The sequence below is a fragment of the Arachis hypogaea genome, chromosome 3, assembly GCF_003086295.3.
Source record: "Arachis hypogaea cultivar Tifrunner chromosome 3, arahy.Tifrunner.gnm2.J5K5, whole genome shotgun sequence".
NCBI classification, from domain to species: Eukaryota; Viridiplantae; Streptophyta; class Magnoliopsida; order Fabales; family Fabaceae; genus Arachis; species Arachis hypogaea.
In genome coordinates, this window is record NC_092038.1 from 133621468 (window position 1) to 133682415 (window position 60948).

Here is a 60948-nt window from a genome sequence, read left to right on the forward strand (position 1 = left end):
ATTTAAAAGATTTTGATGAAAAAAAATATTGCAACGAAAAAAATTTCTCATCTAATTTACCAACAGTAACCAGCCACCATGAACATGAACGTCAAAAGCCAAAAATTTTAGCTTCATATGAACATGTATTCAGAGGTGGAATCACTTCTCTTTCTCCAACGTGTTTTTCAAACATACACATAAGCATTTTCCAAGCAGCCACATGAAAATACCACTGTAGGGTATCGCGGTTTATATATTCATAATCCGCTGCAGTGTTTTGCAGAATACGTTTTGGGCCCATTCATAAACCGCTATTACGTATATTCAGGTTCTGCGTTAGGGTGTTTTATTACATTTGCGTCTAGTTTTTCAGAATATGTTTGCGTAACACTTTCTCTCATTCATTTTATTTATGTAAATTGTCCTGAGTTACTACTCGATTAAAACTCTGAATACTAAACCAAATACACCTTAAAATATTATAAAGTGATTTGGACTGATTTTCGTTTTAAGAAAATAAGTATTTTCTTATTAAAAATATATTTTTATATAATTAATATGGATACAATTTTTTTGAAAAAAAATTACTTTCATTAAACAATATTCTATTTTAAGCATCTAATATATTACTTTTTAAAAAAAATAAAATTTTTAATAAATAATGAATTATATACTAAAAAATATAAAATTTATTTTTTTTAATAAAAAATTGTTCTTAAAAGAATATTAAAAAATTATATTTTTAAAAGGAAAAAATAGTTGCTTTTGGTCACTTTCTTTTTTCTTTTCTTTTTTTTTGTAGTTTTCTACCTGATCTTTTTCGGTTTGAGCTTCATTTTGGATCTGAGTTAAAGATGATTATTTCTTTCACTTTAATGTCGTAAAAGAAATCATTATTTAGCTGGGCTTCGGCCCACAGAAAATAATTGGACTTTTTCTTCTTTTTAAAAAAAAGACTGAGCTTAGCTATAGCCGAACCTTCTTGATCCCCAAGCTTTTGCTAACTAGTATAATTATTAACAGAGTATATATTTAAATAAGTCTTGAAAAATTTTGCATAGGATATTTTTGTTTTAAAAAAATTTATTATATTAATTCATAAAAATAAAACATATAAGTTATAAATTTTATAATTTTTAAATTTTTTAATGTATCCAATTTCCTTAACGCAACAAAAATTAAAAAAAAAAACACTAAAGGTAAAAAAATTCAAAATAAAAATAAAATAGAAATTGAAAACTCAAAGAAGAATAAGGAAATTAGGGATGAACATCTTATTAGAGATATCGTTCTTATATATAATTAACGGCTCAATAGACATTATCGTGCCTGTTTATCGAGGTGTATATGGATCAGATCGGATCGGATATGGTTGAAAATTTGATTTGATTCACACAATTTTTATCGAATTGAATATGATATTCGCATTTTTTATTGTCGGATCCGATCCGCTCTGCAAATGTGCGGATCGGGTATCGGATATATCCGTATAATTGAACCTTCTTTTTTTAATCATATTTCTATATAAAAAAATTCAATAAAAATATTTCTTTAACATTTTTAAACTTATTTATTTCTAAAATATTTTTAATCAAATTTTTTCTAAATAAAAAAAATAAAATAATACAATATATAAATAATAATTACTAACTAAAATATACAAACAAGTAAATATAATACCAAACATATATATTATTTATTTTTAATTATTATTGTGCAGATCTGCGAATTCGCGGATCGGATATGCGGATGTAGAGCAGATATCCGAGATCCAATCCGTAAAGGGTGCGGATTGGATCCTATCCGATCCGATCAATGTGCGGATCGGATCGTATCCGCAACTTTTGAATCGGGTGCGGATATTTACCGCGGATCTGCGGATACGATCCGATCCATGAACACCCCTACTTGTTCAACTGCTTTTTATTATTTTGAAGAGATTAATTTTTATAATTTTATTTTTAAAATTATAAATTTAATAAAATAATCTAAACATTAAGAATAAACAAATTTAAAAACAAAAATAAAAATTTTATAAGTTATTTAATTTTTAGAATGTATAAAATTTAACAATTTAAATTAAATAAGATATTAAATAAATTTATTATGTTGTTATTATGTGTAACAAAATAAAAATAACAATTTAGAAATATTATTTACAATTAACTATTTAGAAACGTTATTAAGTTTATTTATTTATTTTTAACAGTATTTTATTTAAAGTAAAGATAAAAAGTTATATTCAAAATACTCTTTATCTTCATGCATAATTCTAATTGATAAAAATATTTTTTTTATTTTATATTTAATTTTTAAATTATCTTTAATTTTATTATTTTTTTTTAAATTATTAATTTATATTTGTATTATATCGCCTCACTGTATCAAACAATATTCTTTCTCTTACTATTATATTATCTTATTCTCCTTTCTCATTTTTTTCTCCTTCCACATTCTCTTCATCCGATCGTTATTAATTATTACCAAATATCATCATCGCAACTTTTACTCTTGTCTATCATTTTGATTTATAATGGTTTAATTACTTTGTTTGTCCCTATAGTTTCGCAAAATTTTCAATTAGGTCCCTATACTTTTTTTTCTTTTAATTGGGTCCCTGCATCAAATTTTTTTTCAATTGAGTCCCTACACTTTTTTGTCCTTTTATTTGAGTCCCTGCACCATTTTTTTTTAGTTGGGTCCCTATACAATTAAGCCAATTATTACTAAGAAGGATCTAATTGAAAAAAAAATTTAGTGCAAGGACCAATTAAAAGAAAAAAAGTATATGGACCTAGTTGAAAATTTTGCAAAACTATAGGAACCAACAGAGTAATTAAACCATTTATAATCATCTATTGTGTTAACTTTTATGAATTGTTGAAGTTTTGCTAAAAGAATTAAGACATAAAGTATTTAAATTTTTTTGAAATTATTAAATTTTAATGTCAGTAATTCTAAAAAACAATATCAAAATATATTATTTTCAACCAAGATAATAAAAAAATAGTACATAATTGTAAATTTTTTAACTAAAAATTATAAATTTAAGTCGCAGTTTAATATAGTACCTTATGACAGAAGACAACCATTGCTATCCACAATTGACTGCTATTTTATAAGTTTCATATTTATTTTATTGTGCACATCAATTAAACTATATTTTATTATTTTATTTTACATATTTTGAAATAATGACATCGTATTATAAGGATGAGATTAATTTTCATAATCTAATATAAATCTTCTTATTATTTTGTTCGTCATTTGAATACTATCCATAAAAAATAGTTACTTAAAATGAAACACTATATAAAGAGAGACAGAAAACATTTAGATTTATCATTATGGTTTACTTTTTAAACCTCACTTAATATACTCAAATTTAATAGTTTTGATGGTAGTGATTCTTTGTAATTAGTTAAAAAAATTCAACTTTCTCTTTCTCTCTCTAACTCTCTCTACGATTTTGAATAAATTTAATTTTATTATTAAATAATTTTTTTAGTTTAGAATATTTTTAAATTTCTCTATAATAAGTATCTTTAAATTATCTAATGCATAAAAGGTTACATCTTTTCATGTATATCTTGAAAGTTAAAAATAAGTTAAATGATATTAGCTTTTTTATTAAGTACAAAAATAAACATAGTCTGAATGATATTAGTTTTTCTATTAAGGTAGAGAACTCCATAAGAGAGTAATATTAAGTCTCATATTCTTATATATGAGAACATACATGTATCATTTATTATATTATATATAATCTTTGTACCATATAACAAAAGGTATAATCTACAAAGTCAATACAAAGAGTTTACCATGACTTTAATTTTCAATTTCTTTAGACTATATTTACTTTGTAACAAACCATTTCATAAAACAAATTATAAGAACAAAATAGTCATAAAATTTATTTTAAAAAATTCAATAACCTCCCACTAAAATAAAATTTATTGGGAGCAGGATCTCAGCAACTTTAAACGGAAGCGACTGCGACTTCGGACTCCCACCATGATGGCCTCAAATTCTCCCAACCAGTGGTGATAGTGTCCCCGCAACTTCACGCCCGTTTCGTCTCCCGCGAAGTGAACCAAGGTCTACTCCACAGATGAGCACAAATAGTGTCCAGAACTCGCTGCCAGGCCATCTAAACTTGGACGCTAATGCAAATGAGGTACCTCTTCTTGATGAAGAAGTTGACGACCTCTTTGATGCTTCTGGAGCTCAGAGTCACAGAGGACACAAGACTACAGAGTTTTGGACGGTTAAGATCATCGGTAGCGTATTTAATTATTTTTCTTCAATCAACATGATTTAGGCTCCACCCATTGTTAATTTACATTATACTCTAATTCGTTCATCCCAAATGCTTTCCATTGCAACACAGTCAATGACATTTGACCTTCTCCATTGTTTGAATTGTGTTTTTTATTTCTTGTTTTATATTTTTTTTATTGGATAAAATGTATTATGTGGCGGTTTAATTGTTCTGTTGGTTCCTATAGTTTCGTGAAATTTTCAATTAGATCCCTATACTTTTTTTCTTTTTAATTGGGTCCCTACACTAATTTTTTTTCAATTAAGTCCCTCTTAGTAGTAATTGGCTTAATTTTATAGGGACCCAACTAAAAAAAAAGGATTGGTATAGGGACCTAAATAAAAGAAAAACAAAGTGTAGGGACCCAATTAAAAAAAAATTGGTGCAAGGACTCAATTAAAAGGAAAAAAAGTATAGGGACCTAATTGAAAATTTTGCGAAACTATAGGAATCAACAAAATAATTAAACCTACTGTGGCCTATCAAAATATTTTAAAAAATTATGAATTATTATATTAATTTAATTCTTGTCTCCGACATTTAAAATAAATTTCAAATTTGTACTTATTATTAATTTTCTACATTAAAAGTCAGTCATTTTTTTTAAATTTGTTTCAAGTGTTACAATTCTACACCAATTTATGCATGTTTTATGCTGGTCTGATCCATCATGCTTCTTTTGCAAAGTGCATAATAAGGTATTATGTTAATATTATTATGTTATATATTAATTTTCTCGCATGCTATCCACAACGGATACACATATAAGGTATTATATTTGGTTTATAGATTCTGACGACACAATCAAGCCGGCAAAACTAAGCGTGAGGGGGCTATGGAACGGCCTAACGGTAGAAAGATCGTGCTCATGTTCAACAACGCAAAGCAAGCAATTGGAGAGAAATTGGACTGTTGAGTGGCATGCTTGGTTTGCTTTATAGAAAATTTTCTATCTGTAGGGAAAGTTGACGTCAGATTACCACTAAAGATAAGGTTTATAACGAATGTGTCAAGGTAAAAGTTTATATCCCCTTTGATTTAAATCTGCTTATTTTTACAATTATCAACAACTTGTATTGTCTGTGTAGCAAAATTTTCACTTTGATGAAGATAGCGAAGGAACTATCAAGAAAAATATTTTGAAAAATATGGGGAAGTCTTGGAAGGAAACAAGGCTGAGGTTGTATGATGATTTTTATGAGCCAGCATTCACGACTGAACAAAATATTGAACATCGCCTGTCGAGAATTGATCGAGAGCATTGGAGATGGTTCCTTGACTATCGCACCAAAGCTGAGACGAAGGTAATCTAGTGTATCATTGTTACACAACAATACCATTTATGTTGCATTGAGTCTTTTTCTATCAGTTTTTAATTGCCCTTTGTCTCTGATGGACTAATAGGAGAAGTGCAGAAAAAACACGATCAATCGATCAAAACAACTATATACCCACACTGGCGGTTCGAAAAGCTTCGCACGGCGGATGGAATAAGAGGTACTTTACTTTTTTATTCACTATTTGGACTATCTCTGACTTAATTTTCCTTTATTTTGTGGAATATGGTAATGGCAAAAGCTTTGTTGTTACATTTGGAACAACAAGAGAGTCGGTAGAGGGGAGTTATGGATTACAGTGCACACAAAAAAAGATGGCTCATATATTAATGATAAAGTAAGAGTAATTGGTGTAAGTACTAGTTATAATTTATCGATAAATTATGATCTCAAATAGGATAATAGTTTACTTCTATATGAAATGATATATGATCTTTTCTTAATTTTATTGTAGCATTTATACTATGATATATGACCGAGAAACATTCAAATTTGATTCTGTATAATTTTTAAATCTTAAAAAATTTTGGCACCATGTTGATTATAATTTATATAAGCTTCATTGGTAGAGAAAAATATGCAATTCCAAAATTTCTTCCGCAGTTGACACTTTTGCTCTTTTTACGCCTTTGATAGTCTTTCTCTTTGTAAAAAGATTTGAGCTTTTTTTTTTTTTTTGGTTTTAGAATATATTTTGGTTAAATTGTTATTAGTTATTGAATCATTATTTCAAAGCTAATATAAAGGAAGATTGAAAGACAAGGTTTTGGTAGGGCTGTTGACATTTAAAAGGTGAATGCTAAGATATGGTGGGGTCTTGTGAGAAAGGAGATGTTGCTGTTGTCTAATTATCTTAGAATTCATTTAGTTGATTCAACAAATTATGCTCTTTCTCATCTTTCTCATCTGTTTTTTGGTGATTTATTTCTCTGGCTTATTTAATTATATCTGTCATAAAATTTATTGTTTGTGTTATTTCTAAATCTAGATGAATGGATAGTAGTTAACGGAGATTACAACAAATTTTGATAAAGGATGTTATTTTTAGGGTGCAGATTAAGTAATCTGGGGTCTAATTCGAGTGTCTGATGATATGTTTATAGTTAAATTTCATCTGTGATTTCATTGATTTGTGGATTACAATTCCTTAGTTATTACTGCAGATTATATATATGTTACCTAGGACAGTTGTTACTGCATGAGATTTCAATCCTTAAGTAGAGTTTCACATTTACTAGGAAAATTCTGTTTGTGATGTTCGAAATAATTCAGTTTCACTTATCCCTTAATTATTTTTATAGCGGTTGGCATCCTATGAAATAGATTTTCTATTTTGGTTGTTTTATGTAAATAACTTTTGATACCAATTTTTTTAATACTATATTTGTGTGTTTTTTGTTGTGATGTAAGTGATACAGTTAATTGTCCTGTTTGGCGTGTTCTTGACATGAGATGGACCCAACAATAAAATGATGGTATTTGCTAATTTGTGTATGTAGGAAAGAATTAAGGAGATTGAGCAACAGTATGAGTCTTCTAGAATGTTGTCTCAAAATGATTCCATTGCTCAGGTTTTTGAAAAAGAGAAACCCGGTAGAGTACGTGGTGTGGATTTCAGACCGACTCCTAATCAACTCTTTAGTCCGAATTCACATGCGCCGGACAACAGAGTCCAAGTAGAGGAGACCCATAGAAAGCTGCTTGAACTGCAGACAGAGCTGGAAGGCGAAAAGTTGAAGAGAAAGGCGATGGAGGATGAGGTAGCAGCAGAAAAGAAAAAGAGGCATGCAATGGAGAGTGCTCTGATTTATCTATTTCAACGGCAGGGTGAGGAGCTACCACTAGACATCGCTGCAGGGATGAACAATTTGGAATGATAGAGCGAAATATAGTATGTTAGGATTTGAGATATTTTGGATTGATTAAAACATTATTTTGAATTAGACTATGCAACTCTTTGCAAGATATTTGTTTTCTTCGTATTTTCATGAATATATTATTTTGTTTTGCATATAATCTTATTGTTTTTGCTACAAGTTTAGATACTAAGGTTGAAAATATTAACTCTTAAAATTGTAAAAAAACTAAAAAGAAAAAAATACTCTTATAAAATTCTAAAAATTTATACATTTTTTTTTATAAAAACTCAATTTTTTTTAAATATTTTAATTTGGCGGCGGTTTTAAACCGCCGATAAGTGATTCAAAGTTTAAAAAATCTTTTATATATTGCGGTGGTTTGCAACCGCCGATAACTGTGACCGAAACCTTAGAACAGTTTAGCGGCGGTTTTAACACCGCCGCTAAACGTGGCCAACTTGACAACATCTAAGTAAATAGCGGCGGTTTCAAAGTCGTCGGTAAACATGAAGCATATCCTGTAACTCAGATTTAGCGGCGATTTTCTAATTGTGTGCCGCGAAATATTTATTTAGCAGCAGTTATACCAGCGGTTTTCTAAAACCGTCGCTAGATATAATCCCAGCGCCTATAACCAGGGCGGTTAGGTGAATCGGCGGCCTTTGATTTTGCGGCGGTTTCATAAAAAAACCGCCGCCATTTAGCGCCCCCTTGTAGTGGACTATAATGACGTTGATGGTATATTAAATTTTGAGGTACAATAGATGGATATAAGGAATTGTTTTTCAATAGCAATGTTGATGAGATAATTGATATAATATACTAGAGAATTGTGTTATATGACGCAATAAGTATATGTAGTCTTACTTAAAGAATTTTATCTATGGACTCAAAAAAGTTTTTTATCTTTAATATTTTATATTTCATCAGATTATTATTTCATATGGTCTTTTAAGATAAATGTGGTTGATGATTGTATATCAATTTAGTAGAAGTAAGTATATTTTTACTATTCTTGTATGTTAATGGCATGCAGAATTGTAAATAAGGTTATATATTCAATTCTAAGGGACATAAGTATAGTCTCATTAGGTGTCTCAAGAAAATTATAAAGTTAAGGGTAAAGTACTAAATTGGTCCCCTAAGTTTGGGCGTAATTCTGTTTTGGTCCTTAAGGTTTAAAGTGTTCTATTTGAATCCAAAAAAATTTTATTTAGCATCAATTTAGTCCCACAGTGAGGTCAAAATTAAATAATTAATAAAATGTCCTACATAACAACAGTTCAAGAACAAAATCGATAATTTGGAGAACAAGTACAAGCTTCAGAGGCACAAAATCAACCATTGATGCATTAATACATTTATTTATCATTTTCTTTAGTTTTATAGAAAATATTTTATTTATATTATAAAAAAATAATAAATAAATGTATTGATGTATCAATGGTTGATTTTATGCCTCTGGAGCTTGTACTTGTTCTCCCGATTATCGATTTTGTTCTTGTACTGTTGTTATGTAGGACATTTTGTTAATTATTTAATTTTGACCTCACTATGGGACTAAATTGATGCTAAATAAAATTTTTTTGGATTCAAATAGAACACTTTAAACCTTAAGGACCAAAACAGAATTACACCCAAACCTAGGGGACAAATTTAGTACTTTACCCTAAAGTTAAAAAATGCATAAGGTTTATTGTGTACCTTATTGGTATCTTTGGCAGAAGTTTGAATAAGTTAAGAATGGATTACTAAATAGTATCAAAACAAGTTTTAACAAAACATTACATATCACATATATGAAGTCAAAAAATAAAATTAGAGATCATTTAGTATTCATATTCTGACTTTGTTGAATATTAAAGTAATTTTGATCCACTACAGTTATATTTGTATGCTCATTGGAAGGGTTCTTTAAAAAGGTATTAAGAGGACAATTGTTACTCTTTTTGTTAAAGCACTTGAATATAAAATACTTTTTGAAAGCATTCAATTAGATAACTATAAACACTTATCACAAATAATGTATATATATATTTGAAAGACTACTTAAATTATTTTGTGATAATGTGTTAGTAGTATGCTATTTTAAATTATTATTAAACAAGAGAGTTTTAGAGTGTTTAAGTGTCTAATGAGTAAATTAACACAAACTCTATAAATACATCCATATTTGATTTATAAGAAACAAACACTCAAAGTCTTTCATGTGGATACTATTCATATGGGTGTTATATTATTTTATGATATATTATTTCAATGAGAGTGTACATTTGGATGCTCATATGATTTAGACAAATTTACGAATATCGATATTTTTGCAGATATAAAATATTTTGTTTTATTTGCACTCAAATTCATGATTTCATAAAGTTTATTAAAATTGAACTAGTTGAAAATAAGCATATATGAGATCATTTTCGCATGTAATTTTTAAATTTTCTCATCCAAATTTGATCTATGTCATTGAGTATATTAGTATGGTGATTATTGTAGTTTTGTCGCGATACTAATGTGATAAAAACTGCGATAATTCCATAACTGATATATATGAGATGGACCAGATTGTTAAAGTAATTAGGAAATACCATTTAGATGCGCGCATAAAGTTTATAAGATGTGATTATCTCAAGAAAATATGTGTATAACTCAAGTGAGAGATTGTTAAAAAATTATTGTTTCCTAATTTATTTATAGACAATACATATATTAATTATAATCGCAAATTAAACTATTTCATATTAAATGGCTTAGATAACAGTGATATCAATTATTGTCATAAATGCTGAATCGAATAAGTCATTATTACTTTTGATTTGGAATTAAATGAGAATAAGACTAGAGATACTATTTTATTTGTCTTTAGGGTTTAATAAGTGTTACACTCAAATATAAATAATGATTTCAGAGATTTTGGTCCCAAACACATTAAAAGCTGTCTTTGCAGTTTTTTTCTAATAGAGAAGTTGTGATTCAATTCTATTAAGGATACAGAAGGCTTTGGTTGAGGAAAATCAAAGAACCAAACACTCTCTCTTTTTTTCTTAATGATTTAACATAGATGACCTTGGGGTTAAGAAAGTCTTAAAATTTTCAACAATGAACACTTTGCTGAGTTGTCATGAACACATTTCGCACACGATATTCATGATATTTTGTTTGACACGTGTATTTTTTATGTCTAATTCTATCTTAATAAAAAAAAAATTCGATAGATACACTAAAATACTATCACGTGTCAATGTATCTAATCTTATTTTTAACATATATTTTAAAATACGTTTAAAAATAATATTAATTATTAAATAATAATATTTTAAATATTTTAAATATTTTATATAATTAAATAAAAATATTAAAAATAATTAAAAAAATAATTTATATTTTAATATTAATAAAATATTAAAATATTTTTATAATTTATTTAAAAATTTTATTTTATATATATATATATCTTAAAAAAATTTAAAATTTGTATATCTACGTATCTTGTATCACGGGATATCTCCTTCGTACATCATAGTTAGTAAAATTTTAAAAATTATTCAATTTTGGAAATAGAATAAAAGAATATTTGTGGATCCTTTTATTATACAAGCTATTATGGGTATAGAAATAGATTAGATCCACACGTCATCTGTTATATTTATTTATATTTTATTGGCCAAGTTTAAGATTTGAATCTCGAGTGGTGAGTGGTGAGTGGTGACAGAGACGATCAGACGAAGGCATTAATGAGCATGCAAACACAACACGTAAGTAGTGGGTTGAAAAGATTGACACCAAACTAAACTCATCACTACCGAAAAGATTGATCACATAAGTGGTAGACATCACTATGCCATTCTCATATAATGATAGTTTCAAAAATTTATTATATATTATTAATTTTATAATTAAAGAAAATCTTTTTATTTTGTTCATTTTTTATCCATTTATTTTATCTCTCTTATATAATTATTTATGACTAATTACAAATTTGATAATTAAAATATATAATATAATATTTTTTAATTATAATTAAAATTTAAATATAACTATAATATTATATTACTAATTATTTAACAATTAAAATATACCACATAATATTTTTATTAAAATTAAAATAAAATATTATTTTTAAAATTAATAAATTTTCTTTTTCCATTCTCTTATCTACTTCTCTTTCTTTTTCTATTTCTCTCTATCCTTCTCACTCTATATATAATTTATATTTTATATTATTAATTTGACAAACCAAAATGTGTTATGAAATATTCTTTCATTACAATTAAAATAATTTTTTTCTAAAATTAAAAAACTCTCTCTCTCCTTTTTTTTTTATCTTTCTCTTTTCTCTTTTGTTCTTTATTTCTTTCTATCTTTTTCTACTACAGAAAAATAAAATTAACAAAATAATATAATTCAAGTAAATTCATAAAACTATAAAAAATACAATAAATTTATAACTAAATATAATTAAAAAATAATCACATAATATTATTCACATAATAATATATATTATTATATACATATTTTTTATTTAATTTTAAAGTTTTACCGTTGATCTTTCTAATTGATATTTTCACTTCTCTTCTTTTAAATATTTATTACATATAATTTATAGAGAATACTAATACTGTGATTAATTAGAATCAAGATTCAAATATTTCAAAAAAAATTATTTTTAAATTAATTTTATAACTATTAATATAAAATTTTTTATACTAATATCTAATTTTATATATATAAAAAAATATTATTTTTATTTATGCAATAGATTTAACATCTAGTTAAACGTAAAAATATATATATTAAACTCTTTCATAACGAGTGTTAGAATGAATTATTACTTATTAGTAAAAAATTAAACTCTTTCGCGTAAACATAATAACTAAAAAGCTTATTATTTGATTTTTTTATTTATAAAAATTCTGTTTTTTCTTTTAGTCGACGGGACTTTTGTCTCCTTCGACCTTTTTATAAAAATAATTTTATTTTATAAATTTTTTGTGTTATAATTTATAATGTAATGATAAAAACAACATAATTCTAAAAGATTTTTATTCTCATAATATTATTATGGATAAAAATATTAGTTACTAACTAAAAGAAAAGTACTAATAATAAATATTGAAATGTCGATTATTGTTGATCGACATCTAATAATGCAAGACAGGACCCAATTTAGTTCTGGACCATAGTTTCAAAAGACAATAAAGCGAATTATGTCGAATAAAAAAAATTTAATTCAATTTTTGTCCTTTAACATTGTAAAAAAAATGATAATTTTGTCATATCACGAGTTAAGAATTAATAGAATTCTTTTATGTGAATCGTTAAACTGATGATCTAATCATTATTAAGTTTTTCGTTGTTTTTTTTAAATTGGTAAGGAATTTATTCATTCAAATTGACATGGACTAAACGATGTATTTTTTTTTTTTTTTTTTGTAGACAATACACTACATTTGTATTTGGTACTGTTAGTACAACAATTGACATACTATGATTCGATCATAATAAAAAAAAAAAAGTGTCAATTGCACTATATATAACACGAGTCGAATCGAAAAAGACAGAAATCGAAATTTACTAATAATAGGTGGAAAAATCATTTAGCTCGTAATAAATAAAAAACGTGAAACAAAATATTTACTGACCAAAATAAAAGAAAAAGATACAAGATGTCCAATTTAAAAAATAAGATCCTTCATAATGAAAGTAAGATTATGAGTTGTGAAAGTCCGAAAAAAGAAAAGAAAAGAAGTTATATTGTGAAAAAAAGAAGTATATTATAATTTGCCATTTTGGTTTATAAATAAAAAAAAGCCTAGAAGAATTAGGAGACTTCGATTTAAATACTTTATAATTATACTAAAAATATGCAAATTTCAAATCACATTGACGTCAAAAAAAATTATAGAATAAAAGTACATGTGAGTGTTTAGAATCAATTTTTAACTTTTTTTTTTCTTCAAGTATTTTATTCTTCTGATCTATTTTTCAAGTATTTTGCTTTCTTTTTCAATTTAACTTTTTTATTTTTTTAAAGTTTCTATTTATTTTATATATTTTTCTTTGTTACAATTATTTACATTATTTGTTATAATTTAATATCAGTGACATTTCATATCTTTCATATATAAGTGATTTTTCAACACAAACACTTTATAAATTTCGAATCAAATTTCCTCTTTTAAGAAGAATCGTATTTATTCTCGAATTGAGATTTTGATACAAATTTGATTCGACTCCCTCTCGAAATTACCAAAAATCAAGCGATATAGGTACAAGACCACAAAACACTCAACAGTAATTAACATGTTTCATAAATAAAACAAAATAAAAACCTTGCTAACTTCGATTGTGTAACTCCACTAGCACTATTCAAAGCTAACAGCAGCATCATCAACAAATTTCTCCTCGAAGCTAACTCTTAAATGTTGGGAAAAAATAGGGGTTAAAATTATATTCATGTACCAAATACAAACGCAACTTATTGTCCACAAGAACAAATTTGTGGTGAAAAAAAAAAAGTTTTCGTAGGGTTCTCTCTCATGCAAAGGAAACAAGATCGAAGCCTTCTGAAGGCTACCGCTAGGGGTGCACATGGGTCGAGTGAAGTCGGGTTTGATGTGACTCAGACCCGATCCGAAATATACATCGGGTCTATTTATTAGACCCGAACCCGGCCCTCGATGAAACCAATACACTTTCGGACCACAATTATACCGAGTGAAAACCGGGTGAAAATCGGGCCGTTAACATTACATTACGTTGATACCTTCTTGTAAGCTAGCATGTAAAAATATCCAAATTTCCAAGACTCCAACCATTATTTAACATGGTAAAATTCACTTAGAAAAATATAACAAGAACCAACCCTTCTTCAAAATTAAAGCATAACCACAATCAATACTAAAGTATAACCACAATCAATACTAATATTGTCTAATAATACCAAATATTTAAATCAATACAAATAACACAATATTATGCATTAGTCTAAAGTTTTATGCATTCTAAACATAAAACATTAATTTATAGTCTTATAATGACTAACACAAAATATTAAGATTTACAATACTTAAATTCTACATAAGAATAGTCATGATGCATCACTAATAACACAAAATATTAATTGTGTATGATGACCGGGCCACCGGGCCGACTTCGGGCGACCCGAGCAATGGCACGGACCCGACCCGAAATAATGACCGGGTCTATTTTTGAGACCCTTACCCGGTCCTAAACCCGATGAAATCACACTAAATTAGCCCCAAAAGTGTTCGGGACCGGGCCGGATCTGTGCACCCTTAGCTGCCACCGCCGTCTTAGTCTAGGCTGCGGTGGCCTTCCTCCTCTCCTCTACTACTCCTCTTCCCCCCTGAAACCTCTTTTCATTTCTCTTCCTTTCCCCCTTTTCTTTTTCTCTTCTTTCTAACCCTTCATATCTCTCCTCTCAAAGTCTCACTCTCACTCGCACTAGCCACATTTTCATCACCTCTTTCTTTTCTCTCTTTTCGTCGGGCGTCGGCCACAACCCTCCACTACTCCTCTCTTGTTGTCATCCGCCCTCTCTTTTTTCTTTCACAACTCTTTCTTTTTGTTTTTTTCTGTTTACTTTGTTATTGCTTTGTTGTTTTTTTTTTTTTTTTCTAGAGATCTAAATCTAAGATCCATATCTAGATCTAAAATAATCATTTTGTAGTTGTTTTCTCCCCTCTGTAGTGTTTTGGTTCTCTTTATGGATGTTTTAGTTACTATATTAGTGATATAAGATGAAGATTCAACAAGAAAAACTTTTGGTTCACAAAAATATTTTCAGATTCGGGAGGCTTTTGAATCTATTCAAAGAAAAAATGATATTTTTCTGTGTTGCAGTATTTTTTGTGTAAAATTAAAAACAAAAAAATTGTGATTTATCTCTATTTTTATCTTATAAAATTCTTTATAATCAAACTCTACGTTTACTCTCAGACCATAATTTAACATAAATTTTTTTTTTTTGGTTTAATTTTAGATCTAATGTGTATTTTACAATTTGCAAATGTCATTTGACTATTTCGTTAAATGAAAGTTTTCTTCCAAAAAAAAAACTTATTATCCACAAGAAAATACGAAGCCATTTGGTCTACATCTCCATAAATAAATAAGTTTTTTATGTTGAGAATGACAACTAAATATTTAATAGTTAAGTCACTAATTTAATGATCCACCTAAATAAATTCTGCTAGTTTTTAATATGTAATATGATGAGAGTTATATTGTGTATAATTTTAAAAGATAGAAATTGAATTGAATTTTTTTTGTTCAGAAAATTATTTTATCATTCGTAATAACGGTCAAGGACCAAATTCCTCTCATGATGTAATATGCATAAAACATCTTTAGTCTTACCCTAAAAAACGAAATTTCAAAAGCGTTTATAATTGGCAAATAAGTTGCAAAAGTTCTGACAAGGTTTCAACTTACAATGCAACAACAGATTTTCATGTTATAAAAAGTAGTGCAGGAAAAGAGTGCATTAGTTGTGATTTTCTATTTTTCTATACATATATATTGGATAAGTAGTCAAATTTATTCTTAAAAATAAATTATTATTTGTATTTATAAATTTTATAAATATTAATAAAAATATTTATTAAATAAAAAATTAATATTATATTTATAAAAGATAAATTTTGTGTAATAATAATACTTAAATTTTAATTTTTTGTTAATCTTTTAATAAAATTTTTAAATTATTTTTTTTATCTTTTTTTTTTTAAATTTCAAATTTTCACACTTTTCACCACTACCAGCACTTTTCTTAATTACCATTGCTTCACCTCTTCTTCTCTACTAGCACTACTCACCCTAAAAAAGCTTTCATCTAGCGGGTGTGTATGACTCGACCCGACTCCGAACACTTTAGGGACTAATTTGGTGTGATTTCACTGGGTCTAGGGTCGGGTAAGGGTTTCAAAAATAGACCCGGTCATTATTTCAGGTCGGGTCCAGGTCATAGCTCGGGTCACCCGAACTCGGCCCGGTGACCCGGTTATCATACACAATTAATATTTTGTGTTATTAGTGATGAATGATGGCTATTCTTATGTGGAATTTAAGTATTGTAAACCTTAATATTTTGTGTTATTAGTTATTATAAGACTATAAGTTAATATTTTATGTTTACAATGCATAAGATTTTAGACTAATGCATAATATTGTGTTATTTGTATTGATTTAAATATTTTGTATTGTTAGACAATATTAGTATTGATTATGGTTATGCTTTAATTTCAGAGAAGAACTGGTTCTTATTATATTTTTCTAAGTGAATTTTACCATGTCAAATAATGGTTGGAGTCTTGAAAATTTAAATATTTTCACATGCTAGCTTATAAGAAAGTATCAAGGTAATGTAATGCTAACGGCCCAGTTTTCACCCGGTTTTTATCCGGTATAATCGTGGCCCGAAAGTGTATAGGTTTCATCGGATTTAGGGTCGGGTTCGGATCTAATAAATATACCCAGTATATATTACGGGTTGGGTCTGAATCACATCAAAGCCGGTTTTACCCGACCCATGCACACCCCTACTTCCATCAATCATCAAATAAATTCTTGGAACCGGTCCCGATCCGTGGAGCCAAACAAGCACTGAATGAAATTAATACTTGCATTTAACGCGGCAATTCTTGCATCAGAATTCGTGGTCGAAGAGGTTAAGCACTAAAGAAACAATCCGTGAAGATTCTTGATGTGAGGCGTGAGTGACTCCCTGATATACTGCGACAACTGTGCAAAGATGAGGAACGCGGATTCTTGAAGCTTTGAAGAATCGAAAAAAAAATGCACTGGAACATAAATGGAAGGAGTTCAGGTCAGGCGTTATCGGGGTGGATCTTGAAGGTGAGCTCAGAGATGATGTGGCAGAACTTCTTGGAGATGGATTTGATGTTCGGTCTAGATAGAAGAGAGGAGGAGGGACTTGAGAGAAGACTAAGTATGAGGGAAGAAGTGTAGCCAGAGGTATGAGTCGTGGCTTGGTCTCGCGGTTTATGTATGTACAGACTTAGCTCTTCATAAATCGTAGTAGAGGTTCTAAGGTTTATGTGTAATTGATGCCTTTTCATAAACCGCGGAATTATAAAATGAGATTCCACAGTTTATGTGTAAATAGTTATCTTCACAAATTGTGGTAGGGGTCTATAGTTTATGTGTAAATGTGTAAACGATTGTAAAAATTTTGCGATTTATATAAAATCGAAATAGGACACACATGTAATCACTTTTTATTTTTATTATTGAGATTGTGGTGGTGTTTTTAAATAATAATGTGGAGAGTTGGTGTGTTTTTCTTTTTTGTATGGATGATTACAAATCTGACCCTCAGATTTGTGGTTTTAATTTTTTTTTTTAAATTTACAAATCTGACCTTTAGATTTGTGCTTTAACGTTAAACATTTTTTGAAACATGTAAATCGGACCCTCCAATTTGGGAAATTTTGATTTTTTTTTTTTATTTTTTACTCAAAACTTACCCTCGATTTTCTATTTCTACCTAAAACTGAGGTTCAGTTTTCTATTCTACCCAAAATCTGACCCTCAGTTTTCTACCCCTACCCAAATCTGAGCCTCCAATTTGTAGTTTCTAATTAAAAAAAAATAATTATTTCATATCCATGAAAAATACACAAACTCTGCATAAATATACATAATACACCTCTCCAATCCGTTACCAAAAAATTAGCCACATGTAATCAGTCTAGAATTATTGCATTTACGTAAATATAAACTCTAATTATTTTAATTTATTTAAATAAATTATCCTAAATTATATATTTTTTTATCAAAATATTTTCAATTAATAATTATATATTTTTTTATCAAAATATTTTCAATTAATAATTCTATTACGCATGTTAATGATGCTTCATATATTATAAGTTTTAGAAAATATTTTTTTTAATTTTAATTGATGTTATAAATGTAATTTTTTATTATATATCATTTAGATAAAATCAATGAAAAATGTAATTTTTTCTATATATTACAATATTAATTAAAAAAATAATTTTTTTTCAGTCTTTTTTTTTTTTTTTTTGGAGAACTAAGGGATCAAGTATAAAAAACAAAGAAAAAAGAAAATAAGAAACAAAAATTAGTTTCGTCTGAATCTAGATGTGTCAGAATGATTTCATGCTAAAGCTTGCACAATGTCTAGAAGGAGATACTCGAACAAATGAAGATCAACTAGGAGGTATTGTTTTTTTAGCAAGAAGATCAATAACACTATTTGCTTTACGCAAGGCATGGTACCAATAAATGATCTGCGACTTTTTCACCAGATTTCAATGTCAATTAGAAGAGGTTTGCGTAGATGAATTGCCGGATATCCCTATCTAATAAGATATATGGCCAACCAGAAATCTAACTCCACCACAAGGTACTAAAAATTATTTGTACATATTATTTGAAAGTCTTTTACAATATTTTTAAAATTTTACATATAAAATTGAGTAACTCTTCGAATTACAAGAGCACTTAGTCATATATTTTCGAAATAATTTTAAAAAATTTCATCACAAATAACACTATTAAAATGGAATAAAAAGAAATCGGTAACCTTCAATTTGGTAATATTCTCTAAAAGAAAAATCTACCAAATTAACCAAATTTTCTCTCTTAAAAATTTATTAAAAATAATATTATTTATTTAAAAAAGTCTAAAATTAACACTTTTATTAAAATTGGCCAACACTTAACAATAAAAAAATGAATAATTTTATACTATTAAATATAATTTTATAATATTAAAAATATTAATAATAACTAATTAATGGTTATAAATTATAAAATCTATTGATCCCTAAGAGCAACTCCAATGCTGGGAAATAGAGTCCTTCTTCAGCTCTTCTGACATATAGGAACCCAATTGCCGTTGGAAGGAAGAGAGAAAGGAGACTTTTCACGTGGATCAAGGTTGAGAGTCCCTCTAAAGAGGGACTTACAACAGCCAATACAATTATACTATGTGGTAAGTTAATAAAACAAAATTAAAAACATATATATTATATATATATATATTTAATTATTTATATTAATTATTTAATAATTAATTATATTAAATCATAAATAATTATATTAACTCAATATCAAATATTATTTATTATATTGTTATATTGAATTATAATTAATTAAATTTATTTATATAAAAAATAAATTTAATCTTTATATATTATAAAATAATGTTTGGTTGGATTATTTATTTTTATTTGTAAAATTTAAAATACTAATCAAATTTAAGTTATCTATTTTAATATTTTATAATATTGAATTATTTTAAATCATAAATTTAAATAATATCATTATAAAAAAATAATGATTATATTAATTTTAAATATTTTAATTAATTAATTAAATGAGACTACAATAAAAACTAAAGTTAATTCCTCCTAATAAAAAAGAGAGAGATGTTTTGAGTTTTTATTTACTGTTTATGACGTAAAAATATTAATGTAAAAATTATTTTTTATGACAGATGGATCATAAATAATAACTAAATAAGTTCTCACTGAAGATAGTCTAACACTCTTCTATTTATTATGATATTTAAAATTTCAGTTCTACAAATTTTAGTCGAGTCAGAAGTTATAGCTGAGAGAATACTCTTTCCTTCAGCAATTAAAGGTTCTCATTGATTTCTCTATTTATGGGATGAAAAGTTATAATTTCTATGTCTTTGATTCTTTGCACATTAATTATATGACCTGTCCTTGCCAACTTATCCCACCAATGAACAAACCAATTTTAAAATTTGAAAATTTGTAATTATAATTGTTTCTTAGTATTACTTTTACACTAATACTCGCAATTTTTTATCCTGCCACGTGACGAATCATGCAAGAGATTATATATTATTTACCGGCTTATTAGTTTTATCAATTTATCACAAAAGCTAAGGAAAATACTTTTAAGATGAATAATTGAGTTTGATTACTATGGAATGTAGTAGTTTGATTATTGGAAATGTGAAAATCAAATGCAATTTCGATGTGCTATTAATTAGCTATATTATTGATTTTAGGTAATGTGCAATTTGATGAAGAAGTTTTCAGCGCTCATCAGATAATCTCTGATTTTTTTAAACGGTATTATTAAGGAACTAATTAAAAGTGAAGTAAAATCTACTTAATAGTTAAAAAATAGGTCTATTATAAAAAAATATTATTTTAATTTTTAAAATTTTAAAATTAAAAATAAAAAAAATTTGACTTAATTAACTTATATAGTTATATTGTAGTTAGTTTTCTAATTTTTTTTAGATAAAGTATTAAATTGGTCCTTTATGTTTGGGTGTAATTCTATTTTGATCCTTAAGATTTAAAGTGTCCTATTTGAATTCAAAAAAGTTTTATTTAGTTTTAATGTAGTCTCATTCTAAGGTCAAAGTTAAATAATTAACGAAATGTCCTGCATGACAGTAGTACAAGAATAAGGTCGATAATTTAGAGAATAAGTACAAGTTCTAGAGGTACAAAATCAACTGTGGATGCATCAAGATATTTATTTATCATTCTTCTTAATTCTATAGAAAATATTTTATTTAAATTGTAAGAAAAAAGATAAATAAATGTATATACATTTACGGTTGATTTTGTGCCTTTGGAGCTTGTACTTATTCTCCATATTATCGACTTTGTTCTTGTACTACTGTCATGTAGGACATTTCGTTAATTATTTAACTTTGACTTTACTATGGGACTACATATATTAAAACTAAATGAAACTTTTTTAGATTCAAATAAGACACTTTAAACTTTAAAAATTAAAACAAAATTATATCCAAATACAGAAATTAATTTAATACTTTATCCTTTTCTTTAAATGACTAAATTAATTTCTTATAAATGGTGAATCTTGCCTTTAATCCAACTGCTGAATTTACAAGTGCTGGCATAAAGATGAAACCCCCACATGTTTCTATTGGTCATGAAACCTCCACGTTAAAATATCTCAAACTACAATTTAAAATAAGAATTGTATTCCTGATATATAAATTACCACCTTCTACTCTCTCCTCCTCGGTGAAACTTGAAAGTATTAAAGGAGTAATAATTAAGTCTATAATTTATTTTTTATGGCGATGATGAATTCATACTTTCATTGGTTAATAAGAGAAAAATTATCAAGTTGTTATTGAATTTGATAACACAAATGATCTAACAATTAAGTTTATGATGAACAATGGTTAAAGTTATTCATCATCATATGTAGTTTAGGAATCAAATTAAAAAAATTAATTCAAAATTAGCTGCACAGAGGATAAATTTAATATTTAATTAACTTAATTAGTTATTTGTACACTTCTTAAAATTCAAATATTGTATTTTCCTTTTCAAATCCTATACTTTGTTTGAACTATTAGGATGTAGCATTTAGAGGAAAAAAAGACAAAGGTAGGACATATACTATTCTTGGGCAAATAAATTTTTTAAATTAGAAAAGTTTACTTGTTGATGTCAAATGTAAATTTTAACTATTATTACGTCTATAAAATATATAATGAGAATATTAAAAAATTAATTTATTTTTTTCTAAATATTTTTTATTATATCTAATTTATAAAAAAATATTATATCAAATACTTAAATTCAAAATCTTTAAATTATAAACAACTCATCATCTTAATTACTAATTTTATTTTTATTATTTTTAAATATATTTAATAAATAACAAGATAAATCAATAGACACATTTATTAATACACTAGTAGTAATAAAGTAAGTCATAATATTGGTCTAAGCATAAGGATGACACTATAAGATAGTGAAGACGAAGACAACATCCACTTTATTTCTTGAGTAAAATCCAATTCAATTTTCTCAAAGGTTAAGTGGAGAAGAATTATTATTCTCCGAAGTGATATCATAAAAAAGAGTAATTACAGCCTAAAAATCTTTTAAAATAAAAAATAATATGGCCAAAAAAACGAGAAAAGAGAATGGTGATATTATTATGTTGATGACAGCAAAAAAGATAATGATAATGAAAAGTATGTTTGCATATTGAAATAATATATAAAGATCAAAATTAGGACAATAAGTTACTTAATTAAACTAGTTTAAAGATTATGGTGGATTTAAGATTGAATGTAAATTGTTACAGGATGTAGCGGTTTATGTTAGTACGTATGTGATCAGAAATCGTTGCAGGGTATAGCGGTTTCTGAAGAAACTAAACCATAAAGAAACCACGAGAGGTTATAGCGGTTTCTTCTCAATTTTGTGGTTTTGAAAACCGTGTGATCCTACAGCGGTTTCTTTATATAGTGAATGTCTATAAATACTCAGTACGAGGCAATGGTAAAGTAGTATAGTATCATTTTCACAAATTAAATGTAGAGTGAAAAGTTTTTTAATTCTAGTACATTACTATGAAAAAATTCAAAAAAATAAAAGGCACAGTGTGAAGTTTACTGATAGAGAACCAGTGAGTGTTTTTATCCGGTTATCAAATACGTTGTTAGAGCTAAAAATCACTATATTACAAAAAGTGGGTGTGTGTGGGATAAAGTGGGTGAAGAAGTTATTCTACCCCGTCTGATTCCGGATATTGCGGGTGAAGGTGAACTAGATCGGATTGAAAATGCGATGTGAGAGGATGATTTGGACGAAAAACCTGTTGACATTGTTGGAGACAGTGATGAGGATACCCAAACTAACCCATTGACACATCAGGGGCCGTCAAGTTTCGGCACACAGCAACATCCTCCACACTTCTCAACCCTGAATTTGGAAGACATCAGCCAACAATCGGACATATATCCTACTGTTAGGAGTCAAGGATTGCATGAGAAAAATGATACTATGGAATTTTAGATTGGCCAATCTTTCCAAAGTAAGGAGGGAGTTGTGTTGAGTGTAAAGGATTATAGCATTCGTCGTGGAGTTGAGTACAGGGTGATAGAGTCAGATCATCGTAAGTACCATGGAAGATGCAAGGAGTTCGGTAAATGTTGCACGTGGTTGATTCGCATCACACTTCGGCAACAAAAGAGTACCTAGGAGGTTAGAAGGTACAACGGACCTCACACTTGTTTGGCTACCTCGATTTCAAGTAATCACCGATAGCTTGATCATCATGTCATTTATGCGAGAATCTTTCCGTTGGTTAGGGCCAATAACGATTACGATAAAAGTGTTTCAAGAAGCTACCAAAGCAACCTATGGATTCAGGACTAATTACAGGAAGGTCTGGATGACAAAATAGAAGGCAGTAGTACAGATCTACGGAGATTGGAAAGAATTATATGTCAAGTTGCCCCATTGCATCCTGGGTGTGCAGTTTACCATGGAGAAAACCGTTGCTGTTGAAGACTTCTCCGGTTAGAGTTGGTGATCAGCTTGATGAATCTACCGTGTACTTTCATCATCTTTTCTGGACATTTCCTCCTTGTATTTAGTTATTTTGACATTGCAAGCCACTGGTCAGTATTGACGATATTCATTTGTATGGCAAGTATGGTGGTACTTCGCTTCTGGCTATCGCGTAAATAGAAACTCGAATATCTTGCCCATTACTTTTACACTCGTATATGCATACAGTATCCTAATTCACATCAGCTGGTAGTACCTTGAACCTCTCAAGAAACTATGTGAAGTAGACTGTGAACTGCTGCAACTCGTCGAATAACTCTTGAAACCACCCCCAAGTCGGTCTGCCATCCTCCATAAACTGATCGAAGTATGTGAGGCACCCAATAACAGCCTTCCTATCAATGGACAACCCCAGCTAATATGCCACATCTTGCAGCGTGATGGTGCACTCTCCGAACAGCATATGAAAATTGTGCGTATCAGGATGCCACTTCTTAATAAATACGCTGACCAGAGACTCATCCAACCAAAACCAACGCCTATCCAGCCCAATCAAGTGGTACAAACCAGCTATCTCCAAATAAGGTATGATCCTTTTATGTAAAGGCATATTATGTTGCCTTCAAACACTGTAAATACACCTACTTGACTGCATGATGTGAGAAAAATAACCACATCCTAATTAAATTCTAATACTTACAAGTCTAAACCATAATTTATAATCCGATACAAAAACTACGAGTGTCTTATCTATCCAATCTTAACTAAAATTTTAAATATAGTTCTCTTAACATTATTTTTAAGTCTAATTTTATTAAAATAGAGAAATACGTATGACCTTTTACATAAAAATATAAGACAAATGTTAATGTACTTTAGAACAAGTAAAAAAATCTCCAACTTTTAAATTTAGAGTAAAGTATTGTTTTTGTACCCAACGTTTGGGGTAAATTCTAAAGTTGTTCCTAACGTTTCAATCGTTCTATTTAAGTCCCTAACGTTTCAAAATTGACTCAATGTTGTCCTGCCGCTAGGGATCCGTTAACAGAATTGATGGCGGGACAAAATTGAGACGATTTTGAAACGTTAGGGACTTAAATAGGACGAAAACGTTAGGAACAAAAACGGTACATAAAAATAAATTTTTATTTTATTTTATTTTTCAATAATATTAATTTTTTACTGTACATAGTATTCAATTATTTTTTAATTACATCTAAATAAATTATAATTAGTCACATTACTTTCATTTTAAATAAATTTATTTTTTTATAATTTTAAAGAATTTTGATACATTAGAGACAAAAGGTATAATTTATATACTATTCATTCTACAAACATTTCATGATAACTAAAAATCTTTAAGAGTAAAATTATAAAAAAATTAATTTATTTAAAATGAAAGTAATATGATTAAGTGTAATTTATTTATATGTGATTAAAAAATAATTGAATACCATGTATAGTAAAAAATTGATATTATTGAAGGATAAAATTAAAATTTATTTCTATGTATCATTTTTGTCCCCAACGTTTTCGTCCTATTTAAGTCCCTAACGTTTTAAAACCGTCTCAATTTTGTCCCGCCGTCAATTCAATTAACGGATCCCTAACGGCAGGACAACATTGAGTCAGTTTTGAAACGTTCGGGACTTAAATAGGATGATTGAAACGTTAAGGACAACTTTAGGACTTACCCCAAACGTTGGGGACAAAAACGATACTTTACTCTTTAAATTTATAAGTCCTAAATTTTAAAATTTAAAATTTTAATGTTCAAATACTAAACTACAAACCTTCTGCATTTAGAATTTTAATTTCTTAATTTTAAACTTTAAATCTTAAATTTCAAATACTAAACTATAAACCTTAAATTCTGTATTCTAATTCTTATATCCTAAATACTATATTTTATGTTATAAACTTTAATACTTAAAAGAAAACAAACTTACCTATTCATTGATGCCGCAGGCAACGTGAGCAACGCGGTTGAGTCGGTACAAGCTGCTTTCGTCTATTTTGGTCCCACTTGAAAATGACTCCTCTAGAAATTCCAAATGGCCAAATCCTCTCCAAGCCTCTGCCTCCTTCTCTCAATCCACAATTCTCTCTAAACCAAATTCTCTCTCTAACTTTTGGTTTGTATTTCAAATGAAGAATCTGCTACTATCTAAAGCGGTTTTATAGGCACATGTAAATCGCAACACCCACCTGCAGTTTGTGCAACTAACACATTTTTCAGAATAATTACCCAAATCAGTCTCCAACGATTTTAAAAGCGGACATTTTAGTTTCCAAAAAAATTAATACACGGATCAATCCCCAAATTTTTACTCCGATAGACAAATCAGTTCCCAGTTTATTTTCCAGCAGAGTAATTACCAGATCAGTCCCCAAGGATTTTAAAAATGGACATTTTAGTCCCAAAGAAAATTAATATACAGATCAATCCTCAACGTTTTTCTCCGTCAGACATAACATTCCTCCATCCAAAAAAATTATTATTAGAGTAAAGTATCGTTTTTTGTCCCCAACGTTTGGGGTAAATCCTATTTGTGTCTCTAATGTTTAAATTGTCCTATTTGTATCCCTAATGTTTGTAAAAGTGATTCATTGTTATCCTGCCATCAATTACACATCATGAACACTTTAGTTTGAGTTTTAAAGATCTCTTCTTGAAGTTAGAATACAAATGTTTGGGATGGAATCGATGATCCACTCCGAAAAATAGCTCATCAAAAGTTGAAACTAATTCCTACAACATTTATATAATTCACTTTTCTAGGGACATAATTGAATCTAAACACAAATAGTGGGTATAATATTAAAATCGAACACATCTAAGTGAGACCTAATTGAGAATGAATGCATCCAAGTGAGAATAATTAAAAAATATAATCTGATTTGTTAGTATAATTGATCGTAGGATAACATTGAATCACTTTTATAAACGTTAGGGATACAAATAGGACGATTTAAACGTTAGGGATACAAATAGGACTTACCACAAACGTTGGGGACAAAAACGATACTTTACTCTTATTATTATTATTATTATTATTATTATTGAGTGACTATGTATGTGTGTGTATATAGAGTAAAGTATCGTTTTTGTCCCCAACGTTTGGGGTAAATCCTATTTGTGTCCCTAACGTTTAAATCGTCCTATTTGTATCCCTAACATTTGTAAAAGTGATTCAATGTTATCCTACCGTCAATTACACATCATGAGCGCTTTAGTTTGAATTTTAAAAATATCTTATTGAAGTTATAATACAAATGTCTGGGATAGAATTGATGATCCACCCCGAAAAATAGCTCATCAAAAGTTGAAACTAATTCCTACAACATTTACATAATTCAGTTTCCTAGGGACATAATTGAATCTAAACACAAATAGTGGGTATAATATTAAAATCGAACACATCCAAGTGAGACCTAATTGAGAATGAATACATTCAAGTGAGAATAATTGAAAAATATAATCTGATTTGTTAGTATAATTGATAGTAGGATAATATTGAATCACTTTTATAAACGTTAAGGATACAAATAGGACGATTTAAATGATAGGGACACAAATAGGACTTACCCCAAACGTTGAGGACAAAAACAATACTTTACTCGTATATATATATACTTTTTTATATTAGAAATATATACATAAGAATCTAATGAATAAATTTATCATTATTTTTGTTCAAAAAATACAAAAAATATGATATAGTATTATTATGCAATTAATAATAATAATAATAATAATAATAATAATAATAATAATAATAATAATAATAATAATAATAATAATAATTTTATTTTATTTTTTTTGGATGAAGGACTGTTATGTCTGATAAAGAAAAACGTTGGTGATTGATCTGTATATTAATTTCTTTAGGGACTAAAGTGTCCGTTTTTTAAATTCTTGGGGATTGATTTGAGTAATTACTTTGCTGAAAAATGAACCGGGGATTGATTTGTCTGCCGGAGTAAAACCTTGGAGATTGATCTGTGTATTAATTTTTTTTAGAGACTAAAATGTCCATTTTTAAAATCCTTAGGGACTGATTTGGGTAATTGTTCCATTTTTTCAAAAAATCGTTAGTCTCTTGTGGTTTCTTCAGATTTAAATTCTTTCAAAATACACATTGTAGCGGTTTCTGGCCACACGCATTTCAACGTAAATCGCTACACCCGTATAGCAATTTACGTTCAACTTCTAAACCACCATAGCTTTCCGCAATTTCTATAGTTATATAAATGTTTCATTTGCGTCTGCATTATTGAAAAGTTGTATTTTGGTAATTATGGTTTCCAAACATACAATTTAAATAAGTAACTTATCCTAAAAGCTATGATGATGGTGATGAAAAATGTGGTGATAATGATGGTTATAATTGGTCTTATACTTGAAATTTTTCTGTGAAAGTTTAAAATTTTCGTAAATTACAAATAAAATTTTTATAAAACTAATATTTATTATTATTTAAAAAGTTTTTTAATAAAAAATTTATATTATTTTAAAATAATTTTGTTAGGGTCGAAGTATTTTTTTTCACAAAAATTGCTGGAAAAAAAGGAAGCAACTGTATTAAGTCTTTCTTCTTATATCTCATTCCTTAATTTTTTTTTTATTTTCATTAATTTTTTCATGACAGAAAAGTATTTTTTTTATATCCATTTTTACAAAAATAACCCTGTTTAAAAATTTTCATTATCATCCTAGTCTAAGAAAAATATTTAATTGATACAAAAATACAAGTTTAACAAGATGAAATGAACCTTTTTAATGGAGAGAATTCACTAGTTGTTTGATAAAATAGATGAAGAAAAAACATGATATATAAACACGTTCACAACTTTATGAATGACATTAAAGATAAGTTTGGTATTACTACTTGGAAAAAATACATTTATTTATAAAAAAAATAAATAGAAGTTGATATTTCATTTTACTGTTTAGTAAACCAAAACATTTTGAGTGGTTTTTATTTTTTATTTTTCATTTTTTTAACTTTTAGAGATTCTTTAGGAATTTTTTAGAATTCTTTATGAAATAGAACTTTTCTAATATAATATTTTACTAATAAAACATTATCTACACACATAAAGTTATATATATATATAAATATTTTGTTTAAGAACAATTTTTACTTTATTTTATCAAACCAAATTATTATAGCTTTTGAAGAGCCGTGTCTATAAAATCGAGAGTTCAATAAATTTTGAAAAATCACAATATCTAATTTATCATTTGTAGTGTTGATTGAGTGTGAATATATTTAAATTAAATAGAAAATTCTAATTATATATATTTATATAAATACATAAACATCAAAAGAATATAATATTAGAATTTTTATACTATAAAAAATATAAACTATCAATTAACCACAATATATAATACATATAATATTTAAAAAAATAAAGTTATTTAATACAAAATTTAATTAGTAATATATGTAAATTAATATATTTTATATACAAGATACACTGATTTTATTTCAATAATAAAATCTATTAAAAAAGTTTTTAATATTAAAAAATAAAAATTTTAATTAAAAATAACAGAGTATAACTATTTTGATATACCTAAGAATAATACATATATATATATATATATATATATATATATATAAATAATTTTTTATAAATAAAAAATGAGTACATTAAGTACTAAGTGTTTGTTTGAGCATAATTAAATTAATAAAAAATATTTTTTTAATAAAAAAAGATTATTTTTTATTTTTTTAATGTGTTTGGCAAATTTTTAATAATAAAAATAAAAATACTAAAAAAATAAAAAATATATCTTTTGAAAAGCTACACTGTACATCTTTTTTTAAAAGATATTTATTTCTTAAAAAAATATCTTTAATATAATAAATAAAATATACTTTTATCTTATCTTATCCAAACACAATTAATAAATAATAATATTTTTGTATATAAAATATCCAAACATAAAATTACTTTTATTTTTATAAAATTTTTTTAAAAAAATATCATTAAAAGAATAAACCCTATGCAGAGAATATAATGAAAACAAAAAATGCTATATATACAAGCATGAGACGGGGAAGATTGAGATTCCCACTCTGTCTTGATTATTATTTATAGGGAGCTACTCAAATGAAGATGCAAAAAACATCTTTTTATGAAGATGCTTTGTATAAAAGTGTGATTTATTGATTTGGCCACACTTCAAATAAAAACAACACTTTTATAACATATCAAAATCTAACCCTACACTCCATCATCTAAGGGTCAAAAAAAAAAATCATCACATGAAGACAATTATAATATCTTCATGGGAGTACCCACCTACATATGTGTATATCTCCGTCTTTACACTAGTGGTTGTTCCTCACTGGTATCTACACCCTTCCTTTTGGCCTCTTCTTCCCTCACTTCGACCCATAGTCTCTCACTCACTTATACTCTCTTTCTCTCTCTTCACCACTTTCCACCACGCTACACTTTCTAGTGCCTTCTGCTATGGCATCCGTCATCGAATCTGCCTGGCAGGTACTCTCTCTTTCTTTCTTTTCATTTTGTTTATCCCTTTCAGCTTCTATATTTTTCGCATTCTTCCTTCTTCTCCGCTTCTTCCCTCTAGATTAGTACTAGATTTGCTTATTTTTTTAATTTTTTCATTTTTTAAAAGGCATTATGATCTTGTCACATGCGTTTTCACTTTTCAGTAATCGATTTCAGATACAGTAACTTATCTTTTTTTTCTTTTTATATAAAAAAAGTTATTTATATTTTTCAGCGAGTTGATGATGGTGTGTGAGTGTGATATCATAATGCGTTTGTTCAGGACTGCGTTGTCACGTAGGGACCATGATGGTTGTTTGATTGCATTCTGATTTTGACACTTTTGGTTCATAATGCTTGCTGGATCATACTCTATGGATATTTCATGTTAATATTTATTATATTATCACCTTAATTCTTGCTCAGATTATAATAATTATTAAAAAGGACCCAATAAATTATGACAGCTGAAAGCATTGTACAGTTGAAGTGATGCTCAACATAAGATTTGAGCTGATTCTGATTCACTCACCTACAATAAATTTGTTGAATCTCACATTTTTTTATAGTAACGGTTGAATCTTTGGAAGAGGTTGAAGAGCGATGCAATTCGATGTGATACGAATTTAATTGACAATTTGTTGATGAAAATCTCACAACTTTGTCATACGTTTTGTAGATCACTATTTTACGATGATAGAAGAATTGGTGTTTTTTCTTCTTTTTAAATATGTAATGGATACAAGATATGGAATTTACTGGTTTTTCTGTGCTGCACTTTCAGTATTTGATCACACATTTCAGCGACTTTCAGCTAGCATGTTTGGGCAGTTTCTTTCTACACGAAAGTGTTTTCTTCTTATCTGGACTTCCTTTTATATGGCTTGAGAGGGCTGGGTGGCTGACCAAGTATAAAATTCAGGTTTTCTCTTATTCTGCTTTAAAGTGTAGAATTGGTTTAGTGTTTTTTTCTAGATATTAGATGCCTTGTGTTTTGTTTTCATGCTTTTCTCCAAAGGAGCTTAAGAAATTTGTTTATAGAAGGAACTAACTGCTACAATGTAGTTTGTTTGGTCTTGTTGGACCCAAGCCATAGGATGACTCTTTGTTCTTGATACCAATTATTTGCTTCTTCCCTGTTTTGACATTGTGCTAAAATAATATATTCTGACTTCATAAAAACTAAAGCAATGTACTCTTTATTTATATATTAGAAGGCCTTGAAATGACACTTGCTGTTGATTGTCAAATGTCAACCTTTTGAGAAGCCATTTAGTTCATTTTGATATATACTTATATCCAATTTGGGAGAGAATTTGAAATTTTTCTATTGTAGCTATATTCTGTTTACTCCATTGCATATGCCTGATATGCTGCTCACTAGATCACTATCCCGATCATCTTCCTTCATTTGCTGTATAGTCTGTTCAACGCGAAGATTTACAATTGTTGCTAATACTTGTTTTCATGCAGGCAAAAATTAACAGCCCTTCCTCCCAGGGAAAATGTATTATTCGCTTGTTGTTGTATCATTTCGGTGTCAACCTACCTGTTATGATTTTTTCATATCCTGTTTTTACATACATGGGCATGCGGAGTAGTCTTCCACTTCCATCCTGGTATTTTCAGGTTCTTTAGAACATCCTGGTTATTTTGGCCTAATGACTTTTAAAATAGGAATTTTATGTGAACGTTTAGAATATATCTTTCCTGTAAGCTTACTTAGCAAGATCGAATTTTGGTTTGACAGGAGAGTAGTTCTTGCTCAAATAATCTTTTACTTCATTTTGGAGGATTTTGTATTCTACTGGGGACATAGGGTATTGCACACAAAATGGTTGTACAAGCATGTACACAGTGTTCATCATGAGTAAGTATTAATATTATGTGTATTATGTCGTATTGGCTTATTATTTTTCTTTATTTATGAATTATTTTGCCCTATTACTTAAACTACCAAGGTGTTTCATTATATTGTGAAGATATGCTACACCATTTGGACTTACTTCTGAATATGCTCATCCTGCGGAGATACTTTTCCTTGGATTTGCTACCATTGTTGGTCCTGCTGTCACTGGGCCTCATTTGATAACTCTTTGGCTATGGATGGTTCTTAGAGTCCTTGAGACAGTTGAAGCACACTGTGGTTACCATTTTCCATGGAGTCCTTCGAATTTCTTGCCATTGTACGGGGGGTGAGTGTCATGTTCCTTTTTCACTTGACATCATCATTTTTCTGATATATTTAGTTAGTACGCTCTTTAAAACCTTGCTTCTTCACTTTTAGTGCTGATTTTCATGACTATCATCACCGGTTGCTGTACACAAAATCCGGAAACTATTCATCAACATTCACTTACATGGACCGGTAAGTTTTCAACGTTCTTTAAAGGTATTGGTATTGGTTTTTAGAATATAAGATGGTCTGACTATGACTTGTTAATGCTTTGGATATTCCATTTCTTATGGCTGACAATGTTAACGTGACATTTTTTCCACTATAATAGGATATTCGAAACTGATATAGGGTACAGAAAGTTGAAAGCATCCAAGAGTGCAGAAATTGAATTCAGCAGCGAACAAAAGAAAAAATGATGGAGCAAATTCTTTGTAACCATTGCAGAAATTAGAATTTTGAATTCTCATCCTGAGGGTAAAATTAGAAAAATATCGTGTATTCAATGTGTTATTGTGTGTTTTTAGTTGTTTCTTGTCAAGAACGTGTGCAGACGGCTTTCTTTTGGACATTTATGCCTTTGTTATTCATAAGAATTCGGTGACATTAGTTTTGGTTGGATGGTTTTATCCCCATTGTGCGTCTAATATTCTTAATTCCTATTCTTTGTTGGCGCACATCATTTGTATTGTTTGATTTTAAGGGAGTTTATTTAAGGAAAGTAGCTGTTCCTTCACATGTTAAGCCTATTCAAGCTCGAGTCTAAGCTTCATTCTCACTCTTGTTTATATGGATTTCTTTGTGTTTGGTTTAGCGTTTGGAGTATTAAATATAAATTTATTATATTTATCTATTTTTTCTTCCTTTAAAGGCAAACGCAATTTTATCATCAAACCCACGACTAGCTAAAGCCAAAAATTACGTATTCTATTCTTCAAGCTAGCGTTTACCTAAAGCTAAGAATTCTAGCTTTTATGTTCACTTCTTTTAAATTGAAATTTATTTCTTATTTACCGATTTTATGCTTTATTTATATCATGAATTTTGTTGTTTTTATAATATTTTTTCTCTATTACTTTTTCATGCATATTATTTTTTATAAAGTTCTTATTATTTTTTGTTTATATGAATTTTTTTTACCGTTATTGTTATTTTTTGTGCTTTGTATTATGATTCTATTAATTTTATTAGAGTACTAAAGAGTACTGAGAGTATTAAAAAAAATTTATTAAAATTTATAATAAAATTATAAGATAATATAAAATAATTAGTTAAATTTATGTTTTTTCAGTAATTTTTTTATCTGAAAATAATTTTTAATAATATAACCCAAATAATATTTAATTTATTATAATTTATTTTGATATAAAAATTATCAAACTTCTTTTTTATTTGAATTATAATTTATTGACAACTTCAAACCTCTAATGATACCTTAGAATCAATCTTATTCTATAAATATGTTTGCACGTATAATATTTTTTTGGGTAAAGTATATTTTTTGTCCTTAAAGTTTGGCAAAAATTTTAAAAATACCCCTAAGTCTTATTTTGTTTTAATTTTGTCCCAAAAGTTTTCGATTTGCATCAAATATACCATCGACGGCTAAATTTTTAAAAAATGTAAGACCAATCTAACAATAACGCATGAAAATTATGCTTGAATTGCTTGTATTGAGGGTTGTTCTTATGAAATTGTTATTGAATTGGTCTTAAATTTTTTGAAAAATTAGCCGTCACGAGTATATTTGATGTAAATCGAAAACTTTTGGGACATAATTAAAACAAAATAAAACTTAGAAGTATTTTTAAAACTTTTGTCAAACTTCAGAGACAAAAAATATACTTTATCCTATTTTTTTTAATTTCTTTTTGAAAGGTTGTGCTCATACTATTATCAATATTTATTTTGATTAACAACCAGCAACAAACTAGTGCATATTAAAAAAAAACTCGATGAAAGAATTATATTGCACGTTGTTCTAAAACTACAGCACACATATCTCCATTCTTATTTGTTATTAATTATTGTGATTGATTATACTGTTTAAATAAAATCCCGATCTAAGAATATATGGAATTAGAAGATACTGTTTAGTCTATTGTAATTTTGTCTTAAATTATGCATTCAACTCTCGTCTACAACTGGCATATCTACCTTTAATCACCATGACTAATTCAATTGTATGTACTTTGGCATCGGAGTGTCTTTGCAGGTACCACCCCCCATTCTCTCACATCGAAGTCGGACGAGGGCCTTGGAGCATCAATCCGCTTGGATACTCCATCATTCCAACGATTGGGCCAGCCAAACTAATCCAACCCAATAATCTCCGGTTACCCACCGTAACATTGGAGCCGTTGCCGGGGACCCGAGAGATCAACCAGTAAAGGCGGACATGTCACAGGAAGACGGTCATGTGGCATCAGATTCCGAACAAGAGAATCTGGATACCGGAAACCACGACGTAGACCTGACCCCTCACCAGGAAACCAACGACCAACACAGGGAAGGAACCTTCGGATTTAAAAATCCGAAGACAAATTTCTCGGAGGGGCGTGAGTCAGAAAAGGATGGACCACCCCACGCAACTGAACTAATGGGGCTAGTCCATGTCCACCAAAGTCGCTTGGAACAGCTGGAACAGGAACGGGAGCGACAAAGGGAGATAGAAAAGCACCTAAGAGAGGAGATGGATCGACGAAAAGAGTTAGAGAAAAAACTCTTAAAATTAGAATCCTCCCTCAGAGGTCGGAACTCCCGTGAAGATCGAGAAGAGTCGCCCCCAGGAGGGGAGGACCCTTTCAGTGAGGACATAATGAGGGCAAAAGTTCCAAAAAACTTTAAAAGCCCCAATATGGACCTCTATGACGGAACCACCGATCCAAAGCATCATCTAAGCAACTTTAAAAGTCGGATGTATCTGGCTGATGCTTCTGATGCAACGCGCTGCAAAGCTTTCCCGACCACCTTATCGAAAGCAGCGATGAAATGGTTCGATAGTCTCCCTCCAAGGTCGGTCACCAGCTTCGAGGACCTCTCGAGGAAGTTTCTGATGAGGTTCTCCATTCAGAAAGATAAAGTAAAGCATGCACCGAGCCTCCTGGGAATAAAGCAGGAGGTCGGAGAACCCCTACGAGATTATATGGAAAGATTCAACAAAGCATGCTTAGAGATTCAAGACCTGCCCACCGAGGCAGTCATTATGGGGCTAGTAAATGGACTTAGGAAAGGTTCCTTCTCACAATCCATATCAAAAAGGCACCCCACCTCCCTGAGTGATGTACAAGAAAGAGCTGAAAAGTACATCAACATGGAGGAAAATGCCAGGCTGAGAGAGTCGAGCTGGCGACCTGGGCACCTTCCCTCAATAAAAGAGAAAGAAAGGGAGCCCAAGAAGAAAGAAGACCTCGGTCCTAACAGGCCCAGGAAATATCACTCTTATACTCTAAAGGTTTCTATAGTGGACGTATACAGAGAAATTTGCAATACTGAAATGCTGCCACCTCCCAGGCCCATTAAAAATAAAAAAGGGGGGAGTCGCAGCGACTACTGTGAGTACCATAAAATATATGGTCACTCGACAAATGACTGTTACGACCTTAAAAATGTGATAGAAAAGCTGGCCAGAGAAGGCCGACTTGACAGATATCTCATAGAAAGGTCGGACAATCATGGGAAGAGAAAGCGAGACGATGCGGATAGAAGAGACCCACCACCGCAGACTCTGGAGAGACATATACATATGATCTCAGGAGGATTCGCAGGAGGGGGACTCACCAAGTCCGCTCGCAAAAGACACCTCAAGCGAGTATACCAGATCGGAAATCAATCATCCGACCTCCCCACTATCTCATTTACAAAAGAGGATGGGCAAGGAGTAATCCCTGAACACGACGATCGAGTGGTAATAACTATGATCCTAGCTAATGCCCATCTCCACAGAACCCTAGTAGATCAAGGAAGCTCGGCGGATATCCTTTTCAAACCCGCGTTTGACAAACTGGAGCTGGATGAAAAGGAATTAAGAGCCTACCCCGACACCTTGTACGGGCTAGGCGATACGCCAATAAAATCACTAGGATTTATACCCATCCACACTACCTTCGGAAAGGGGAAAAAATCCAAAACTCTGAGTATAGACTTTATAGTCATCGACGTAGGGTCAGCATACAATGCCCTAATCGGTAGAACCACCCTGAATCGACTCGGAGCGGTGGTGTCTACCCCCATCTTTGCATGAAATTTCTGACACCTGCGGGAATAGCAACAGTGCGGGGAGACCAGAAATTGGCAAGAAAGTGTTACAATGAAAGCCTGAACCTGAGGGGAAAAGGCAAAGAGATTCACACCATAGAGCTCGGTGGTGCAAGGGCCAAAGAAGAGCTACGACCACAGCCAGGAGGAAAAACTGAAGAAATACCAGCATAGGAGCCAACCTAGGGGAGACCCTGAAGCAAGGGTTGACTAAGCTCCTAAGAGACAATTTCGACCTCTTCGCCTGGAAGGCTTCCGACATGCCCGGGATAGACCCCGAGCTCATGTCCCACAAGCTCTCGGTACATTCGGGATCCCGACCTGTACAACAGAAAAGACGCAAGCTCGGCCCGGAACGAGCCCTAGTGGTGGAAGAGCAAGTTCAGGCACTCCTAGAAGCCGACTTCATTAGAGAAGTTAAATATCCAACATGGCTAGCAAATGTAGTTCTAGTCAAGAAGCAAAACGGCAATTGGAGGATGTGTGTTGACTACACCGACTTAAATAAAGCATGTCCCAAAGACCCTTATCCACTCCCGAGTATTGATACCCTAGTAGACTCTAGCTCGGGATATCAATACTTGTCGTTCATGGATGCCTACTCGGGATATAACCAAATCCCGATGTATGAGCCAGACCAAGAGAAAACATCATTCATCACGCCCAGAGCTAATTTTTGCTACGTGGTCATGCCATTTGGATTAAAAAATGCAGGGGCCACATACCAAAGGCTGATGAATAAGGTGTTCGCCCCTCACCTTGGGAGCTTAATGGAAGTCTACATCGACGACATGCTAGTAAAAACCAAGGAAGGAGTCGACCTCTTATCAGACCTCTCGCAAGTCTTCGACACCATAAGGCTACACGGGATGAGGCTAAATCCCGCAAAATGTGTCTTCGCGGTAGAGGCTGGAAAATTCCTAGGTTTTATGCTAACACAGAGAAGGATTGAAGCAAATCCCGATAAGTGTAAAGCTATCCTGGAAATGAAGAGCCCGACTTGCTTAAGAGAGGTTCAGCAATTGAACGGCCGACTTGCAGCCCTCTCCAGGTTCTTGGCAGGATTAGCACTCAAATCCCTTCCACTGTTTTCTTTATTAAGAAAGGGATGCCAGTTCCAATGGACTCCGGAATGCGAAGAAGCATTCCAGGAGTTCAAAAGGTTCTTGAGTCAACCGCCAATCCTAACCCGACCTCTAGTCGGGGAAGATCTCGTCCTTTATTTGTCCGTAGCAGACAAAGCTGTCGCTTCAGCCCTGATAAGGGAGGACGAGGTCGGACAGCATCCAATCTACTTCATCAGCAAAGTTCTACAAGGCCCCGAGCTAAGGTACCACAAACTAGAGAAGTTTGCCTACTCCTTAACAATAGCCTCACGAAGGCTACAGCCTTACTTTCAAGCACATACAATAAGAGTCCGAACGAACCAACCCATGAAGCAAATCCTCCAAAAGACGGATGTTGCGGGGAGAATGGTTCAATGGGCAATAGAGCTCTCCGAGTTCGATTTGAAGTATGAAACTTGGACAGCAATCAAAGCCCAATGCCTCACTGACTTCATAGCTGAGTACGCAGGAGACCAAGAGGAAAAGCCAACTACATGGGAACTCTATGTAGATGGATCCTCAAATAAAACAGGAAGCGGTGCAGGCATAATACTGGCGGATGAAAGGGGAACTCAAATAGAGGTATCCCTCAAATTCGAATTTCCAGCTTCAAATAACCAGGCAGAATATGAAGCCCTGATTGCAGGATTGAAGCTGGCAGAAGAAGTCGGTGCAACAAAAGTGATGATATACAGTGACTCTCAGGTGGTGACCTCCCAGATAAATGGAGAGTATCAGGCCAAAGACCCAAACATGAAGAGATACCTGGAAAAAACTCTGGAATACCTCGGACGCTTTGCCGAAACCGAAGTTAAGCATATAACTCGGGATCTCAATAGCAGAGCAGACGCCCTCTCTAAATTAGCAAGTACTAAGCCAGGAGGGAATAATAGAAGCCTGATCCAGGAAACTCTCTAAGAACCTTCTGTAGTAAAAGCAGAGGGCATACAAGATATCCTCGAGGTATCCGGGCTAAATCTCGGATGGATGAATCCTCTGGTCGAATACCTAAAATTCGACATCCTCCCCAAAGAGGAAAAAAAGGCCAAGAAAATTCGGAGGGAAGCACAATATTACACTCTGGTTAAAAATATCATTTATAAAAGAGGAATATCAATGCCATTGTTGAAGTGCGTACCGACCTCAAGGACCACTGAAGTGCTAGAGGAGGTCCACAATGGGATCTGCGGAAACCATCTCGGAGCCAGGTCGCTAGCCAGAAAAGTAATCCGAGCTGAATTCTACTGGCCGACCTTGCAGAAAGATGCCACAGAATTTGTGAAAAAATGCCAACCTTGCCAAATACATGCAAATTTCCACATAGCTCCCCCCGAGGAGCTCATTAGTATAACTTCTCCCTGGCCCTTCGCAAAATGGGGAATGGATTTGTTAGGTCCTTTTCCCCAGGCGCCAGGGCAAGTCAAATACTTAATTGTGGGAATAGACTACTTCACAAAGTGGATAGAAGCAGAACCATTGGCCACCATCACCGCCCAGAGAAGTCAGAGGTTCCTCTACAAAAATATCATCACAAGGTATGGGATACCTCACTCCATTACCACGGATAATGGAACCCAGTTCACCAATTCCACCTTCAGAAGCCTAGTGGCCAGTATGAAAATCAAACACCAGTTCACCTCGGTGGAACACCCACAAGCAAATGGACAAGCCGAGGCAGCCAACAAAGTCATACTAGCGGGGCTAAAGAAAAGACTACAAGATGCAAAAGGAGCCTGGACAGAGGAGCTCCCCCAAGTGTTGTGGGCTTATCGGACGACACCCCAATCTGCAACTGGAGAAACACCCTTCCGACTTGTCTATGGGGTAGAAGCTATGATACCAGTAGAAATCAGTGAACAAAGCCCAAGAGTGATTCTCCATGACGAAATCGGAAACATACAGGGGCATAAAGAGGAGCTCGAGTTGCTCCCCGAAGTCCGAGAACAAGCCCAGATAAGAGAAGCAGCGCTGAAGCAAAGGATGGCTACCAGATACAACAAAAAAGTCATTCGAAGAAGTTTCGCACTAAGCGATCTGGTCTTAATCAGAAACGACATAGGAGTCAACAAATCGGGGGAAGGAAAACTCGCTGCCAATTGGAAAGGACCCTACAAAGTTAGCGAGGTCTTAGGAAAAGGTTATTATAAGGTGACCAACCTAAGCGGCGCCGAGTTACCAAGATCGTGGCATGCTTGTAATATGAAAAGGTACTATAGTTGAAAGCGAACTCTACTCCCTGATGTACTCTTTTCCCAACTTCACGATTTTTTCCCAAACATTAAAGGGTTTTTTCTGAAGAAGGGTTTTTAATGAGGCATCATAGTAGAGGCTAAGGGGGAAAAGATTATTAAAAACCCTTAGTAGCGGTAAAGTACCTTCCCAAATTAATAAAGATCTTTTACAATATCTCTTATAAATTCCTTCTAGTTTATTTTTCCTACGAAACGCGCCAACTTAAGCTCGACAAAACGTGAAAATCCATGAACCGACCTAGATGGTCGTCAGGATAAAACGACGAGGTACAAGTCGGTGTAAAGAGGTTATAAAAGTTGATCGTGAGAAACTCGGAGACATTCCGACTCATAAGTTGGAATGAAAAAACCGAGTAAAAAAGAAAGCGCATCGCAAAAATAACCTAAGTCATAAAACTCAATAAAACAAAGTTGAGTATAAGAAATAACAAAAAAGAGAACGAAAAACCTAGGAAAAAGCTTAAAGGTTGTCCCAAAGTCCTTAAAGCGGAAAGACTTAGAAAGACAGACAAGCAAAAGGTTTTTAGAAAAGATTAAAGGGACTTCGAAAAATCAAAATCAGAAAGCATGCACACAAAAAGGTAGCTGAAACCGTGATACCAAAAAGGGTATTTTCGTTAAATAAAACCCTTATCCAAAAAAGGCAATTATAAATATTTTTGTTTACGGCCATAAAAGGCCAAGGCAAATGTCAATATACCACCACCACAAATATAAAGAGTTTAAAAAAGAGGGAACCCACAGGCCGGGCCCCCATATAGCCAACAAATTTTTAAAGAGCATCACCACCAGGACCAAAGGGAGTAGTCGGATCACCACCAGAGTCGGGAAGAGGAGTCGGAGTGCCATCAGAACCAGGGAGAGAAGTGTCCATAGGAGTCGGAGAAGAGGCGCCGTGAGATCTTGAGGAACTCGGAACATCCTTTTGACGAGGAGGGGACTCAATGATTCTCTACCCCCGAGTCTTCAAATCTGACTCGGTGACGACCTCGGGAGCTGGGAGATAAACTATGGTACCATCAATAATGACCTTGTCAGGATCCAAAGGAGAGAGATCCAGGTTGGGAGCAAGAACTCCGACCTGCTCCTTAAAAATCCTCCAGGCCTCCTCGGCCCCCTCAGCAATAGAATCCTCCAACTCGGCATAGGCAGTCCAAGAGTTCAACAAGTCCCTCCTTACAGCCACAAGGTCCTCAAATAAACTCTGATAACTCTCCTGCGCCTTCTTTCTCAAGCCCTCCTCCATGTTACATAGGGCTTGTAACTTGCTCTCCTTCTCTCGGAGTCCATCCCTCTCCTCCTTCAATTTGGCAACCTCCTTCTTCAACTCCTTCTCATGTTTCTGATATATGAGAAGCCTTCCCTCCAACTCTTCAACCTTAGAGGTTGAACCCAGAGAGTTAAGAGGAGTCTTCTCAAAAATATCAAGGAACTTGGCACAAATCCCCGCCGCCCTGATGCTCTCCTCAGCCAGAATAGTGAGGTGGTTCCAAATAGAAACATCATCCATACCTATACGGGTATGGGGATAGATGAACTTTCGGATAAATGCAGGAGCATCCACCTTAGCCTCACCTTCAAAAGAAGAGTCAGACTCTAAAGCCTTGCGCTTCTTCTTCTCTGGCTCAGGAGAAGGTCGGGGAGGAGGGGATGGCTGAGAAGAAGCCGAAGCAGGGATAATAATAGGTTGAGAAGGAGTCCCCAAATTTCGGGAAGGGGGAGGAAGAGGAAGAGGAGAGCTAGTTACCCTGACACCACCGGTTCTGGCGCGAGACCTCGCCTTGGCCTCCTGGACTCTCTGATAAGACTCATTAGAATTCTTCCTTGCCATCTCTGTAAAAGAAAACAAATTAGTAAAACAAGTCGGTAAACTTCAAGTCGGTAGAAACAAGTCGGAAACAAAGTAGATAAAAGCTACCTAGTTGTGTCTGGACAAAAGACGACGACCCCTGGAGAAATTTTTTGGTATCCAGATATGGGGCCCTTCCCCATACTTCTCGGAGGAACCCTACAATGGCTGCCTCCACCTCATCCAGATCCTCCAAACCATATTTCTCACAGGGGGAAGCCTCAAACCAGTACAAGGGAAAGCGATGGGAAGAATTCTCATCCAAGAAAAAGGGGTGGTGACCCTCTACGCATTGAACTTTGAAAAAATAATTTTTGAAGTCATGAAAGGATTCATCAAAAAGGGTGAAAACTCTTCGACCTTGTATAGCTCAGAAAGACACCCATTGTTGCTTATTATTTTGCCCACTGAAGGGCTTGGTCATGTGGAAGAGATAGAAGAAAATTCTCAAAGAGGTCGGAAAGTCTAAAGCATGGCTGATAAACTGGTAGATTTTCAGAAAACCCCAGGAATTGGGGTGAAGTTGGGTATGTGCAACACGACAGTGACGTAAAACAGCAATTTCGAAATCAGAAAATGGAAGGAAAACACCCAAACGGGTAATCATGCTCTCATACATAAAGAAGAAATGAGGGGCCGTCTCAGTAGCCCTCCCGAAGCAAACCCGGTCTTCCGGACCCGGGGCAAGCAGTTCATACTTTGGCTCATCCTCATCAGAGGTGCAGAGCCGGTGACGAGTGCGAATGTCAATAATAAAATCAGTGTCAACCAAAGGTTCCTCTCCTAAGACTGTGACATCGACCCACTGAGCAAGAATTTCTATGGAAGACATTTCTTTTTCTAAAAAGGTGAGTGAAACCTACAAAGGAAAAAGAAAAGAAAATAAAAAACATGGTCTCTAAGGGGAATACGGAATCAGAGCCTACGAATCAACTTCTCTCTATCTAAAGAATAAAGACATGCAAACAGAAGCATTTCATAAAAAAGAAGAGGAAAAAAAGACTAACATTTGCCTGGAAACAAGGTAGAGGAAGATGCCAGCCTTCAAACAAAGAACGCCCCGCGTATAGAAGAGAAGAAAATTTGAAAAACGCAGAAACGAAACAACAAAAGAGAGGGAAGGCATTTATAGGCACGTTAGGGGCATAATGGTAAAAACGGAAAGCGGTCATTAATGGGCGCACCGTTACCAAGGTAATTAAAACCTACGCAAACCCCTAACGGACGCGACGTTTGATTAGATGTAACTGTGAAAACCAAAAGTCACGAAAGACACGTCGGTCCCGAACAATCACGTCGGTTCCCTCCCAAATCGGCTACGACCCCGAGTAGAATACTCGAACCCACATCTTAAAAGAAATTGGGCTCGAGCAGGGGCACTGTTCATACCCTGGCCCAATGATAAGGCCCAGGTCCAAACGAAAGGCCCAATCCAAAGGATTAAGCCTCGCTCTATACCGACCTTCACCCCACGAAGTCGGTTCCTACCACGACTTGATCTAAAGAAGTCGGGACGAAGATTAGTTGGCAGATAAACACTCATTCAAATGAGAAACTGCCCCTAAAATCTCTCTACCCACTTCCTGGAGCCATATCTCAACCTCCCTAAGATAAAGGGATGGTTATTCCCCATGAATAACGGAACTACACCAACGGTGGTTATGGGTTCACCACTATAAATACCCTGACACTTCTCAGGTACCTCTAAGCCCAATACTCTCTAGACCTGTTTTGCTCCCTTTGCTGACTTTGGCATCGGAGTGTTTTTGCAGGTACCACCCCCCATTCTCTCACACCGAAGTCGGACGAGGGCCTTAGAGCATCAATCCGCTTGGATACTCCATCATTCCAACGATTGAGCCAGCCAAACTAATCCAACCCAATAATCTCCGGTTACCCACCGTAACACTTACTATCGAGAGACAGTTAATCTCCAATTTTGTTGGAGTTCATTTTTTTATCCAAAATATATTTGAGAAACAATAAAAATCAGTTTAAATTCGTTTAAAATTATTTTAATTTATATTTATTAATTATTTTAAAATAAATAAATAATATTAAATTAAATAAAATATTTTTAAATTATTATCTCAATAACATACTGATTTTCGATAGATAAGAGGCTGATCACTAAGTCTCTAGCTATGTTGTTTGGTAATGAATTTCACCAATGTTGCCCAAAAATTTTGTTCTGATTGGGTATGGAAGATTTGGGCCTGAGTATGAGCCCACGATTATATTATTCCTTGGAAAAAAAAGAGGGAAATGTAATGCACCGCCTCATTGGCCCAAAACTGTAAGCAGGATTTCACAATCCCCTCGTTCGTCGTTCCTTTCCTTCTGCGTCTGACTCTTTTCTGTGGTCTGCCATATTGGCGGTGGAGCTGACACATAACAACCGAGTCAGAAGAGTCAGAGCGAGTCGACTCCCTGAGAGAGAGAGAATCGATGGCGACGGCACAGGAGGAAGTAGCAGCATCACAAGCCGAGAAGGGGAAGATGCGGTGGTGGGAGCTGGAGGAGGATGACGGCGAGGACCTTGACTTCCTCCTCCCGCCGAAGCAGGTGATAGGTCCTGACGAGAATGGAATCAAGAAGGTCATCGAGTACAAGTTCGACGACCTAGGCAACAATCTCAAGATCACTACCACTACTCGCGTCCGCAAGCTCGCCAACGCCCGCCTCAGTAAGCAGGCCATCCTCCGCCGACAATGGCAAAAGTTCGGAGACGCCGTTCACGAGGATGTCGGCAGCCGCCTTACCATGGTCTCCACTGAAGAGATCGTCCTTGAGCGCCCCAAGCCCCTAGGTATCTCTCTCTCTCTCTCTCTCTAGGGTTTAGTTAGGGTTTTGTGTGTGCCTACTTTGATTTGGTTTGCTTTGATTAACTCATCACATGATTCGTTAATTAGACTTTAGCCTTCCACATTCGTTCAAGTTTTTAAGATAAGCCACTGGATAATTTGAATTGACTTAAACCTTGTAAAGTTAATGGCATTGGTAGATTTTAAGTAGGAAATAGGAATTAGGGTTCCTAGGTTGTTTGCTTGAGCTAAGTGGAGAAACTATGGTGTGTAGGATTGTGCTTAGTCCATTAATAGTGGCATTTCACCTTTGTGGTAGTTGCTATTATAATTCACTTGAGCTGAAATGTAGCTAATGAATGGGACAAGACAAATTTCTTTTGTGGATTAATCTACCATTAATATTAGAGTAATTTTGCATATATCTCTTTTTTAAACAGGTGCGAAATCAGAGGAGCCAAAGGCTACTGGAGACTCACTATCTCAAATCAACAAGGGTGCTGTTCTTATGGTGTGTAGGACTTGTGGGAAGAAGGGTGACCATTGGACCTCGCGGTGTCCTTACAAGGACCTTGTGCAGCCAACAGAGGGATTTGTCGATAGGCCTCCAACTTCAGATGGCCCGACTCCTGCATCTGGTTCGACCAAGGGAGCATATGTGCCTCCTGGTATGAGGGCGGGTGCCGAGAGGAGCGGATCGGATATGAGGCAGCGCAGGAATGATGAGAATTCTGTGAGGGTCACCAATCTCTCGGAGGACACCAGAGAGCCCGATTTGCTGGAGCTGTTCCGCCCTTTTGGCGCTGTGAGCAGAGTATATGTTGCTATTGATCAAAAGACAGGCATGAGCAGGGGGTTTGGCTTTGTTAACTTTGTGAACAGGGAAGATGCACAAAGAGCTATCAACAAACTCAATGGTTATGGGTACGACAATCTCATCCTAAGAGTTGAATGGGCAACCCCAAGGGCAAATTAGAAATTCTGTGTTTTGCCCCTTTCTATGAAACAAGTATTTTGGAGGTCTATCCATCTATCTATTTCTTTAATCTTTTGTGATGATATTTGTGATCCTTTTCTAGGTATTCTTAATCACTAGTATGACTACAAGGGTGGTTCACAAGTATATCATTTTTGCTTTTGTTTCTAGAATTATTACTGTGTCCAGATATCTGTAGGGATTTTAGTCCAGACTTTATATACAAGTTGTGTAGATTGAGCAATATAATATTTTGTGTCATATATGATGAGTTGATTATAACCAGAGAAGATTATCTTCTCAGGCACTGGATCTTTTAGTGTGTAGTGTATTATGTATATACCATCTTCTGGAACTGCTATACTTAATTTTATATCAACTTCATTTGTGGTTTAAAAAGTGGTATAAATCCACAAAAGTGGATTCAAATATCATTGCTCTTGAGATAGATATTACGAATGAAGAATTGCATCTAATGTTAACATTAAGGTGTTGAAACAACCATAAAGATAGGATTTGCCACCAACTACACGGTGCAAATATGAATCATCAATTCTGTAGGTTGTTCAGTAAACTACTATAATGTGAAACACATAATATGAGGCCCCAACAAATACGATTTGATTTGGTGGCTTCCATATTGATGGCCGTAAAAGGTCAAATCTCAACAATATTATATGAAAGACTAGTCTGTAGGGTGTAGATCCCCCCATGAGTCATGCTTGGACAAGTAGTAGTCCACTTCTTAATTAATACTCACAGCTTATGAATCCCAACACCTCACGTGCATCACAAACTATTTCCACGCGCAAACGCATTCCCATGTGAATCAAAGAAGAAAATCACAAGCCTTGAGGCTATGATAGTGCAAACTCATGGTATATTTATTTCCATCTACATTAGTCAAAGATCTTCGCTAATATTAGTACCTCTTGTTTTAAGAAGGTCAGTGTTTCATCCCATCCATCATTTGAATTTGTTGAACAAGACAAAATGATTTTGTTCTCTCTCCCCTTTTTCTTATGTATATTTTTATTAAGCTTTTTTTTTTCTCTATGTGATATATATGGGGATAGAAGTTGACAGACACATGGAGAGACTTCTTAAAAATGATGAATAGTACTAATAGGAGCTCATATAAGTATAAGCTGATAAAAGAAGATTTAAGTACATACAAAAATTAAGATGAAACGCAATATAATGGTGAATTTTAGTTAATCATATTTCACCTTGTCATTTTCCCTAAAACAATTAATGTTACTAGATCTAAGTATGTGCTGGTTTTGATAAATGGAAAATTTGCAATCGTTTTTAATTAAGTATCTATACACCTCTACATACTAATGCTATTAATAATGACAAATGGTTCAAGAAAACGAGTATGTTTTCTTTGTCACACTACTGAAAGCTGTAGGATATCCAAAGTATAGCCAGCTAGGAACATATTTCAAGAAGGAACTAAACTATGTTTTGCCATATAATGGATCACTTTGAAGTTTGAAGTTACATAAATCACATTTGACTTCGTAGCATTCAAGAAAAAGATTGTGCAATTGCGTCTATATTAAAATTCCCCACGGAAAACAATGTTCTTTGTTGCTATCATTTCATTATAGTTAGGACGATGAACTCTTACATCGATAATGGAAACAAAATTTGAATTATTTTCTATAACGAGACCATTATTTACTAAAAGTACTTGGTATTCACCTAAAATATGTTTCAAGTCTTATAGAATTCACTATATTGAGTTGGTGAAATTCCACTATAGTCTCTTTTTTTTTCTTGCACAAAATCTATGCAACCGAATTACGTAGTAGCCCTTAACTGAAATTTCTGTAATGAAGAAAGAGATAGTGCCTTGTCCTTGTGTCCAATGCCATCAAACTAAAAAGAATCTTGTTAACACGCACGCTTGGGTTAGTTAGTTACTTACTTAATTAGCCTCTTCCTTATCATTATTAAAATCATGTTGCCATCAAAGCTTATATTATTATATTATAACAAACCTCACACCTAATCATGGACCCCGTCGGCGTCAACATCATCCACCTCTGTCCACTCTCCACGTGGCAGTTTCTCTTGCTCAGGAGGCCGGTGCCGGTGCCCAATCAGTCATTTCCCATAGATAATAAGTATACAAATCGTACCATATAGTATAAAATAATATTGTGAATAGTAGTAGGAATGAGTTGTCACATACTCATTATTATAACAAGATTGACAAGTTTCAAATAACAAAGTCCACAAAATATTTTTGTCATGCCCCACTCTTCATAAATGCAAACTTTGGCTATTAAAATTGAGTTGCCTAGTAAGCATAAGTTAGTTGGCACTTGGCAACTCCACTTATAGGATCAAAAAACGGTGTATAAAGAAAGAAAGAAAGAAGAAAGAACCGTTTTGGTTATTGTTTGAGAGAGAAATGGGGAATTGTCAAGCAGTGGATGCTGCAGCTTTGGTGATACAGCATCCAAATGGGAAGATGGAGAGGCTGTATTGGCCAGTGAGTGCAACTGAGGTTATGAGGAACAACCCAGGTCACTATGTTTCTTTGATTATTCCATTGCCTGTTGCTGAAGAAGCTCAACATCAACAACAGAAGAACAAGAATCATATTGAAGACGACAACAACATCAACAACAAGAACAGCACTCTGCTTGTTACTCATGTCAAGCTGCTTAGGCCTAATGAGACTCTCACTCTTGGCCATGCATACCGCCTCATCACCACTCAAGGTATTTATTTTTATCTGATGCCGGTATATGTGTGATTCTATATATGTATCTATGTATATGTGTTTGCATGGCTTCTATTTCCTGAGAATAATTTTTTTTTTCCCTGGTTTTCTAGATGTTGTGAAAGTGTTGAGAGCAAGGAAGCTTGCAAAGTTGAGAAAGCCATTGGAGAAGACAAGTGAGATGGTGCAAACAGTGCATCATGATAAGAAAAGCTCAGTTGGAGAAAATGAAGAGAATTTGAATACAGGAAGTACATATCAGGTTTGCAGTTTGCTTCAGCTACCCTTCTTTTGATTTTTTACTCTTTTTTTTTTTAATTTGTAATGTGATAGTTAACCACTATTCCATGAATAATATTCTATTAAAAGAGAAATTTTAAATGCTTAAACACTATACTTGCTGGTGATATATGATTTCCTTAAAGTGCTACTGATATAACAAAAAACAACGGCTGGATCTTGTAATATGAGCAACCCTAGACTATATATATATATATATATATAGAAAGAGATCTTAGAATATCCGTGTTTTAGAAGAAACTATAATTCAAACACAAATATTTGTCTTTGTTTTATAAGTTTGAATCTCTATCATCCATGAGTGCTGATGCTGAAACTGCATAATGAATTACAGACAGCCAGAGCAGAGAGACAAAAGCTGAGAGCAGCTCCGGTAAATCCTCCGGCATCGAAGATGAAACCGTGGCGCCCCTCCTTGCAGAGCATCTCAGAGGCCGGAATTTGAACCTTGCTAGGTTGTGGGCTTGTGGCTAACATGTACAGCGCTTCAGAACATCACATGAAGTTTTTCTTTCATCACAGAAGGTCCCCCTCATTGAATTCCTGACCCTGATAACATGGCCGAGGATTCAACAGAGGTTAAAACTAGATAGTTCTCTTCCATCACCAATCTCATACTCAAAAAGTGAATAACAACCATGTTCCAATGATAACATATTTGTAAAGCACTAAAAGCAAAGGAAAAAAAAAGTAGTGAATGTCAAAATTTACCAATAGTGAAGTTTTTGTTATAATTAAAGGATCCATATGTTGCTAGAAAAAGGAAAAATTCTTACATTGGAAATGACAACTATGAAGTGGAAGTCACTTCAGCTTTGAGTTCCAAACTTCCCAATCCTCATCAACAAAACTTTGTGCCCATAAAAGTGATGCCCTTGCAGCCAGAGCTGCTCCTGGCAACTTCTTCTTCTTTAGAGCTACCAACATATCAGTGAATGGCTCCACCAACAATGTCCCAGGACCTCCATACTCTTTGCACAAAAACTCATGAAATATCTGATTGTATGACCAAAAACCAAGGCTGGTAAACATTTCAATCTAAAACAGATATGGTTGAAGAAAACAAGAGACTACTCGTAGCTTCAAATCACCCAAGCCTCAATAGGAGGTAGTATGTCAAAATATTGCCAGATTTGGGCCAAGTATGTCAGAAAAATAGAAAGAGAAACGGTTTGATAAAGGATGTCTAACACAATATGCTGCTGATTATTTATCATTGCAGATCAGGATAGAAAAGAAAAGAAAAGAAAAGAAAGAAGTGCAGAATGAAACAGATAGTTATCACTCAGCCAATATTTATCAACCACTATGTCCTGAAAATGGTTAGGGCAATATTCATCATTGATGTAGGAGCTCAATCACGGATTCAATAAATGAGTATTTCATTTTAATCATGCGTGTAACAATAATCTCATTTATGTACCAGGTAATTTGATGCATGTGCTCTTTAAGCAAATCAGCCTATAATATGTATATGATAGAAAATTCCAATTCACACTAAGAAGCCAATATTAATGTCAATCCAAATTAAATAGAAGTTGATGTTATAGCTTTCGAAATCAATCTTGGGGTACCAAATTATAAAGAATAGGCCAGAAATCCTGCCATCCGATTAAGCAACGTCTATAACTAGTTAAGTATCAAACAAGAACAATCATAAACCTGGGATATCAAAGTTAATCCCCAAGCCTGGTAAATCAGTGAATGTATGCAATGAGAACTCATAACATGATGCTTATTAATTTTCATTTTATTATGATATTTCATCCCATCAAATATTGGTTAATAAAGAATAAATCTATATAATTAAATTTAGAATTCTCCATGTGATAGAAATTCCACTTCTGAACAATGTTTAGCACTTCCATCATCTTAATCATCCAAAAGTATATTTCTCCTCGCATGAATATAATCAACTCAGCAAGTTATTATTATTGAGGGTCATTAGATTCAAGCAGTTCAATTAACCAATTTTTGCATGCAACATAAGATTATGAGACACAGGACAACAACTTAACATTAACCTTGAAAGAAAAAATGACAAAAAAGAAAATTAATTAGAAAATAGAAGAAGAGATTCATATTGAGAACACACCAACCAGTATATTTCAACAACTGAGATTAGTTGAATCACTCATTATGAGTAATGGAGAAATGTGTGAATGTGTACAACACTTAAAAAATTGTGGAGCAATGGCATCATCACAATATACTAACATATATATTGGTTTTCAAATCAACATCGCAACAACTACAATGAAAGGAACAGTGAACTGAATACTGAATGTCTAAACCAGACTTGAATCAGTAAAATGGAAGCAATACTATTTTATAACCCCAACCATCAAATCATATTAAAATGTTGACATTAACACTTTGTCTATATTATAAGCATAATGGGAAAAAAGAAAATGACAAAGTAAATTGCATTCAAGTCCTACGTAATTCAAACACTTTAAAGTGACATTCCAATGAATAATTCCTCTAGTTCAAGCATTTTCCCAAACACCTAACACTCTAAATACATAATTGAAGTAATTTGAAATCTCTATCCAAACTAATTAAGTAAAAAAGCAAAGTTTCTGGCGTGAAAAAAAGGGTGCACTGACCTGAGCACAGACGTCAACAACAGCATCAAGGTCATTCCCAAACTCATCTGTGTCATCTGAAAGCTTCTGCAAGAGCTCAACTTTGAACTTCCGTGTTTCCTGCAACATCCAAAATTATAGATAAGAAAAACAAAAAACTTAAAAAAAATAAAAAAGAAAGAAAGAAAGTGCAGTTACAAATTGTGCAAAATGAGGGCTTGGGGCGGGATAGGCGTGGTTATGGGTGGGTGAAGCGCTGAGAGTGCGAGGGAGGGTGGTTCTGGCGGAGAGGGAGGGAGGAGAGAGTGGAAGAGGGTGGCGCAGAATAAGGCAGGGAGTGCGTAGGATAAGAGCAGCAGGAAGAGGATAGAGAGTAGTCGTAGGGAATGAATAAGAAGAAGAAGAAGAAGAAGAAGAAGCAACAACGGAACTGAAAAGCTTCATTGGATACTAGTTACTTCAATTCAAATGCCGCTAACTTCAGATTTCCAGCTCGTACTACAATTTACCACACTGCTACTTTTGTTTTTTTTTTTTTTTCAATTTTTTTTCTCATCCTTACCAAGGGAATAAAGTAAATAAACTCTAAATGAATAATAATACTACGTCTTTTTGTTAATTAAATTGGTCAAACATCAGTTATATATAACATTATTCTGAGTTTTATTATGAGTGAATACCCAATCGCCCCTGACAATTATCTCAAAAGGACAACGAGGCCCCCAAGAAAAAAAACACTCAATCAGGTCTCTGATAATTTTTTTTTGACACAGGGGCCTCGTTGTCCTTTCGAGGTAATTGTCAGGAGCCGGGTTGGATTTTTTTTTGTCAGGGGTCAGGTTGAAATTTTTTTTTTTGTCAGGAGCCTGGTTGTCTTTCGAGATAATTGTCAGGAAATTGATTTAGATTTTTCTCTTTTATTTATTGTTTAACTTAATTACATTTAGTTCATAAAAATATTTAGATAATAGATTGTTATATGTACAAAACATTATTCGAATTCGACTTACTTAAACGAATTACCGAGTTAACTAGTAAACCAATCAAACTTATATTGATTTAATGCCAATTGGGCTCCAAAAACAAAAATAGTCATGTCAGTAATGTCATTTGGGGTTTGGAATGGAATCCTAGGCCCAAAATATGCTGAATGGGCCTCACTTGACCAAAGCAAAAACTTTCAAACAAAATTCCAATTCAAGTCCCAAAAAATAAAACAGAATTCCAATTCCGCTTCACCTTGTTGGGATATACTGGCATACTGCCCCACCAGCAAAACAACAAGATAAAGAAAAGGTAAACTCTTAAAATTTGACCCCAAAAAAAAAAGCTTTTAAAAAAACAGAAAGAAAAGGTAAACTGGGAAAGGAATATTAAGCACTGTTGCTTAATCTGAGTGTAGCTTCCGACAAAAGGAAACAGGAATGAGAATGTTGCAGTCTTACACTCTTACATGACACATTGACACAATGTGATTCTCCCTTTCTTTTACACAGATACACATATTCTAATTTATTATCAATGCAATTAATTAGCCTATGCACCATTATTATGGATAAACACCACCTTTTGAGATAAAATCAAGTCGTATAAACTATGCAACCACTCGGATAAAGATTTTAAAAACGTCTTTTTTTTTTAAAGATATTTTTTAATAATTAAAATTTAATATGTATAATTAATTAAATTATATAAATTTTTGTTAAAATTAGACAAGATAAATTAATTTAATCAAAAAAATGATAAACTAAATTTTGAATTAGTCTAAATTAATATTATTTTTTATAAAAATGACTATAATATTTTTATTATAGAAAATACCTAAAATATTCCTATTATATATATTAATTTTAAAAATTCTAAATTTTAGTCCTTTTTTTTTTCTACCGTCATAAGGGTTAAGATTTAGAATTTTTAAAATATATATATATATATAAAATAGGAATATTTTATTTATTTTTTATAATAGAGATATTATAGTCATTTTTTATAAAAAATATTAATTTAGACGGTTCAAAATTAATTTATTAGTTTTTTAACAAAATTGATTTGTCCTATTTAATTTTAATAAAAATAACACAATTTAACCAGTTATATATGTTAAATTTTAATTATTAAAAATATCTTTAAAAAAAGACGTTTTTGATATATTTATTTGAGTGATTCCGATAAACTATAATGTACTACAAGTACGTAGTAGAAATAGATATAGCTAATTTTATTATTATTTTGAGATCTTTTATTAATCATTGAGGATTTAATTATGTTATGACTTAAGGACATACACATTTTAAGAACACAATAATGGAAATTTTTCAGTTTTTAAAAAATCATTTCCTCTTTTTTGGACATATAAAATAAATTATTTTCTTATAGTATTTTTAAATGTATTCTTATGAAACATGTTATTAGTAAAACTTATTATTTAAGTGCTAAGTATAAAAAAACACACACATCTAAAGCAAAACTGCAACCAACTCAAAATAGTGAAAGCAAAAAAATATGTTTAACCCAATACAAAAAAGATATTGTTCACATGTTTTGGCTATATCATCGTGTATGTCATTTAGAGTAGTTGTTATTAAGTACAAATATTAAATATATTATAATATAAGTTAATTCATATTTAATCTGTTAATCCTTTTTGTGCATCCCACGGATGGTATAAATTGAGAAAAAACTAAACCAATAAAAGAATTAAGGTATGGATCCCGCTAAGGAGACAATGGACTATTTGTACAATGGGCTATTCAGTTACAAAATGAACATCTCCCATACTATCTAGAATAACCATCCGAGTACTAGCGATAATAAACATCTTCCCAAAAACTTAAACTAACTCTTAACCTTTCGGATCTAGCGCTCTAATACCATGCATGATACCACTCATCCCAAAAACTTCAGCTGATAGAAAAATGTAACACTAATGATTATATCTCTAATACTCTCTAAATTTCCATTGTACACATTGTATAAGTATTTTATTGGCTTCTCATACTTTCCCTTTCAACATCATCACATAATTTAGATGAGTTAGAACTAATTAAAATAATCTTAGTACAATCATTAATACGTGTGTGTGTGGGAAAGTATCCAAGATTGATTGTGGGATATCGATGTGTTTTCATTCCTGCTTTTGCCATATTATTCTCAGTTCTCACATGGCTGCAAAGATATAAATTCAAAAAGTCATCATGATTTGAAGTATTAATATTTATTGATCAAATAAAGAAGTGTAAGCTGAAAGAGGATATACATCTTTCCCCTTTTATCAAAGAGAAAAAAAAAAAAAAAGAAGAAAGATATAATGAATAATGAAAAGGAAAGAATAATTGAATGACCAATAATGGTATACTTGTGTAAAATCTACTTACGGTGAGCACTTAGAATGAAAAATTAAAAGTGATATGCAAGGAAATATATAAAATTAAGAGTAAATGTTGTTTTCTGTCTCTCACTTTGCTAGAAGGACAAAAAGTCCTTTTCTTAATTCAAAATTTTTTAATCGATTGGTTTTTAACTATTTAATTAACTCATCTAAACGGGCTCTATAAACAATGATCGGTTTAAAATTTCCGAATTATAAAAGAAAACACTTTATAATTAATTCTATTATCATAAAATTTTTTACTTGCGTTAAAGTAAATATATGTAAATTGAAATAATTAAACTCAATTTATATTATAATTAAAGTACATGATAAATTAAATTAATTTGATTCGATTTAATATTTTTAACTAGATTCAATTTACTATTTTTAACTATATTCAATTTACATGTATATATTGTAGAAGTAATAAATCAAATTAACTAGATTCGATTTATATGTATTTAGTGCAATAGTTGTAAATCAAACTTATATAAAATAATCTCACTAAATAATCAACTGGAGTCTAACTAATAACAAACAAACAAGTATTTTTAAATATATATTAATTAATTGTCATTAATTAGTGATTATTTAAATTTTATTTTTTTAAAATATAAAATTAATAATTATTAATTACGGTTATTTAAAATTGACTGTTTAAGAGCTATCTACCTATACTTTTTCGGTATAAAATTAGTGGGAAAAATAGACATGCATTCAAGTTTTTTCATTTTAACTCTTCTCTCTATTAATTAAACTTCACTTTCACAGACCACAATTCAATTTTGGATACAAGCTTTCGACTAAAAGAACCATTCAAATAAAGACGCTTAAAATATCTTTTTTTTTTAAAAACGACATTTTCTAATAATTAAATTTAACATATATAATCGATTAAACTGTGTTATTTTTTATAATAGATATTTTATAGTCCTTTTTATATAAAAAAATATTAATTTAAATCAGTTTAAAATTTAGTTTATTAATTTTTTAACCAAATTAATTTGTTTAGTGCTAATTTTGATAAAAATTAATATAATTAATTAATTATATATATTAAATTTTAATTTTTAAAAAAATATTTTAAATGTCTTTTACACGGGTGATTTCTCAAATAAACAGTAGCTTCCGCTTTTTGTGCTATCTATTATATCTTTCGTTCATTACATAAGCATGCGAGCATCGATCAACATGCATCTAATAAAATCAAACTTTGTTTACCAACCAAAAAGTTAATAAAAAGTCACCTTGACCAAAACTTTAACCAATTTTATCAAAGCCACCACTCACATAAACATCACAAAAACAACTTTTTTTTAAGAGGCCTACGTGGCAAAACCTAAACCATACATTCTAAAACCACACTTTTCACTATAAAACACTTAAAACCGTAACTTTTTATAAGAAAAAGCATTACCTAATAGAAAAAAGTAAATTAGATGATTTAAGAGAAGAAATTATTAAACTATCAAAATTAATAGATCAAAAACTAATGATTTTAACTAATGTTAATTGTAATGACACCGAATTTCTAAAATCAATACAAAATAATTTTTCTCAAAATCTTTATTTTACTATAAGTTTTATTGAAGGACTTCAAAAACCTGAAAAAACTTATATTTCACACGGAATTTTTAAAAAATGCTACCATGAAAATGATTCCCCACATCTTTATCATACTTTTAACCCACAATTAAATTCTATAGTAGATATGCTTGAAGAAATTTTAGTATCCATAAAATTTCAAAGAAATAAGGAAAAAGAGGAACCTAATATAAACGAAATCAAACAGATATTAAATAAATACTTTCAGAAAGAGAATCCCAAAGAAAAAAAATTTCAAAATATAATCAACATAGCAGAATTAAAAGTAAAACCACCATTGAAATTATGAATATTGAAGAAAAATTAGAAGAAGTTACAATGCTTTTTAAACAATTAAAAATGGCTCAGGAAAATAATATTATGGAACAGGAATTTCAAATAGAAGAAGAATTAGTAAATTCTGAAAATATAGAAAATGAAGAACACATCCTAGATTATTCAAGTGACGAAGAACCAGCAATTCCAATACAAGTAAAAAACGAAACTGGAACATCTAAGGATAGTCAATCTCAATTTAAATGGGAAACAGGTTTTGATAATTATGCTTTTAAAAAAGGGTTTATAAATAAAGATTCAAAATATACAAAAATACCATCAAAATACGTTCCTAAAACCCAGAAAATGGAAGGAGAAAGAATGCTCGATTTAGACTGTAAAAAGAATGAAAAAGAAATTTTCGAAAATTGGTTGAATTCCTTCTTATTATAAGCCTTTACTAATCCAAAACTTAGTGAATTATCTGGAAGAGATATTTGGAATTACATAGGGTTTCATACTAAAGGAACTATAAGAGATTATATGACATCAATAAAAAACCAAATAATAGAAGAATTAGCAACAAAAACAACAGCTTATGATAAGATATTACATATAATGATGATTCTATATAAAGAATTTTTTGAAAAAAATATTATAGATCATAGACAAGAAGTCTATAATAAAGAATATCAAGAAGCAAAAAACCATTTAGCTAATATTCAGATATATGATTTATGTAATGTGGAGTCTTATATATGTGAATATAGAATACATTATTACAAATTAAAAGAAGAAGATAAAAATTATTATCTTAGTATGTATATAACAAAACTTCCATATCCTGCTAATGAATTTATAATGGGAAGATTTATAAGAGAAATAAATAGGGGGACAATTGAAAATAATTTTAGTGGAGCAACAACTGCAATAAGAGAGGAAATAAAAGAACGTTGTATGCAAGAAGCGACTCAAAAAAGATTTGCAAATATAATTAGAATTTGCTGTCAGGATAATGAAGAGATACCCCAAAAATATGGTCTTAATAAAAATTTTCAAAGAAAAAGAAAATATCAATTTAGAAAAAAAAATACTATCCAAACTGGAGAAAAAAGAGGTATTTTAGAAAAAGAAATAACAATAAAAATAAAAGACAAAAAAGTGACTATTGCCCAAATAAAAAAGAAAATTGTAAGTGTTGGTATTGTAAAGAAGAAGGACACTATGCAAATGAATGTCCAAAAATGAAGGATAAAAAGGATCTTACCAAACAAATAGAAATTGCTAAGTCTTGTTTCATGGAACCATTAGAAGAATCTGATGATAACCTAGACTATATTTTTGAATATGTCTCAGAAACAGACTCAGAGACTGAGTAATAATGCCACATTTATTACTATAAAAATAACAGAAAAATTTATAAATGCTTTCATAGATACTGGAGTAACACAATGTTTTGCTAGTACAAATATAAAACTTGATTGGAAAAAATTAAAGAAACCATTAAGAGTTAAAATAGCTGACAAATCAATACATAAAATTGACCAAAAAGCAGAGATGGCTGAAATTTTTATTCAAAATTATAGGTTCATTGTTCTATCTATATATATGTTAGATTCTGGAATGGATTTTATCATAGGAAATAACTTTTTAAAGCTATATCATCCATTCATTCAAGAATTAACATATATAGTTTTAAAAGTTCCAAACGATTCTTCAATAAATCAAAAATCAAAACGTATAAAAATACCAACTACTACTATAGATAAGATCTTAAAATTTAAAATATTTTCTATATTAGAGACATGTTATTTAAATTTATACTTTCAGATAAATATTCCAAAAAATAATCTTGAAATAAAGATAGAAGAACTCTTGGATGAAATTTGTGCTGAAAATCCTTTAGATATTAAAAATACAAATAACGAATTAGTAAGCATTAAACTAAAAGATCCTACAAAAGAGATAAATGTTCCAAATAAAATTCCTTATTCCGCAAGAGATAGAGAAGAGTTCTCATTAGAATGTAGAGATCTTTTGGAAAAAGGAATTATAAGATTAAGTAAAAGTCCTCGTGCGGCTCCAGCCTTTTATGTCGAAAACAATAATGAAATTAAAAGGGGAAAACGAAGAATGGTTATTAACTATAAGAAGATGAATGAAGCAACTATTGGTGATGCTCATAAACTTCCAAGAAAAGATTCTATTTTAGAAAAAATCAAAGGAGCAACTTGGTTTTCATCTCTTGATGCAAAATCAGGATATTGGCAACTTCGTTTAGACGAAGAAACAAAGAAATTAACTGCTTTTACTTGCCCAACAAAAGAATCAACAAGTGTATTACTCTATGAATGGAATGTATTACCATTCGGATTAAAACAAGCCCCAGGTATTTATCAAAGATTTATGGAAGAAAATCTAAAAGAGTTAAATGAATTTGTTTTAGTGTACATTGATGATATACTAATTTTTACAAAACAGGATAAAGAAGACCATCTTCAAAAATTATTAATAGTTTTAGAAAGATATAAAGAAAAAGAATTAGTTCTTAGCAAAAAGAAAGCAAGAATAGCAAAACAAGAAATAGAGTTTCTTGGATTAATTCTATCCACTCAAGGAAAGCTAAAACTTCAACCAAATGTTTTAGAAAGGGTAAATTTATTTCCTAATAAAATGGAAGATAGAAAATAATTACAAAGATTTTTAAGGTATATAAATTATATTTCTGATCAAGGATTTTTAAAGAATATAACAGAATACATTAAAAGCTTATTTCCAAAAATAAGTACTAAAAAAGAATGGAAATGGGATGAAAAAGATAGTATGCAAATTCAAAGAGTTAAAGAATTATGTGAAAAACTTCCAGAACTTTATATTCCAGAAGAAAACGACTACTTAATAGTAGAAACAGATGCTTCAGACATAACCTGGTCAGGATGTCTAAAAGCTAAGAAAGCTATAAAAAGTTTGGAACAAGAAAAAGAATCACTAGATTCTAAATATTCCCCAAAGGAATTACTTTGCAGGTATATTTCAGGGACTTTTACTCCAACAGAACAGAGATATACCACTCATGAAAAGGAAACTCTAGCAGCAATTAAATCTCTTAAGAAGTGGAAAATTGATTTACTACCCAGAGAATTTACATTAAGGACAGATTCAAGTTACCTAACAGGTTTCATACGATATAATTTAAAAGTTGATTATAATCATGGACGATTGGTAAGATGGCAATTATTTTTGTTACAATATCCAATAAAAATTGAATATATTAAGGGTGACAAAAATGTTATTGCAGATACATTAACAAGAGAATGGAGTTCGTCTACAACGCATTAGATCAATAAATTCAAAAATATGAGCAAGAACTCGAAAAAAGCATTGTCAGCAAATAAGGACACAGATCCAATCCCTCAAGAAGGCCATTGAAGCAATGAAATCAACACAACAAGCAAAACCATCAGAGTTCAGCCAGCTAAGCATGGTGGACAAATCAGGTGAAGAAAAAATTTCAGAAAATAAAATAATTGCTGAAATTATTAAAAAATCCACCCAAGATAAAAAATATTATGTAATTTATAATGGCCCTATGAAAGGAGTATATGATGCCTGGGAAAAAGCAGCACCATTCACACATCAATCAAGGATAATTCATAAAGGAGGGTTTTTAACACTGGAAGAGGTAAAGGAATCCTTTAGGGAATATGAAGCTCTCCATCCAGAGCAAACCCTAAAAAGAGCAGATAAAGCTCCAATTCAAACCCAGAGAACAGGGATAATTAGAAACATTCCTACAAGGGCTGAAATCAAGGAAAAGAAAAGGGTCTGTAGATCAAATCTCAGAGAAACCCTTAACATAGTCCTGAATTGGACTGAAGAAAAAAGGGCAATTTTGGATATTATCCTATTGCCAAAAAACAGCTAACAAAGCTGGTTATATTTCCAGATGCTTCCCCATCTGACACCTATCAGTTTTTTCAATATGGATTAATTGATACAATTTTAATTTTTAATGATCTAAAAATTATTAGTGAGTTTCCTGCAATATCTGAAGAAAGCAATAATGAAATGGAATCAACCCACATGATAAAGGAAGAAGACAATGCATCTGAAGGTCACATGATAAAAGAGGAGGACAGTGCATCTGAAGCATCTCTCAACATTATTGCATAGTGACGTAAGCACTTAGGTCATAAGGCACCAACAATGTAGCTGGTGCAAGATAACAAACAATGACGTAAGCAATGACGTCATAAGAAGGGTAAAGATGGGAATTGTCCATCAA

General features: G+C 31.6%; 4 protein-coding genes across 6 annotated transcripts; 3 read left to right on the plus strand and 1 right to left on the minus strand.

Annotated features, from left to right (window-relative positions):
* Positions 1-29870: 29870 nt before the first annotated feature.
* LOC112733956 (methylsterol monooxygenase 2-2) lies at positions 29871-33297 on the plus strand. Its single transcript, XM_025783098.3, has 8 exons — positions 29871-29961; positions 30174-30373; positions 31170-31307; positions 31859-32004; positions 32136-32255; positions 32368-32580; positions 32673-32753; positions 32893-33297. Exons 2-8 carry the CDS (start codon positions 30344-30346, stop codon positions 32978-32980), a joined length of 816 nt encoding a protein of 271 aa, XP_025638883.1. The 5' UTR covers positions 29871-29961; positions 30174-30343; the 3' UTR covers positions 32981-33297.
* Positions 33298-44150: 10853 nt separating this feature from the next.
* LOC112733958 (uncharacterized) lies at positions 44151-46204 on the plus strand. The gene is made up of 2 exons (XM_025783100.2): positions 44151-44834; positions 45270-46204. The coding sequence occupies exons 1-2, from the start codon at positions 44474-44476 to the stop codon at positions 45803-45805; spliced, it is 897 nt and encodes a 298-aa protein (XP_025638885.1). The 5' UTR covers positions 44151-44473; the 3' UTR covers positions 45806-46204.
* A 493-nt stretch (positions 46205-46697) lies between these two features.
* LOC112733961 (uncharacterized) lies at positions 46698-50236 on the plus strand. 2 transcript variants are annotated; one of them, XR_011877704.1, is made up of 4 exons: positions 46698-48543; positions 48659-48807; positions 49180-49953; positions 50068-50236. XR_011877704.1 is itself a non-coding variant. In XM_025783101.3 (3 exons), the coding sequence occupies exons 1-3, from the start codon at positions 48231-48233 to the stop codon at positions 49288-49290; spliced, it is 573 nt and encodes a 190-aa protein (XP_025638886.1). In that variant the 5' UTR covers positions 46698-48230; the 3' UTR covers positions 49291-50236. The 2 variants fall into 2 exon arrangements, 1 of the variants encoding a protein (XP_025638886.1); XM_025783101.3 differs by having other exon boundaries at positions 49180-50236.
* LOC112733962 (protein PLASTID REDOX INSENSITIVE 2, chloroplastic) lies at positions 49013-52050 on the minus strand. 2 transcript variants are annotated; one of them, XM_072227873.1, is made up of 4 exons: positions 51632-52050; positions 51455-51553; positions 49622-49841; positions 49013-49513 (listed from the first exon to the last, which is right to left on the minus strand). In XM_072227873.1, exons 1-3 carry the CDS (start codon positions 51875-51877, stop codon positions 49650-49652), a joined length of 537 nt encoding a protein of 178 aa, XP_072083974.1. In that variant the 5' UTR covers positions 51878-52050; the 3' UTR covers positions 49013-49513; positions 49622-49649. The 2 variants fall into 2 exon arrangements, with proteins under 2 accessions (XP_072083974.1, XP_025638888.1); XM_025783103.3 differs by having other exon boundaries at positions 49013-49394; positions 51632-52047.
* Between the last annotated feature and the right edge of the window lie 8898 nt (positions 52051-60948).

Excerpts from the sequence above, each read along its gene's own strand:
- LOC112733958 (XM_025783100.2), top strand. The coding sequence starts at position 44,474 with ATGGCGACGGCACAGGAGGAAGTAGCAGCATCACAAGCCGAGAAGGGG. Across the intron at positions 44,835-45,269 it reads TGAGCGCCCCAAGCCCCTAG|GTGCGAAATCAGAGGAGCCA; the intron begins GTATCTCTCTCT and ends TTTTTTAAACAG.
- LOC112733956 (XM_025783098.3), top strand. The coding sequence starts at position 30,344 with ATGGCATCCGTCATCGAATCTGCCTGGCAG. Across the intron at positions 30,374-31,169 it reads TCATCGAATCTGCCTGGCAG|TATTTGATCACACATTTCAG; the intron begins GTACTCTCTCTT and ends CTGCACTTTCAG. Across the intron at positions 32,754-32,892 it reads ACATTCACTTACATGGACCG|GATATTCGAAACTGATATAG; the intron begins GTAAGTTTTCAA and ends CCACTATAATAG.
- LOC112733962 (XM_072227873.1), bottom strand. The coding sequence starts at position 51,877 with ATGAAGCTTTTCAGTTCCGTTGTTGCTTCTTCTTCTTCTTCTTCTTCT. Across the intron at positions 51,554-51,631 it reads GCCCTCATTTTGCACAATTT|GAAACACGGAAGTTCAAAGT; the intron begins GTAACTGCACTT and ends TGGATGTTGCAG. Across the intron at positions 49,842-51,454 it reads TTGTTGACGTCTGTGCTCAG|ATATTTCATGAGTTTTTGTG; the intron begins GTCAGTGCACCC and ends TCATACAATCAG.
- LOC112733961 (XM_025783101.3), top strand. The coding sequence starts at position 48,231 with ATGGGGAATTGTCAAGCAGTGGATGCTGCAGCTTTGGTGATACAGCAT. Across the intron at positions 48,544-48,658 it reads CCGCCTCATCACCACTCAAG|ATGTTGTGAAAGTGTTGAGA; the intron begins GTATTTATTTTT and ends CTGGTTTTCTAG. Across the intron at positions 48,808-49,179 it reads ATACAGGAAGTACATATCAG|ACAGCCAGAGCAGAGAGACA; the intron begins GTTTGCAGTTTG and ends AATGAATTACAG.